General features: G+C 40.1%; 1 protein-coding gene and 1 pseudogene across 1 annotated transcript; both read left to right on the forward strand.

The window, feature by feature from the left end:
• The first annotated feature begins 18813 nt into the window (after nucleotides 1-18813).
• LOC122663035 lies at nucleotides 18814-52147 on the forward strand (annotated as a pseudogene).
• Nucleotides 52148-54656: 2509 nt separating this feature from the next.
• On the forward strand, nucleotides 54657-55259 carry LOC122663036. The gene has a single exon (XM_043858745.1). The coding sequence runs from the start codon at nucleotides 54657-54659 to the stop codon at nucleotides 55257-55259; it is 603 nt and encodes a 200-aa protein (XP_043714680.1).
• The last annotated feature ends 5689 nt before the right edge of the window (nucleotides 55260-60948 follow it).

A 60948-nucleotide genomic window follows, 5' to 3' on the forward strand; every position in this document is an offset into this window, starting at 1 on the left:
AAATGGCTTAGGAGAAGTTAAATCAGAAGACCCAGATAGTAGAGAGGCAGAAAATGGAAATTGCTAAGTTGAAGTCCAGGTTAGAGGAAGCCGAGAATTTGGCTAAGGTTGCCGGTGCTAAGGCATTGAAAGCCTATCTTTGCTCGGAGGAGAACACCAAGGAGCACATGAAGACTTCTTCTAAGGTTTTTCTATGGGTGGCACATTCCATCTGGATGCAGGTGAAAGAGAAGAAGCCTAATTTTGACTTCCAGGGCATGAGGGAAGTAGAACAGATGCTCGCCAGGTTGAAGGTTGGTGCCTTCGTTCATACCTCGACAAGGGGAGAATTGATAATTCTAGTGCCACATGCTTCCTCGGAGACTATTAATGTGGAGAGCTCTGATGCTGCTGGGTCCACCTCTGTAGCAGAGACTGAACAAACCATTGCAAGGGTACTGAGCACGCCAGGAAGGTAGGGGAAGATTCTATGCAAGGCACTAGGAGAGGCACCGAGTAAGGTGTTGCCCCACCGAAGGGACCCTCTTCCTCTCAACCCGCGGATAAAGCGATGCCGACAACCCAGCCCTAGTTTAGCTTCCTTGTCCTCTCTCTCTCTCTCTCTCTCTCTCTCTCTCTCTCTTTTAGACCATGTCATTTTGTTATTTTGTACCTGTAATTCATCATACCTATTCTTAATGAAAAACCTTTTCTGGGCTTTCTTTTAGACCATGTCATTTTGTTATTTTGTACCTGTAATTCATCATACCTATTCTTAACGAAAAACCTTTTCTGGGCTTTCTTTTAGACCATGTCATTTTGTTATTTTGTACCTGTAATTCATCATACCTATTCTTAATGAAAAACCTTTTCTGGGCTTCCTTGTTCTATGCTCATCTCCACACTTATATTATCTGATCATGACCTTTACATTTTGCATGTAGGACTATATCTCCATGCCCAGTGCTATAAAATCTAATGTTGTGAAATGAGAATAGGAACTGCTAGCTCAGATAAAGATGTATGCAACTTCAAATGCTGCCTTGTTGAAGTTCAAATCCTAACTTGAATGTGAGTTAGACTATAACAAGTTGGTTGAAAGTTGGGAGAAGGATCTGCTAGAAAGGCTAGATTTTGACTGGGATATTGTGGATAATGTCTCTGACTATCTCTGGGTTGAGAAATACGCTGCGACAAACGTTACCATTGATTATCTCTTGAAATCGGTAGTCTTCCAACGCTTCTGTGAAAACATGGCCTTAGAAGATGCTTAGCGCCTGTATAACATGATAAAGAAGGCTGTCCCCCATTTTCAATGGGGGAAGATTGATTTGGGGTTTAACCCTAAAATTTCTGTGTAGGAGGTGAGGTTGGACCTGTCTTCTATTTTGGTGCCCTTCTTTCCTCCCTCTGAGAACCTTCCAGGACCACTGCCCCCCAATCCTCAGCATCTAAAGCGCCTATACCTGTAACTACTTGTTATGTATAGCTTGGCGGTTGTAACTTGTACACTCCTATATATTTGAATAAATGGAATCTTCACTTCTTAGTTACTTAGCTTCTGTTGTTGGTATTACTCGTGCTGCCATTATCGCTGTAGTCTTAATTCGCTTCACCGTAGATTTGCTTTGCTTGTGGTGTGACTTATTAACATGGTCAGGAGAAAATCATTTCTCTTTATGGCATAAATTACCACTAGGATGAAATTCACCTTTATGGTCGGGAAATCTTTATGTGATTTTGGTTGTGTACCATGGATGCTTGTTTGTAATTTCCAACACAGAACATTTATTATCATTGCCCCTTTGACGCTTTGTTTACTATGCTATTAATGGGACTCGAATAGAAGCTGAACTATCGCATCTCTTCCAAAATCTTTCCACAGGTTTTGAAAAACGCAGGTGTAATGGGGATCTGCCGCGTGGCCCCTGGCAGTTATTTCTCTTAAATTTAGAATATCGCCTTTTGGGATTCCCTTTCGATCTGGGCCGTCCGTTCCTGCATAAATAGCAATTTTTCCCTCTTTTCCCTTTACCAGATTCTTCTCTTTAAAACAGAGCCATGGACCTTCTTTGCGGGTTTCTTCCCTACACTTCTCTTGAAGCCCTCTTATTTCTCTAGTGTTACGGCTGTCGTTGCTTTTATGGCTACAACGGATGCCATTTCTTGGGTGTTGACTTAGTTTTATGGCCCTGCTTTCAGCTTCGATCTTTAATCGACATTTTCCCTCATAACTTCAATCTTCAATCAACACATTGTGTCTTTTGTACTTCCAAGCTGGGGGGCTGCCTTGTTGTGTAGTGTGCTCGAGTCAATGCTTGCAGCGGTCATGTTGCTACAGAGAGGAGTCTTGAGGTGGTTGTTTCCTGCCTCCCCTAACCTCCTCAGAATTCGAGGGTGGGAGATTTACACAAGCAGTGCGCTGGAGGATCAAAGCCAGTGCTTTTCTTGCCGTCTTCAACCTCCTTGGTTTTCATGGGGATAGGAATCCACCAGTGGGATCCATTCCGTCGTCAAAGGAGCTCAAAGGCGTATGTATGGAGATTCCCATTTGGCGAACGATCTTCATAAGGCTTCTCGGGCTCATGTTGGACAACAGGAGGGCACGCCATGTATGTTTGGGTTGATTGTAGCCCATACAACATCCTCTTTATGGCTACTCCTATCTCATGCTTCTGGGCCCCTACTTCCCTTATCCCCCAGATCTGATTTCTAGCGAGTCAAGGCATGCTCTGCGTGCTTGTGGTTTAGGCGCACCTTGTTCCTACTTCGCTTTTGCTGCAAAGAAGAAGTGTTCACTGGGAGCCGTACACCCCCGATTCCTGTTCTCCAAACTTTGTATAGCCTTAGGTTCTCATCTTAACGTTGTAAAACGATGATGTATTTGTTGCTTTTTTGGTACCCCATTTCTATATTGTAAGAAGTTCCCCTTTAATAAATGATTTTCTTCTGTTATCCATGATGCTTTAGCTTGTGTATTTTTCTCTTCATACTGTTGTTTTTATCCTGAGCCATGTACGTTTGAACTCATTGAGAGACCGACCATTCTGGTCAAAAGCAACTTTATGGTCTGGAGACCATGAATTCTTTTGTGGAACGTTGATATGGCCTAACTCGTCCTTATGGTCGAATAACCATTAATTTCTATTGTGGAACGCCACTATGGTGCAACTCGCCATTATGGTTGGATGACCTTAATTCCTATTGTGGAACGCCGCTATGGTGCAACTCACCATTATGGTCGGATGACCATTAATTTCTATTGTGGAATGCCACTATGGTGCAACTCGCCATTATGGTCAGCTGACCATTAATTTCTATTGTGGAACGCCACTATGGTGCAACTCGCCATTATGGTCGGATGACCATTAATTTCTATTTTGGAATGCCACTATGGTCAACTTACCATTATGGTTGGATGACCATTAATTTTCATTGTGGAACGCCACTATGGTGCAACTCACCATTATGGTCGGGTGACCATTAATTCTTCTTCCTAATTTGTACATTGATAACAACATGCAAATTCTTGCTATATTGCTTATAAAAATGAATCATTGCTCATAAAAATGAATCACAAATATTGATGCCTTTATTAAATGTAATAATCTGAGCATTTGAAATAATCCAAAGTTGATTTAGGACAAATGAAGACTGAGGACTGACCTTTATTGATAGAATTTTCTCAAATTTTCAGAGTTCCAAGACCGTGGTATGGGTACCCCCTCCAAAGTCTCCAAATGATAAGCTCTTGGAGCCACTCGTTTGGAGATTCTGTATGGTCCTTCCCAATTGGGCGCTAGCTTTCCCATGGCTCTTGGATCGGAGGCTTCTACTTTTGGAAGCACTAGGTCTCCTTGCTGAAACATTCTTGGTTTCACCTTTGCATTATAATGGCGTGTTGTTCGTTGTTGGTGTGTAGCATTCCTTACATGTGTTGTCTCTTGATTTCCTCTAACAGGTCCAAATTTTTTCTCAGATTTTCACCATTAGTCTCTGGGTCATAGAGTTGAACCCTTAGAGAAGTTTCTCCAATTTCCACAGGAATCACTGCTTCAATTCCGTATGTCAGCATAAACGGGGTTTCACCTATTGCAAGCCTTGTGGTTGTCCAATACGCTCATAGTATGCTTGGTAACTCCTCAGCCCACAATCCTTTGGTTGTCTCTAACTTCTTTTTTATCCCATCTAGCAGGATTTTGTTCATGGCTTTCGCTAAGCCATTAGATTGGGGATGTGCTACTGAAGTCTTGCGTAGCTGAATTTTATACCGATCACTAAACTCCTTAAACTTCTGCTCAAATTGCTTCCCATTATCCGTGATAAGGGTTCTCAGGATTCCATATCATTATATGACGGAATGGAGGAAGAACTTCCACACCTTCGCGGCTAAGATTAAGGCTAATGCCTCTGCCTCTAACTACTTGGTGAAGTAATCTACTGCTACTACAACGAATTGTCTACCTCCTGACGCCTTTGGGAATGGACCTAAAATGTCCATGCCCCATTGTACAAAAGGCAGTGAACTACCGATGGAGGTGAGCTCCGTCGCTGACTGGCGGGTGATCGGTGCAAATGTTTGACATTTGATGTACTTGCTACAAAACTCATTACCTCTTTTCGTAAGTATGGCCAAAAGTACCCTTGCCTGATGACCTTGTGAGCTAATGCTATGCCCCCCAAGTGTTGTCCACAAATGCCAGTATGAATTTCCCTAAGCATATACACTGCTTCTGATGGCCTGAGGCATTTTAAATAAGGCATGGCGTAAGCTTTTTTGTAAAGTACCCCCTTGATCATAGTAAACCGCGCTGCTCTCATCCTTATCTTCTTAGCTTCTTCTTTTTTGGTTGGAAGTATGCCCCCTTGGAGATATGCGATGAGAGGATCCATCCAGCAAGGTTCTACGTCAATAGGCAATACATTCTCAGTTTCTTCTATACTTGGTGCGCCGAGAATGTCTATATACACTGTTCGGCCTAACTCTTGAAAATCTGAAGTGGCTAGCTTGGACAATGCATCCGCTGATGTCTTCAGTGCCCGGGGCACCTGCAAGATTTGAAAGTAAGCAAATCCAGTGATTAAGTCGCGTACCTTCTTTAGATACTGTGTCATGCGCTGTTCTTTTGCTTCATATTCACCATTCACTTGATTGACCACCAACTGAGAATCGCTATGCACGGTGATATTCTTCACCATTAGGCTCTTCGCCAGGTTCAAACCGGTGATTAGGGCCTCATACTCAGCTCCACTATTTATAGTTTGGAACTCGAATCTCAATGCATACTGCACCGAAAAAGCCTCCTAGACTTGTCAGTATCAACCCTGCGCCGCATCCGCTGCTGCTGGATGAACTGTCCACATATAAAGTCTAGGATTTCTCAGGCTCTGGATGGTCAGCATTCACTGCCATTTTATCGTCTGATAAGGTGCATTCGATGAAAAAGTTTGCCAATGCTTGGGCCTTGATAGTCGTGCGGGGTTTGTATTGGACATCAAATTCTCTAAGTTCCACTGACCATGCCACCATATGTCCCAAATGATCGTGTTTTGCCAAAATTTTCTTTAATGGCTGGTTTGTTACCACCTCTATGATATAAGCTTGAAAGTAAGGCCTCAGCTTCCGTGTGGCTATGATCAGAGCATAAGCATGCTTCTCTATATTGCTATACCTGGTTTTCGCATCTAAGAGCACCTCGCTGACATAGTAGATTGGCTTTTGCACCTGACCATCACCTTTGAGTAGCACTGCACTTATAGCCACTGCAGTAATGGCTAGATAGAGCTAGAGAGCATCCCCCGGGTCTTGCTTGGTCAAGAGTGGAGGGTTGGCCAAATATTTCTTCAAGTCTGTAAATGCCTTATGACATTCTTCTGTCCATTTAAAAGTGAGTTTGACTCCCTTTGCTTGTCTTTTATGTGCTCTGTTCTTCAATACCATAAAGAAAGGGAGACACCAATCTCCAGAAGTCGAGATAAATTTGCCGACCGCTGCTACTCTTCTTGTTAGCTCCTGTAAGCCTTTGACTCTACCCAGTGTCCACATCTAATATAGCTTTGATTTTGGCTAGATTTGTCTCGATCCCTCTCTTTGTAACATGAAACCAAGGAATTTTCCTGAAGTCACCCCAAACGCGCACTTGGATGGATTCAACATCATTTTACTTTTTCTTAAGACTTGCAATGCCTCTTCCAGATCAGTCACGTGGTCTGATGCCTTCAAGCTTTTTACTAGCATATCATCCATGTAAACTTCCATGTTGCATCCTATTTGGTCCTTAAAGATATGATTCACTAACCGTTGGTAGGTGGCACCTGTATTTTTCAACCCGAAGGGCATGCATGTGTAGCAGTAGGTATCCTTACCGACGATGAAGGAGGTTTTCAATATATCCGGTTCATACATTCTAATCTAATTATACCCAGAACAGGCGTCCATGAAACTTAATATTTCGTGGGCGGCAGTTGCATCTATTAGTAAATCAATACGAGGCAAAGGGTATTAGTCTTTGGGGCATGCTTTATTCAAGTTGGTGAAATCAATATACATTCGCCATTTGCCATTAGGCTTGAGCACCACTACAACATTGGAAAGCCATTCAGGGTAAATGGCTTCTTCTATGAACCTTGCCTCTAGTAGCTTGATCACTTCTTCAATTACCTTCTCTTGTCGCTCTGGTGCAAAGGTCCTTTTCTTCTAGAAAACTGGCTTGGATGTCGGATAAACGCTTAGCCTATGCTCGGCTAATTCCCGATCTACCCCGGGCATATCGGCCATCGACCATGCATACACATCAACATTATTCCTTAAAAATCTCACCAGGCTTTTGTTCTGCTCACCATTCAGGCCTGCTCCAATCTGCACTATGCGGCTTCCATCTCCCTTGATGATTTCTATAGGGATCAAATCCTCTGCTGGTTCCAACCTTTCATGCTCGCGACCGTCTCAACTGTCCTCAAGGTTGATCTAGAGTGTCTGAGGTTCCTTCCTCCTTATTCTCAAGTAACCCTCATAGCATTTCTTGGAGGTTACCTAGCTTCCTCGGCACTCTCCAATTCCTTGATCGATGGGAAAGTTCATTACTAGGTGGGGAGTGGAGACAACGGCCTGTAGGGTATTGAGTCTTGGCCGTCCAATTATCCTGTTGTGAGTGGAGTTCACTTTTACTACCAAAAAGTTCATCATTACAGTAGAGAGTTTTGGTTCCGTCCCCACCGTTACCAACAATTCAATTGAACCCTCAACATGCACAGGGGTACCATTAAACCCATATAATGGAGACTCTACCCTCTTCAGCATCTCGGACCTCAGTTGCATCTTTTCAAACGCGTCATAGTATAGGATGTCAACTGAACTCCCATTATCTACAAGGATCCTGGCCACCATACAGTTGGCAATGGTTATTTTGATCACCTCGTCAGTGGAAATTGTATACCAGACAAGTCCTCATCCGAGAACTTTTTTCTGCTGCTCAGTCTTCCTCTTCTTGCTATGTACTTCAATTTGGAATACGCATCGAGCATGATTCTTTCTAGAGTTGGAGAACTCACCCCCAACCTAGGGCCCCCGTAGATTGTGGTGATTTCCCTGAGTGGTGCATTCTCAGTGTGTCGGTTACCCCTTGCCTGATCTTCCTTATCCTCGGTACCTTCCAACCGAGCAGGCAACTTCATCCTTTCTTTGGGTTCCCAAGGACGGTACTCCTGTCTCCTTTCACCGCCTTCTTTTTTGACAAATCAGCCCAGGCGGTCCCTCTTGATGAGGGCTTCAATCTCATCCTTCAGTTGCTTGCAGTCCTCAGTGTCGTGACCATGATCTTGGTGATATCTATAGTATTTGTTCTTGTTATGCTCAAGTGTGGGCTTGATCATCTTGGTCGGCCAGCGCAACGTCACTTGCTCCTTGATCTCATTTAGGGTATATGCCCGGTTGTGGGCGAGGGCTGTGTAGACTGGCTCTGGGTTTGAGTCGTTCTTTGGAACCCAGGCCTTATCATCTCCCTTTCTCTTCCCATCCTTTTGGTCTTTGACATTCTTTTGGCCATTTCCTCTAGTCTGGGAATCTTTCTTTTCTTAGCATTTCTTCTCAAACTTGCCTTGTTTCTCCTATTTGGCCGCAAGACTTCTGCCAGATTGATGTACTTCTTGCAGTGTGAGAAGAGTTCATACATGTCCGCCGGCTCGTCCATGATCAGGGATTTCTTCAACTCGATATCCCTGATACTGCTGCGCAGAGCTTGGAACCTTCACAATCTAGTCCAAATTTTGCACTTCTAGTGCCTCCTTGTTAAATCTTGTAAGAAAGTCTCTGATTGATTCATCGGGGCGTTGCTTAGTAGCCAAAAGATTGGTCGTTGTCTTCTTATGGACTCTGCTACTCAAGAAGTGGGCAAGAAAAGCCTGCCCAAGCCCCACAAAGTTGGTTAGGGAGCGCGGCTTGAGGCGTGAGAACCACTGTCTTACCGCCCCCTTCAAGGTAGAGGGGAATGCCCTACACATTATGGTGTCAGATGCTCCGTGAAAGAACATCAATGATTTGAAGGTTTCTAGATGGTCCGTTGGATCTGTTGTGCCCGCATACTGCTCGATCGCAAGCATCTTGAAGCCTTTTGGCAGGGGTTCCTCTTTGATCTCGTCTGTGAAGGCAAGATCGGTGGTGAAGTAGAAACCTTGGCTTGGAGCTAGGTTCTTTCCCTTCATGACCTCTTGAATTTGATCCTGTAGCTCTAGCACTTTGTCGTTCAAAGCCTGCTCAACCTTGGTCATCTGGGAACCCTGGTGCTTGTTGTCCCCTTGGGCCTCTTTACCCTTTCTTCGAACGTTGTTCGCGTCATTGTGATTCTCGCTATGTTCAAGGGAATGGGTTCTTTCCCTCGCCTGTGACAGTTGTGGTGGTGTTGGGATTCCTTGTAGGAAATCGCGTTGCAGATCCAGCATTTGGTCCATCTTGTCTTGCCATCGAGCCTACATCGCATCGAACTGTTCCACCATCATGTACCGGGGCGGATATCTAGGGAGTCTTGGCTGAGATTCCTCCTACTGAGATTTGTTCACCTCTAGGATCGAATCTTCTGTCCCGGGGTGAGGACTTGCAGGTCCACCCAGAGCTCCTCCCGGAGTAACTGTTTGAGCGGCGGTCGCTGCAGCGGCGGTCGCTGCAGCAGCAACAGCGGCCTTGGAAATATTTGATTGATTATGAGTGTTTGTCATGGTGGAATCCTCACAGGTTTTCTTCTTTGTCTTCCCATAGACGGCACCAAAGATGTTGCACAATGAAAGGTGCTCGAGGGAGTTCCTCAAACGCTGCAACCTTAAAAACTAGAATCAAACTAGAAATGATTATGGAAAATGAAGATCACTCTTTATGGTTTCTTAATTTCTCCAGTGATGAAATACTCGAATTGAATTACATGGGTGCAAGGACCCCTATTTATATAAGTTTCTCTCCCCAGCCCTCTTTCTCCGATCCTTTCTTGGATCTGCCAGATGGCATTCCTTCTTTGGAAGGCGGTCCCCTTGAGCTCGGATTAGGAAACCCTTCAAAAGAGGGAGATACTCTCCTCGTATCCCAGGATCCAGAATCTTCTCTCATGAGGATTACGATTACCAGTCACCATCCACTAGGATGTTCTAAACAGATCTTGCTGACGTGTATAGACCAGTATAACCATTTTGCTAGTGGTCCAATCTATTCTGGACGAGGTGTGGTGGCTTGGAGTCCAAGCCACTCCACGTGTCATCCTCGGATTGGATAGATAAAGTATGGTGTATCATATTGTATGCTTGATTGAATGTTTTTCCTATGCGATCCCGGTTTGACTCTGGTGTCATGGGCCCCACTTGGTCCTTGGATCGGGGTCATTACAGTCTTGGTATCAAAGCAATAGGATTAGATAGATTGTGTAGACTAGTGGTCTGATGGCATAGAAATGATGATTGAACATAACTGAACTGAACTGAATTGAACTGGACTGAATGAGAACGGAACTGAACTAAAGAGAATAGAATATAAATTAGACTGAAACAATATTGAACTGTGAAATGATATTGAACTATTAGTTCACTTTCTCCAATAATAAAGACTTTTATTTTGCACTCCTCCATACTGCTCCCTTATGTATTACTGCCAGATGTAGGTTTGGGATTTACATGTGTCACCAAGACCCAGTACCTGAGAGGGCCTTGTCACTGCATGTTGTGAGCGTAGTCATTGGTTGTGAGCGTATTCTTTGGTTCACCAATGACTGCGGTTCAAGAGAACTAAAGCCGGTGTTCTGGGAATGTGTAAATATTATGTGAGTGAAAGAGTCACTTAACATGGTCTCCATTGCTCGATTGAGGAACATCAAGGGGAGTTAGTCTGTGGATGGTCGGATTTGAATCAAGGTCATGAACCGTTTTATTAAATGATTTTTGTAAAACATATTTTCACATAAAATGATAATTTATAATTATGTATTTAAATAAATCATTTAATCGTGTTTTGTGGATTCTGATCACGTGCACAGACATTTCGATACGAACATGTACCATGGAATGGGGTTTGGCAGTACTAGTGTACATGCCCTAGATTCCATGACGACGATGTTGTTTAGTAGAGGGTTGGTGCATATTTGATATGTAGGGGTATTTTTGGAATTTGCTAATTAGTAATTAATTATTTTAAACTAGTATGAGCTTGATGCTGTTTATTTAAGGCCCATTAATGTTTAAATTAATTAATTATATTATTCCCTTTTTAGATTCTGTTTATTCACTAAGTAAAAGTCCATCAGGGTTTCAAGTCAAATAGGAGAGAGAGAGTCAGACTCTCACTGGGAATGAGGAAGGCTCTTTAAAGCCTCACCTATTTAAACACACCAGAGGGGGTGCAAAACCCATCTAAGGCTAAAATGAACTTTCTGCCCCCTCTGGAAAATTCGTTCAGACACATACTCTCTCCTCTCTCCTTCTTCTCTTTTACTCTCTTGCTCTCTAGAGCTTTGAGACCTAGTTAGGATTTTGAAAACCTGGTTTTTCGGTTTGGATCCAAGTCTTTGAGAAGAAATTCTGGTTTGGCTTAGTGTTCTTCTATTGCATCAAGTAGATCTAGATTAAAGCTTTCTTGATTGGCTCGTTAAAGGAAAAACCATTATTTGGAGGAGGAGAAACACTTGAGGCTTAATAGGTTAACAGATCTTCATGTTTGTTTTATACATTAAGTGTTTTAATTATTTGATAATCATGGGATGTGAAAGAAACCCGAATCGATCTCTTTTCTGCTGCGCATTCGGGTATGGGATAGTTCCTCTTTCCATGGGATGGAAAGGAGATGATTTTCTCTCTTCTTGTGAATCCCATAATTTTATGAGACAAGAAAAAAGAGGGTTTAGCAAGAAAATTTTATATCAAACCCTAATAGGAATTCATTAGGGTTCCCATGAACAACCATGGGATTGCCCTAGGGTCACCATGGGAGACCATGGGCTGACCCAGATTCCAATATTTGTGAATCCAGCTTGATTCATGATCCCATGGACTGTAGTTTGTCTACAAAATAAGGGTAAACTTATTGTTTAACCCTTTATCAAAAAACCCCAAAACCAAGTGTGTTGAAGGAATGAAGCGTTTAACCTTCTGCAGCACTGGAGCCAGTATCTTCTCCTTCTCCATCTCCGACCAACCTTCAACTTTAATCTCCGTCTGACCTGGACCTGCTGCATCAATCTCCGTCCAACCTACTACTTTAATCTCTCCAACTTATAATTTCCTCATCCTCTTCTCCACCTTTTTCTGCTTCTTTTGATTTTAGGATTTACAGAGATGCGAGAGAAGGGTCTAACAATCGATGTCTCTGTTCCCTTTTTGTTTCACTTCATATCACTCTCAACTTGAGTGTTCGACCTTTTCTATTTATTCCTGGAATCAATTGTAGCTTCATATAGTTTGTTCGACACAGTTCGAATCAGAGAGACATAGTTTCACAAGGGATAGAGATTTGAGAGAGGGAGGGAAGAAATCAGAAATGGAGAACAAAGTGAAGTGGAGGTTCAAGCGGGTTTGTCTTCTGTGGGAGCAGTACTGGCAATAGGAACTGCTATTGAGATGCTGCCCATGAATTAGGCGAAGAGCTTGTGAGTTGTGATTTTGCACTTCCATTTTTGGTTTCTTTATCTTTCCCCATTCTCCCTGATTCTGACCCATTATCTGTTGGGATTCTGCGAAGGTTTCACGGAGACTAAATCTTGTTTATGGTGGTGGGAGTGTTGGGTTGATGGGCTTAGTTTCTCAAGTTGTACACCATGGGGGGCAGCCATGTTCTTGGGTAGAACCGCAGTCATTCCTATGCTCTGCTTTTTCTATTCTCTGCCTCTACCCTGTTTATTAATTGGTTTTTTTTTTTTTGTTTCCGGATCATTCCCAAGGCTCTCATGGGTAAAGAGGTCAGCAATTTCATCCGGGTTTTCTCTTCTGTTGTTGTTTTCTTTGTTATTACGTTACTTATTGTTGTTGTCATCTAAATGTTGGGTGTTTTCCCTCCTTTAATCAGATAATTGGACAAACAATGAAGGAGGTGAAACCTGTAGCGGACATGCACCAAAGAAAAGTTGAGATGGCCCACTATTCCGATTGTTTTATTGCCTTTCCAGGTTCCTCTGTCTTCATCACCAGAAAGGAAAGAAGATGGTGTGAAGTGGGTTGAGGGTTCGGGGAAGAACAGGGGGAGGGGGTAGTGATGATCGTGTGGGGAAGAGGATGGTGTAGGATGGGGTTGCACGACGGTAATGGTGGTATTGGTGGGTGGCGGTGGTGGTGATTTGGGGTATAATTTGGAAATTTCAAATTTGGTATCCTAAATATAATTTACACGCTTGGATTATCAAAGTGCATTTTCTACACGCGTTGGGTATCTAAATTATCATTGTTTATCTTATTTTGATTGAGGTTAAAATTATCTTTTTAATTTTTGGATTGTTTTAAGTTGGCACCGCTACTCTAGAGAGGGACGGGTGTGAATTTTCAAATAAGAGGGGACGAGTTAAGTATGGGAAAACTTATGGGAGGGTGTCATGTAATTTACCCTTTATTTAATGAAAAACGAAATGCTAATGTGCACTTCATTTTCCAACTTGTTATCCAAAATACTTTACTTTTAGATATTTTTCATCCAAATGGAGCCTTAACAGTATCTGAAGAAGGGTTATCATATTTGACAAGTCGCTCATTCAACGAATCTCCCATGTGTCAGATATTAGAATGATGTTGTCATGGCAAAGATAATTGGCTTATTGGATTATTCATGTGATGTGGCTTGTTCAATACATTTCTTAATTTATTTTACATAAAACAAACGGAACCTCATAAAAAAGTCTTGAAAACGATTTTGCATGTACCAGGTCTTCGCATGGAGTACATGTTTTTGTTTTTTTTTTTTGATGAAACCAAAAAACTTATATAAGGTTAAATCATATGGATGTCCATACAAGCATTGCGTGCCAAGTTCTTAACTAAGACCGCAGTAAAAGTGCACACATTAAGATGAAAATTTACATTTTGGGTGAGATCAGAAATACGAAGTAGCGTAGGAACTAAGTGCCATGGCCATGGGCATTTGGTTGGAGATGGAAGACATTCAGTGATCAATTTATTATCATACCAAATTTTCTTAATCTGCAACCCAATACCGGCAGCATGGATGAGACCTTTAAGTATCGCATAAACATAGATATCTACATCCTGTGTACAGAGCAGTTTTCCTGCATCAAAAAACTTAAACTTGCCATCAACCAAAAAGATGTAGGCCCACCCCGCCCTAGTCAGTCCAGGTGAACTGAATCCTGCACAGATCAAGACAGGAAGATTACAACAAGGCAACAGAGGGATTTTGAGGGGTACAACTATATCAGGGATACAAACATTATGAGGATAATCCGATCCAAAAGTAGTTAGGTTTAAGTCAGCCAACCACTGTGAAACCGCATGTATGATCTTTAAGGGATTGAGTTGAATGGATTCAACTAATAACTTATTTCTAGAAGTCCATAGAAAATAGCAAGTTATAATGAAAGTGCTAAAAAACCACTTCAATAAGGATTTATTAGCCTTAAAGTGCAAGTAAAAAAACCGACAGAAGCGATGGAAATTATCAAAGGCCAAAAATTCAGTCCTTAGCCCCAGTGGTCCTGTTGCCCAGATACATTTGACCCAATCACAAGAAAGGAAAATGTGCCAAAGTGATTCGACACCGATTCCACAAAAAGCATAGTTCGCCTCACACTGGCTCAATTTCGATAGAATATCCTTTGTAGGAAGTCCTGCATTGAGCAAAGGCCAAAAGAAAACTTTAAACTTAGGATGAATTGGTAGTTTCCAAAAAAATTTCCACCAACCAACAGAATTATCAGATCTTTTAGTAGAGCAGGAAAATAAATGCCTTACAGCGAGTTTCGTGGTGAAAACTCCTGTAGACGAATTCAGACAATACCATTGATCACTAGAATTAGAAAAAGTAATAGATTGGACCAGAGGAGCAATATTATGAGGAACATATTGTGTTAAGAGGCCAAACTTCCAGTTAGATCCGTGCTTAAGAAGGCCAACAGTCAAGGATTTAGAGTTCATGGGTATCGGGTTAGAAGCTAAGCCAACAAGATTAGTAGAAAGGGAAGGAATCCATTTATCGTACCAGAGAGAAGTAGTGCGTCCATCACCGATCCGCGTGCACAACATATTTTGCAGAACAGGGGTTACCTGTGTAATACTATTCTAGGTCCAGGACCCCTTCTTAGCCCTAGTCTTAGAGTCAAAGAAACTAGTTTTGGGGAAATATTTGGTCTTTAAGACTCTGGCCCATAAAGAGGAAGGTTCATTCAGTAATCTCCACCCGAGTTTTAGAAGCAAAGCTTGATTGTGATGGTCAGCTTTTCTGAAGCCTAACCCCCCATAGGCCTTAGGGCGACACAACTTCTCCCAAGAAATGAGAGAGGATTTCTTCTTGGGACCACAATTGTCCATCTAAAATTGAAGGCAGACAGAGTCAAGTTTGCTACAGATTTAAAGTGGAAAGCAAAAGCATTGCATCAAATAACAGCATGGAGTACATGTTGATTGGTAGAAGAAAAATTCTTTGGATGATGTGTGACCGAGAGAAAGAGAGTTTATTTTTATATAATTTATATGAAATTGCGAATTGTAAAAGAATCAAGCATATATCATTACAATTAAATTGAAGGGTCAGGTCTCTGACTTGTCTTAGCCAAGACCTCAGATACTCTCTTCTTACCCTACCCTTTTCCTTATAGGCCCCACCAACCCCACCTGGTATGTAAGTCAATGTATATTTAAAACTCAGTAAATAGAATCGATTAAATTATTGAGTATTGAAGTTCAGATTGTGGACCTACTTATTGGAGCTGAGTTCATCACTTTTTTATTTTTTATTTTTTTTTTGGTAAAAGGATTTATTAAAGAAAGCCAATTCGCAATGAAATAACTATTAAAAAAAAAAAATCGCAATGAAATTCCCTTCACGAAGGGTATAAGAGAATATGATCCTGTAAAAGCACCTCAAGAGTGAAATACACTCTGCTATTATTAAGTGGATTCGCCATGGAATATTTTAAGCTTTTCCTGTAAGAATGGACAAGATCAGCTAGCAAATTATCACTCTCTATTGTGACTAAGCATAGCCCTTTTCTCTAGCTCATATTAATGCCTTCTGGACTGCTATAGCTTCAGCAACACATGCAAAATTAGTTCCACATTGACCAGAGAAGCAAAAGAGAAAGCGGCCAGAAGAATCTCTAGCAATGCCACCATATCCATTGATCCTAGTATTGTCGTAGCTAGCCCCATCGACATTGATTTTCACTTGACCGATCATGGTGGCTTCCATGAAATGTGAGTTTGCCTTAAGTATATTGATTTAAATCTACATGATTGTGTAAACTCAAAGGCAAATCGTCTAGCCATGTGACATATACTGGCTGCATTCAAAAAACTTTGGTGGAAAATGAAATTTAAATATGAAGTCCATAGGTGCCACAAAATGCTACAAATAGTAGAGAGCTTGTTGATAGACAATTCTACACCATTCGACTCCATGATGAAGTAGCGAAGGTCTATCTGAATGTTGGACCACAACTGAGTCCCAAGAGAATAGTCAAACCTCCATACATCATCAGCTCAAGGGCATGTTTGAAACAGGTTAGTGGGATCTAAGAAGGGAACAGAGCATAACTGACAATGTGGGGGCAAGTTAGTGAACTTGTTGTTTAGCATATCTACAATAGAGAGTTTTCCAAGGAGGAGCTTCCAAAGAAAGAATTGGACTTATGGATTAGTGGGGATGTGCCACAGCTTTAACCATACAGGGTCCACTAGCTTGGATTCATTTATCGTCTCAATGTTGTATGAGGAAGCTGCAGTGAAGACACTATTAGCGGTAGGAAGCCAGATGTACCTGTCTCGTTGATTCACTAAAGGAATGGGAATGGAGAGTATTGGCATAGAAACATCCATTAGCCACCATTGCAATATGATGTATTTGTGTCAACATCTGTCTTCATGATAAATGAGTTGACTTGCCAAGGTTGGTGCCAAAGGCGGCAATGGGAACAAGGCGAAGCTAGGGCGAAACTTGGTGATCCAAAAATCATTCAAAGGGTTTATAGACGTCCCATCCCCCACTTGACTAAAAATTCATTTGAATAGTAGAGACCTCGCTTCCAGAATTGACCTTCATCTCCAAGAAGCCGAAGTTGTCGTATGGGCATGGGGAAAGTCTAAATTAAGGAAATACTTTTGTTTCATTAGACACCCTCAAAGACAAGTAGGGTTCAGAAGTCCCCAAGCTTTTTTGGAAAGTATAGCTTTATTCATGGGACCAACGCGTTTCGGATTCAAACATCCACACCATTTGCGACGACAGATAAAATTCTAGGTGATGGTTGGAATTGAGAGTCCTCCCTGGTAGACCAAAAAAACTTTGGCAGGTGGAGTCCAAAGTCTGCAAAATAGACGATGGAAGTTGGAAGCAGGACATATAATACAAGGGAAGAGCCGAGAGGATGGATTGTATTAATATGTGCTTCCCAGTTGAGGATAGGACTTTGGATTTCTATCCCTATAGCTTGGTGTTCACCCTTTGAATCAGGTCTATGCAATCTGTCTTTCGAATACTTCCAGGGATAAGAGGAGTTCCCATATAAATATCTCTCTTAGATGTAGGAGTAACATGAAAATGTTGCTGAGAGTTCTTGTTTCAATGATGCCTGAACATTCGGGTTGTAATGTGCTCTGGTCTTTGTGATGTTCAAGCATTGCCCCAATATATCACAATACCTATTTACGATATTTGTTAGTGTTCTCACCTCCACTGTAGAGGCCTCTCCCTCCCCAAAAAGAATGAGTTCATCGCAGAGTCATGCATTAATTACATATTTGACTACCCTAATCCATTCATATACAAGTAATTTTTTTGGTAAATCATTCATATACATGCATATGAAAACCTTTTAAACAACCTTCTAAGGAAGGGGTTCCCATGCTGCCCAAATATCTTTCATGTGGCAGCTCATTTGGGGGCTAATCTTATGGATAGGTAGACCTAAGGTCTCTGCTCATATATCAAATTGTAATGGGAAATTTTTTATCACTAACCTGAATTTACACCCTATTTGCTTAAACTCTCCTGTCAGAAGTTTTCCTCTAATTCCCCCCAAAAAGTAAATTAATACCTCTTTTTCTCCCCTACTATTTTGAAATGACCTAATTATCCCACCCTTTTTTTTTAGCTAAAGGTCAACAAAGTATGTATCAAGAAAAATAAGATGATGTTACAGAACAGACTGAAAAGCTACCAAAAATCCTTATCCGACCTTTCACCTTCGGCAATGCCATCAGCAAAAGGCCAAACTCTGGAGAACGAATTACAAACAAGAAAATTCCTAATTATCCCACCCATTAACCTATTAATTGGTTCTCATCACATGTGAACTTCCATTGTTTTTTTATTTTATTATTCTTATCATCATTCAATTTTCATTTTTTTTTTTAATTTCTTCTTTTTCTTCTTGTTCTTGTTCTTCTTCTTGCAACCTCTCGTCTCTCTCCCCAAGGCCCCTCCTTTTCTGACTGAGCTCCCCACCCTACCCCTTGCCATCATGTAAATAATTTTTTTACCTTGAAGCTATATTTTGAACATCTTTTTGAAGAAAACCTTTAGCAGCTTTGCAGTTTATACAGCCTAAAAAACTTTCCTGTGAATAAAATACTTTTAAAATTTTATAGTCCATAGTAATTTCTTTTGTTAGCATGCTTAATTGTGGGTCTAGCTTGTATTCGAAAGCAACTCAGTGAGATTTTCGATGATCGTTTGTTTGACTAATAGGTTCATCATCTTGAAACGTTTTAAGAATTTGAATAATATCAAATGGTCTTGGAGTCTAAGAAGTTGTTTTGATTCCTTGAAGTTTTGTGATAAATTTTCATTGATTTCATTGCCTTTACCTACATGTGATAACAAGTTATTAGGTCTTAGGTTCAATTTCCCCTACTTTCATTTTCTTGACAAAAAAAAAACTTACATGTGATAACAACATATATATATATATATATATGTCCTACCATATATAAGGTAGAAATAATAGAAAGACTTGGAACTCAATATGAGTCTTAAGGAAAGACAGATCTCAAGATGAGTCCTAAGGAAAGACAAACACAAATAGAAGGTTAGGATAAGGAAATCGAATATATATAGTACCATTTGGTTGGCACAGGTATATTTGGTTGATACACCATTACACCCCCTCAAGCTGATGATTTAATGGGTCAAATCCTTAGCTTGTTCCGAAGATGCTGAAAGAGTTGAGACGACAGGCCTTTCGTAAAGAAATCAGCCCATCGATCGGCAATGGAAATAAACTGAACAGAAAGTTCCCATATGGTGATATTATCCCTTACAAAGTGAAAATCATTCTCGACGTGTTACAGGTATGAAACATGTGATTGGCTGATAGTATGTGGCCTCAAAATTGTCACACCAAATAGTTGGAGGGCGGTTCATAGGGGGACCAAGTTCCTTAAATAGAGAATGGAGCCAAGTAATTCAACTGCAACATTGGCTAAAGCCTAATATTCTGACACAATGGAGGAGCGAGCAACAGTTCATTGTTTGCAGGAGGACCATGATATGAGATTGCTTCCTAAGAAAATTGCATAACCCCCTGTAGACTTATTATCATTAGAGTCATGCACCAAGTCTATGTCGAAATACGCCTATAGATGAAGACCTGAATTACTATCAATTAGTATACCACGTGTATGGGTGTTTTTGAGATAACGCAATATGCATTTGACAAGAGCCCAGTGATCATCTGTAGGGGCATGCATAAACTGGCAAGGCTGGTTAATTGCGAAAGCAACATTTGGCTGAGTGAGTGTGATATACTGCAGCGCACCCACAATTAACATGTGTAGAGTGGCATTGGAGAATGGTGCACCCCCCTAAAGCAATGAGCTTCGACATAGTGGCAATGGGAGTGAGGACAGTTTACAAACTATCATACCTACTCGCTTCAATATATATGTGATGTATCGTTGCTGGAAGAAGACAAGACCCCTTGAATGATTAGTGGCTTCAATACCTAGAAAATAATGTAGAGGACCAAGGTCCTTAATGGAGAATTCACTAGAGAACTGTTTAAGTGACGTGGTCACATGGGAAGGTGAGTTGTTGGTAACTAGGTTATCATCCACATAGACCAAGACATAAGCCTTTTTGGAACCACAATTAAAGATAAAAAGTGAAGGATCTTTATGTGAAGCACAAAATCTTGATTGAATAAGAAGCTATGACAAACAATGGAACTAGGCCTGGGGAGCTTGTTTTAGCCCATAAAGTGATCGTTGCATTTTACACACATGATGGGGATGAGAAGCATCCTCAAATCCTAGCTGTTGGACCATATAAACTTCTTCATTTAGAACCCTATGTAGAAAATTGTTATTGGCATCTAGTTGGCCAATGACCCAGCCACGAGTAACCGCAAGAGAAATCACTATCCGGATTGTAGTTGGCTTTACCATAGGGCTGAATGTTTCCTTGTAATCTACACCCTATTGTTGGTGAAAGCCCTTAGCTACCAGGCACGATTTGTACCATTCAAGAGAGTTCAGCTGCCATATGCTTGATCCTATACACCCACTTACAACAAATAAGATTAAAACAGGGATTGGGAGGAACAAGTGTCTAGGTACCATTGCAAACAAGTGCATTAAACTCATTAGCCATGGCCGCCCACCATTAAGGTAGTTTATTTTTCTATGTAAAGCATGTGGGTTGAACAGGGTGCATTGTTGTGGTGGTGTGCTGGAGCTGCAAGTGGGGTTGAGTGTGTAACGTCATGGGATGAGTCCAGGTAGCTGGGGGGAGAGGCAACTTACGAACGTTTACAAGTGGGGAGGCTTGTTCGGTATGAGTTGACACTATAGGAGGTAAGGACAGGGGTGGTTGGGCATATAACTTATCTAGGGACCGAGATTCGGGGTCAGAGAAGATAGGGGAGGGAGCTAGTGATGGGGTGGTGTAATATCCCTAAAATTATTTTTTTTACAAGGGTATTTGGGTAATTTGCTTTAGCTACAAACTTGTTTGTTTTATAAATTAATATTTATACATGTAAATATAAATATGTATGAATGTGTATATATATATATATATATATATATATATATATCGCTAATTATGTATGGCTAATATTGTATAGCCAAGTTTTCGTGTAGGGGCTTACTGGGAATTTAAGAGCTTAAAGTAAAATATCGCTAATTATGTATGGTTAATATTGTAATCTAGGCATGTGTGGGGCCTAGGTTAGAGCTTAACTTATTTTGGAGGGAGATTATTGGAGATATTTTAGCACTTGATTTTTGTGAGATTGAGATATGATGAGGTGTAGGGCTAAGATTTAATCATGTGCTTAGTCAAGATTGAGTTGAATAAACTATGAATTCAAATTGGAAAGAATTGCTAGAAATTTTAAAGGATTATTAGCTATGAGTTAAATTTGGGAACAAAGATAAGATCATAAGAGAGTATTCAAAGGGCCATATCTTGTGGGATCCATCCTCCATCTTCTCCTCGATTTTGGAAAATGAATATTCTAGGCCTGACAAGTGGTAACCTACTATTGGATACTTATTAATTGCTTGAATAGCAATTTACCTCATAATTAGAAGGCCTACATCACATCTTAGCTAACTATTTGATCATGAGATTCTATACTAATTCAAGGGCTAATATTTATTTAGATAGAAGATGTGGGAAGATCAAAGAAATCCTAGTTTTAGGAAGTTAATAGAAAGGATTTTAGAAATAGAGAGAAGGATGATCTCTCCTATATCAAGCAACCCAAATTCATGGGGGCCTCAGCTCCCCACGAATTTTGAAGAGTGAGAAGAGAGGTGTGAGTTTGATGAAGGAAGAAAAAAAACAGAGAAAGAAAGAGAAGGAGAAAAGGAAGAAGGGAAGAAGACTGCCTCTCCCTCCTCAAACTTCAAGTTCCGATTTGGCCTGTTGAAGACCCTGTATCGAAGGGTTCAAGACCTTTTATCTCAAGGGTAGAAGACTTTGATTTTTAGTCTACAGTAAGAGTAAGTGAAAAACCCTCCTAATATCTATAAGTTTGATACATAGGTCTAGGTTATTCTATGGTAAGATAAGGCGTTTTCATATGATCATATATCTATGTATCCTATAAAAGTACATACTCTAATTTTTTTTGTCAAATTTTTTCAATGCCGAAAAGACCCTCTTCTCTCTCTCTAATTGACAAAAATACCCTCCTCTCTCTCTCTCTCTCTCTCCCCGAGAAGAAACCTCCAAAACTCCAAAAGACACATCCCTCCAGGGTTCTAGGCCTCCATCCCCCACCTTTTCTCTCTTCTGCGCATTGTTTGGAGGACACCTCCCTCCAGAACGCGACCCTTACATCTCTTTCAGGGCTACAGTCAGCCTATGGATACCTCGATCTCTAGGCGAAACAGTTCCCGAGCATTCGAAATCTGATCATTTGCCAACCAGTTTGAACGCGCAGCAGGTGATTATTGACGAATTCGCCAAAGAAAATCACAAGAAAGACCATAACAGCCCAACCGGAAAGGACAACACCCTGAGCCAAGGGATCGATAACCAGGCTTATTACGTATTGGGTCATCAGACTGCTAACATCCGTGATCTTTACACGTTGGGTCGTAAATTGGGTCAAGGACAATTCGGTACTACTTACTTGTGCACTGAGATTGCAACTGGTACCGAATACGCTTGTAAATCTATCACCAAGAGGAAGCTCATCTCAAGGGAAGATGTGTTAGATGTCAGCAGAGAAATTCAGATAATGCATCATCTCTCTGGTCACAAGAACAATGTGACCATTAAAGGAGCTTATGAAGATCAACTCTATGTGCATATCGTGATGGAGCTCTGTGCTGGGGGTGAATTATTTGATCGCATCATTCAGAGAGGGCATTACAGTGAAAGGAAGGCAGCTGAGTTGACAAAGATCATCGTGGGTGTTGTCGAGGCATGTCATTCCCTTGGTGTTATGCACAGGGATTTGAAACTAGAGAACTTTTTGCTGGTCAACAAAGACGATGATTTTTCGCTCAAAGCCATTGATTTTGGGCTCTCTATTCTTCAAACCAGGTATACCTTTCTTCTGAGGGTCGTTTGTCTTTTTGTTCAATACGTTATTGAGAAAGAAATATTAATTTTCTCCGAAAATTCTCCCAAAAATTTTACCTTGTGATAAGAAAATTGTCGATGCTGTCCACTTAGCTAATTATAAGAAATTTCGTGAAAAGCTTCCCTAAAAAATGATGGCCTTTCTAAAAATATGTTGGATCTCTTAGATTGTATAAAATATGACAATAGATATTTAATGTATAATCCGTGAGCATGATGCTAACTGAGGCTGTGAGCTCTGTCTCACAAACCTTTTGACTGTTGAAAAAAACAAAGAGGCTCTGAACGTATTCTAGATGTAAATAGCCTGACTTGTATGCTAAACTTGATACAACAACCGTAGACGAGGTCTGATTCTTTTCATGAGTATATAATCCTTGTTAGTTTTTATGATCACCTAAAATTAATTCTGAAGTTTCCATATATTTTGGATTGTCGACACTTTTCGAACTGTATGGCATTATGATCCTATAGGTCAAATCTTTACTGATGTGGTTGGAAGTCCGTATTATGTTGCTCCAGAGGTACTTTGCAAGCATTATGGGCCGGAAGCCGATGTATGGACGGCAGGAGTGATACTGTATATATTGCTGAGAGGTGTACCACCTTTTTGGGCAGGTATATCGGATTTGATATGATCGTGCTGCACGAGCTACTGATTCATTCTGAAAACTTTATTTGTTTGGAATTCAGAAACACAGCAGGGGATATTTGATGCAGTGTTGAAGGGGGCAAATTGACTTTGAATCAGACCCATGGCCTCTAATCTCTGACAGCGCTAAGGATCTCATCCAAAAGATGCTCTGTTCTCGGCCTTGTGATCGCTTGACTGCTCATGAAGTGCTTTGTAAGACATAAGACATCATCTTTTGTTAGTCTATTTGAAGACTTTCCGGTGTTTCCCTGGGGATTGTTATTTCCCCATCAATTCAATTAAATTCATAACACAATAATAATATGACAAAAATAGAATACAACAAAAAATAAGAACAAGAACCCCCTCATTTCGCTCAAGTGGGAAACCATTTTGATATACTTTCTTTTTCATGCTACATTTAGGTCATCCCTGGATATGCGAAAATGGAGTTGCTCCTGACAGAGCATTGGATGCTGCTGTCCTTTCCCGCCTAAAACAGTTCTCTGCAATGAATAAGTTAAAGAAGATGGCTTTACGGGTGAGTAATATACCACACTATCTATTCAAAAACATGAATGCATACTGAGGTAGATCAACTTATGCACTCTTGTAATGCTTTAACCAATGTTCTCTCTGCTCCAAATATTCTATCGATCTCTTTCTTCTATTGTTTCAGTAAATTCTCTTTCTTCCATTCGGGGGCAATACGTCAAAAGGAAACACAAAACTGCCATGGGAGATTGATCTCTTATTGATACATACTCTTCAGTTTTTATATCGTTCAACTTCGAGCGGAAGCTGCTCCGTCAGGTTATTCTCAAGCCACTCCCCCCTCCCCCCCCCCCCTTCTTTTCTCACATCTTTCTTTTATCTGTTTTGCTAATCGACATGCTAAATTTCTACCGTTCTATATTCTTTTGTTTTGTTTTGTTTAGTTCTCTGTTTTATTTTTCTTCAGGACCCTTAATTAAACACTTGTCTTCATTTCTCAAATGGACGAGGTCTTCCCCAAAAACGCCCCAAACAAGTAATTGGAAAGAGAGGTTGCTGATTATTATGGATAGAGATCCACTTTTGAATTCAAATTCAAATCCCATATCTGATAACGGGAGAGTGTGAGAGGCTGTTAAAACCGTCTCACCCTTATCTCTCTCTCTCTTATCTATATCTCCTATTTGTTCTCCTGTAAATTGTATAGCAGTAGTATAGGGGAACTCAGACTCTATCTCTTGTATTTTGAGTTTCAAATACTTTTGTAGAACTTCACATATAATATAAATACATAGACCATGATCACAATGAAACACGGTGAATTCAATCTCAAATATCCTATCTATCTTGGTATCAGAGCTACTGACCATCGTCCTTATCTTCTATGGCTGTCTCAGACTCCTCCTCCACTACTCCAACGATAATCTCTCTTACCAATATCATTCAATTTTTGCCCATCAAACTTGATCGAACCAACTTTCTACTATGGAAATCCCAATTCATCCCACTACTACATGCTCATGATCTATTTGGTTACATAGATGGCAGCTTTCCATGCCCTCCTAAAACACTTCCAGCCTCCCCCACCGAAACCACCACCTCCACGTTGGCCATTAATCCTGTGTAGACCTTGTGGAAACGACAGGATCAGATTATCTTATCTTAGATAATCTCTTTTTTAACTGAACACTCCATGGCCCATATTATTGGTGCTACATCGTCCCAGGCTGCATGGGATACTCTTGCACGGATTTATGCATCCCAATCCCAAGTCAGAATAATGCAACTCAAGTACCAACTGCTGCAAATCAAACGAGGCACTTTCTCCATGGCCGAGTACCTTCAAACGGCCAACGAGCTTGTTGCTCATCTTGCGGCTGCTGCCCACCCTATATCTGAAGCAGATATCATCCTTAGCATCTTGCTTGGCCTTGGATCAGACTATGAATCCTTTGCTACCTCTGTCACCACCCGAATAGACCCTCTTTCCCTTGATGATTTTACTGGTCTTTTTTATCTATTGAACCTAGATGACTAGTTTGCTTATATTTTAATGGGTACTTGCCAAACCGAGACACTGATTATGTGTGTTTTTATTAAAAAAAAAAGTATGTGTGTGTGTGTGTGTGTGTTTGTTTGTCTCTTTTGTGGTTGTTCCAATATATGGAAATGTTGTTCAGTTTGAGAATGGGTACTTGGTTGAGACTGTCGTGGAGGGAAACGAGCTGGAGGTCGTGCCATATTCCATCCGGGTCTCCCATGATGGTAGAACTCTTTACTGTTGACGCCGTAAATAGTAACATTTTTTGGATAACTCCACCTCTATCACAGTGTAGGCCTGTTGTTCTTTCTACGTTAGCAGTTTAATTTACTTAAAATTTTCTTACTCTGTCCATGGTGATTGCTTATAATTCTGAACAATTAGAACTTCATTATGTGTTATAGGCGTCAGATTGTCTTCTTATTATTCTTTTTATCAACCCCTTTTCAGTCTACTGCCCAACAGTTATCACTAAATGGATCAGCTGGATATTCATTTTGTACATGCATGATTGCCTGACATACATTTGTTTTATAGCATTTTAATTTTAGGAAAGTCTAGATTCTCCCTCCATTCCACGTCTCTCTCTCTCTCCTTACTTTCCTTTTTCTTTTGAAACACACATTCTCTCAAAAATATCTTTTATGATATATTTTCTCCATTAATACCTTATTCCTTCATCTTCATTGCTCGAATCTGTATTTTTCTAAATTCTTTCCTTACAAAAAAAAAAAATTTCTAAATTCTTTCCCCTCAATTGCTTTCCTAATCTTGCATTGTTTAGTTTCCTTATCCAGAAAAAATTCCTAATCCATGATATTTTGGTTGAGGATCCCAACCGAAGATATTCTGGTTGTGAGACCAGAAGCTTCAATTTGACAGGGAAATGCCTAACTAAAACCGTGAGCGAAGATGTTCAAGTCTACGAGATGGAGGAGGGAGAAGAACAAGATCAAAGCTGTATTTTTTTTTTTTTTTTTTGGTAGTAAGATCAAAGCTGTATTCAAACTGCAGTTTCAGGCAATTCAGGTATGTTTTTATATGATGTTAATTCTTGTTTAGTTCCCATTTGCTGAAAACTATAAAATGGAATTTGAGCATTGAATCGCTAATGCAGGGACATTCCGTGGACATGGTGTGTGTGCCCAGAATTTGAGCACTGAGTCGCTAATATTGTGTTGACCAGTTTTGTCATCCATGGACGTGGTGTGTGCCTGAACTACTTTTAATCATTGTAAGTAATCTTTCCAATTCCTCAACTCACTAGCAATTAAGCTCATCAGAATTTCCACATAACCCCTGTTTGATAGACTTTTAATGTTCCATATGCAGAGGCTAAGCAAGTATATACGAGTGATACCTAAGGTATTCTTCTCATTTTGGCATTCTCTAAAAGTATTCACTTGGTTGAAAGTTGTCATGGATTCAGATTAAAGTACACAATCTGAAGTATTTTTTTTTTGAGCTTCGGTGGCGCTCTCTTTGGATGCTATTCATAATAGACCTTTCTATTATTTTATTTTTGGTAGATTACCGTGAGGTTTGGTGGATCTCATGCCGATATTTGACTTATGGAGGAAAATTCTTAACTTCTATTTTGACTTATCATTCTCTTAGTGCAAAAGTGTAGCATAAATTTTGTCAATAAGATCTTGTACTTGTGTTTTTTGTTTATTTTCTCTCTTTTTCTCTCTATCTATCTTGTGTTGTTTCCTACTTTACATTGACATTTTTCTTTCAATTTTTCAAAATCTGGTTTATCCCAAGTATTTGAAACTTTGGGGGCATGTATTTGAAATGCATTCTTTGACCTTCTCTGCTAAATGAATGTGTTTGCATGCCATTTCAGAGTATAGTGTTGGAAAGCAACATAATATATGATCTATTGTTATAGAGGGTCCACAAGGCACAAAAATTGCTGACAAGCTCACCAAAGGGAATTCTAATTTTTTTTTTAACAATTATTTGCTTTATTGGATGACATGTTGTATATTGGGGCTTATAAATGAATGTAGCAGGTCAATAACTGTGCTGATTTTGTAGCTTATGCATTATATGTGAAATGTAAATGGTAGAAACTGAGAGTCCATACCTCTCTATCTTTAAGTGATGGTATCCTTGCAATTTTTCTCAATTTTCACATTGTCTATACTTTATTGATGTTGTGTGTACTTAATTCAAAATTTATTGCCCAATCTGATTATGTACTACACGTTCACTGTTATTACACTAAAAAAAGAATTGATTATAGAATTGCCCTTCAGGTTTAGATGAGGTATTTGAAAATTGAAAATATTAATTATGCATTATACTAGGTATCTTCACTTGGTTGCAAATTTACTTTTCTTTAGCTGATCAGAGGCCAAAACCTCAGTTCTGTGCAGGTAACTGTATTCTTCAAATCGATAATTGTCTTAAACCAAGGTGATTTTACTGTAGGGTTTTATTGCAATTCATTTTGAGGTTTCTTTTGCAGGTATGATGACTTCTTCTTGTCCATGCTCGCAAAAGGTGTGTATCCTCCTTATTGATCTTGATGTTATTGTTTTTCTTGTTACTGTAACTTCATTTTTTTGCAAACACTATTATTAGCTAAGCACTTGCCATGTCAAGAAAATTTAGTACTTTCTCCCTTTGGCAACTTGAACTTGTTCTGTCTCTCTTTTTGCTTGTGTTTTATTCTTTAACTATTTGTATAATAGAATCATTGTTTTGATCAATTGGATGCTTTATCATCTCTGTTCATATCCTTTTGCATATGTGGATTGTGGTGAGCTTTCAGCTCTTGAAGATACACTATTCACTTCTGCAGTCATCGAAGATTTTCTTATTGGGCTTTTCAAAGGATACAGAAGTTTTGATCGGTTACATTTGTATTTTCTTCTATTGATTGTTGTTGTTATTGGTTGACTATACAACTGTCTTTGTTTTCCGGCTATTAATGTTTCTCGACAATGGCCTTGCTATGGGGATGGGTTATTAAGTGTTCCCACTTTATGCTGCTAATGTTGTCGTGATTGATGTCCACAATAGTTTTACTTAGCAAGCTCTGCTATGTTTATACCAACAAAAAATTGTGTACTCGATATGATTAATTGGGAATTTCCCCCCCTCTTTCTTACATTGTTTGTAGCAGCCAATATAAAATGTGACATTCCTTATATTTATGTTGTCTTAGGTCTCCGGTTATCATTGGTACAAAGAAATATTGGTGTGTGCGTAGAGGAGTTCAATTTCTTTTTGATTCAATTCGGAAAACTGAGTTTTTAGGTTACTGGGCTGAAACTAGCTAGGTTTTAGGCTAGGATTTGATACGGAAATTAAGAATTGACGGCTATGGGTATTAGGGTTTGAGAATAAAGGAATCAGACTATGAGAGCAGGTCTCTTTGTTGAGACTTATTTTTATGAAGGAAACAGCAGCAGTAAACCATGAAAGATAGGGAAAAGAAAAAGAAACAAAAATGGTCTCAAACCATACTTAGTATACTTATCTAATGCACCTTGAGTTTGATAGGTACCAATGAATCATCACAATTCATAAGAAAGTGCTGAGAAAATTGTCGAATAGAAAATAGTTTTTTTTTTTTTTTTTTAAGGGAAAAGAATGTATGGCTTAAACAGAGCATGAGATGTCTAGGTCCCTTACTTTTTTAATTGGATTTCTATTTGATCTTGCATTTGAAAAGTCAAAACAAGACATTTTTCTATAGCCAAACATGTTTAACCTACTTAAACTCAGCCTGCATAACTTAAAACTGGTAGGTAGCAACTAAAATTACCAAATTATTGGTGTGGGTTGCATTAAACAAAAAAAATGCTTTAAATCTGAGGGCAGGTCAGGGCTGGAAATTTCTAGCCCTGAGTCAGGGTCGAGTCGGGCTAAGGTTGAGGCCTCGGGCTAAGCCTGGCTTTGCCTGGCCCGACCCTATTTTATGTTATACTAGAAAATAAATATTGATATCTATGTATCCTATTAAAGTACGTACTCTACCTTTTTTGTCAAATTTTTTTAAATGACAAAAATACCCTCACCCAACTTAAAACTCTTTAGATAGGTATGTGAAAACGCAGTCACTCACACAAAATTATTCTCTCCAACAATCACGACTATCCCCCAGATCTCTCTCTAACGTCTCTACACCCCTCATTCCGAGGCTAATAAATAGGACTAAGATCCCTTGCAAATAGGTCTATTGGTCACTCTCCCTCCACACAAGACCCTCCATGAAACGCCACCTCCCTCCCCTTCCTACATCTTCCCCCTCCATACATCTCTCTTGTCTTACTCACCGTCTCCCTCTCCCCTCACAATATTCACCCCAAAAACAATATGCCCCTCACCTCCCCCCTTATACCTTTCTCCTCCCTATTCTTCGCGGTCTACACATCTCTCATTTTTTAATTAACTTTGTAGTGATTTCTGGTTTAAAGTTTTGGAGGCCTATGCTATGTCATAAGTGATAAGGCGGAAGCCAGTGAGTGGGGCATGAGATGGCGGTTCTGGATTACAACAGTGTGTCATGGAAATTCTTATAACTAAGCCTATCTTTGGTATAGTTTTTATTTTCTGATTTTTGTCTTTAAAAACGTTTTTGGTTGTGCTTGGTATTGTTTATGGAACCTGTTTTTATTTAAAAAAGATTGAAAAAAAATCAAAAACCAAAAATGGATGAAAAGGCCTTTATGGATATTCGTTGAAAACTGTTTTAAGTCTATTTGTTCGGACTCTTTAATGAGCATGTGTTTATATACCCCAACATTGAAGGTTAAAATTGTAAATTGCTTTTATTTTTTAAACTGGCAAGCCTCTGACTCGATCTCCTCCTCCTTCATCGATCAAGAGAGAGATTGAGGAGACCATGATCGCAGCTAATGCCGACACCGCCGGCACCAGCAGCACTACCAACGGTCGCTGGTTTCTTCTCCGTCCTCTCAAGAAATTTCTCCGACTAAGATGACTTTCTATTTTCGCTTGCAGTAGATGGTAGCATCGTTGGCTCGGAGTTCCTGAAACCAAACAGAACCAGAAAAAAAAAAGTCTGACGACATGCCGATCCCCTTCTGATTTTCAATGTTTGCAACCCAACTTGCTTGCAGTTTTTTTTTTTTTGGGTGAATTCTGCAAGTGGTTGAACTATAGCCAAAGTCCTTAAGTTAATTAGAAAAAAAAAAAAGCACACTATAAAGAAAGATTTTGAAAGCCCAGGTCGTCCTTAAACTTCATTTGTCACAGATGTCTAAAACTATAATTTAATGGATTATTCTGCAATTCAAAATTATTGATCAGATGGGCTCTCGCAGTCGATTTGCTTGAAGTTTTTTTGAAGGTTACCGATTAATGGGATTGGGTTGCGGAGGAAGGAGAGGAGATTTTTTCTCCCTTCTGACGACATGCCGATCAACTCGAGAAGTGATTTTCTTCCTAATCACACCGTTGGATTTCTCTGATGCATCGTCTTCTTTTATCTTCACACAGCGCAGTCTCCTTCGGTTCCCCTCCTGTAGGATAAATTAAATCGGTTTCCGAAACTCTACCTGATGTTTGATTCTTTGTTACATTCTCCATCCCTGCCATAAGTAAATGAAAAGATTAACGAACTCATTTGGTTTTGGGTTTGGTTTGCTCCAACAAATCAAGAAATGAGAAGAAGAGGGTAACACTTGGAGGAAATCGCTCAATCTAAAAAAGGCAAATTTTTATCACCACAAGATCTAAGGTTGTCACAGAGAAATCAATTTATATCGGAGTAATCAAACAAAGGCCACCAAAGGGTAATCAGAGGTGAAAAGTGAAGTCCACAAAGGGGAATTGGAAAAGAAAAAGAATTATGTGGAACAACAGTAGAACGAGTCGAGAATCTCATTGGAATTAACATTATAACTCATCATCAATAGAATAAACAGAAGAGAGATAGAGAGTGTTACCGAGTCCTCCACCGAGGATCTGATGCACAGTCCTCTGTCTGTTGCACAATCGATCCGATGAATCCATGAGAAAGGGATAAGGGAAGAAACCAAAGATTTTTCAATTCATTGCTTCGTAGTAGCAAATCCGATAAGCATAACAATGGAATTTTAATTTTTTTTTTTTGAACTTTTTCTCATCCCTTTCCGTTCTCCAGGAAGAAAGATGGGTGGAGAGGGAATATCTTCATACATCATTTCTTCAAAAAACCATTCTACACATGATCATACCAAACTGTTTTTCACTTTTATATTCCATTATGTCTAATGTTTACCAAATGATTTTTAGTTTTTGATCAAAAATGGTTTTCTTTAATGATTTTTGTTAAATAGATAAAAATCAAAAATAAAAACTATACCAAACATAAATATTGGAAGGCATGATACCACGTCTATTCCCATCCCAACTTTTTCTCAGATTTGAAGATGGATCACCCCCAATATGTCAATTTGTTTTCTATTTGTTTATTCTGAGAAAAGACATGGCAGGTTATTCGTTGGCTCTCATTTTTTTTTTACCACTCCTTCCCTATTATGTTTACCATATTCTCATAAACATATCTTTATCATGTGAAGTTCTTGACAAAGAATGGAAATACGCTTGAGAAGATTTAGGAGGATCCGTTTCTACAGGAAACGTGTGTAAAAACACAACTTTCTAATACTATTACTGCATTTTCTCTCTCTTCTCTTCTCTTCTCAAACCTGCGACAATCTCGTACTCCTCTCTCTCTCTCTCTCTCAACTACTCTCATCCTTCACTTTCTTTGTCGCTCATTTGTAGGGAGAACTTATGGTTTTCTCTCCTTCGGGAGAACCTTCCAGATATCATATAAATTTGTACATTCTTATATATAGCTGACTATGTACTATCATGAAAATATAGACACAACTTCTAGTTATTAAAGCTTTTATGGCATGCTTGAAAACTTAATTATCAGAGAATACACGTTAATTGCTCTATGTGATTGCAATAAGTTCTTGACTTCACTCTTTGAATGTTTTAGAAGTTGATTATATTTTAATCATAGTAACCCACATGACAGTATGGTAAAAATTGGATTTGATATCTGGAGGGCCTTGAGGTGTTGAATAATTGGATGAGGCATTGGTTCTTTTCTCTTAGATTGTTAGGTAGAAAGAAGACATAGATATGTGGCTTGATTCAAATTCGGAACATGAATGGATATGTGACTTGAGTTCTACAATAAGGCATGAACAATATTACGAATGTACAAGCCTTATCCCAGCTAAACGGGTTGGCAGGACAAAAATATGGATTATTAATATAACCTCTTATTAGAAATAGAAACTATCCGTGTCTAGACAATTCGTAATTGGATTTAGCCATACAAATAAGTTTGGTATCTTATCCAATTTATGCAATATTGAAAACAAATTTAGATAAAATGTCCCAACATATAATAGTCGAAGAATCTTTCCACACAAAGGAACAGCTTATTAGAAGAAAAATGAAAAAAAAAGGCACTAAGCTCTCTTATTGTACCAATACTTACTCGTGATGCTTCCACCACTATATGTAACATCCACCACTATATGTAACATCATTGAATTCGTTTTTCTGTGTTAAATTGCATGCTCATATTGAAAACAAAAAAACTTCTCTCTTTGTCCTAACATTGGCATTTAAACATTTAATCTGTTCCATATTTATACCTCTCTCCATCATCTAACAAATGGCCACACATACATTTGCACCCTGAAACCAGGAGCCGAATGGCATCAAAGTATCTCAGACCCTGTTGCAGCCCTATGTATGATGATCATACGTCAATTTTTATTTTGTTTTCTCTGTCTCTCTCTCTAACGTATTGGTACAAGTGCATATATATATATATATATATATATATATATATATATATATAACTTCATTTTATGAGATGCATGATGAATTGGAGATGTATGATTTTATGGGATGCATGATGATTGATAGATGTTAGATTTTATGAGATACACATATGATTGTATGCAAGTATGATAAATGGATATAATTCTTGAATTGGTTTTGATTTCTCTATGCATGTGTGTTGGGAATTTAAACATGAACATGATATGAGTTGGATATGAGATATGCTTATATATGATTTTGAATATGAGAATCAAATAAGTACATGGCATGGAATATAGTTCTGATTTTGGCTTTATGATGTAATTATTGGAGCATATGGTTACCCCTATACGACATGGTCCAATGTTGATTTGGGTGGGTTGACAAGGTTGTGTAAGGCGCGCAGGCCACGTAAGGGCGTGGGTAAACTTACATCCTCTCACATTTGGAAATACCATGGTGATATAGGAGAAATTGGCATTATGGGTCAATATGCATGTCAAGGCTACGTAACGCGCGTAGGCCATGTAATGGCATGGGGCATTGTATTGAATCCCAAGAAAAAATGGAAATTATTGATACGTGGATGCTTTTTTTGTTGTATCATCATCTCCGGACATTTTATTTATCATTATGGGTTTTGCAATATTGGATCCTTTGTTTTCAAACTTGTATGGTATTAAGTTGGATTTTTCTCGCTAAATTTCTTCGAAAATTACCCCGATATTTTTCTCAAATGATGAGTATTTAGGGCATGACATTGTGGAAATGGATCGTGAGGTAGAAGAATCCCATACTGATGAATCTCACCATTTTATAGTCTATTAAGAGTTTTAATGTTCTTTTCCTCATTTTCGATTTCTTTTGCTTTGAAGGACATGAAATGGTTATTTGAGTATTTTGGTTAAAGACATGCAATAGTTTCTTTAGTTATTTTGAAGTTGGGATGATAGATTTGTTTAAGTTTTCTTTTTTTTTCTTTTGTTTTATTTAATTATTTTTACTTTCGCTGAATTTTACTCTAGATAATATGGATGTGTTTTAAATCTGAAATCGCTACCTCTGACGATTCACCAACTAAGTACAATCGATCCTTGAACCGATTAACGACCTTAATTCCCCTATTGGAGTGTGAGACGTTACAGGTGGGTGGTGGGAGACGTGGCAGGGAAAAGGGTGTTTGGGCCTGACCGAAAGGGTTTGGTGAAGGTGGGTTAGGAGTAGTCCTATTTGGGGCGGGAGTGGTAGGGGGTTAACGACCATTGGTACAAATTAAAAGTCTAAGGGGGGGGGGGGGGGAGAGGGAATCACACCTAATAGAAAGGGGGTAGATGTACAAAAGGGAAAGACGGATTTGTTGGAATGATCATGGCGGGTGATATAGACTTTATGAGTGGCCATGTCCATCCAATGATATCCCATATGAGAATTGCCTTACCCTAGAAGGACACATGAGGTAGACAGGAATTGCGTTTTATAAGGATTTTAAGGCCTAAGGAAAGGAAAACATAGACAACCAAATTTACACAAAGAAGAATAATCAGGTGGTCGATTATACACAAGTTCAAAGGGATATTTACCATTGGTGATTTGAGATTACATTCGATTAATAAGGTACAATGACATCTCAAAAGCAAAACGCAAATATTATTGAGGGACGGAACTGTGAGCAAGGAGTGTGAGCCCTGTTTCCACAATGTGATGGTGGCATCTTTCAACTGACCTTTGTTGTTCATGAGTATAGGAACAGGCAAGGCGATGTTGAATTCTTTATGTTGGCCAAACAACGGTCCAGGGATCAAACCATGGTTCCCTAGGGAGACCAAGATATTTATTCTTAGGGTTTTGCACACCCTGGGTTAGCCCATGGTGTCCCATGGGTGTCCCATTTTAATTTTTAGGGCTTCCCATGGTCGCCCATGGGAACCCTGGTGCATCCCTGTTAGGGTTTCTCCTTTCCTCATGTGTCCCATAAAATTTATTATCACAATAGGGACGAAGAAACTCATCCCTAGTCCATCACATGGCAAGGGGGATCCATCGCTAACTTGAATGCGCAGCGGAAAAGGTCGATTCGAGTTTCTTTCGCATCCCATAAATATTAATAATCAATAAACTGAAGGAATTAATGAAGAACTGCTAACCTGGTGAGCCTCAAGTGTTGCTTCTCCAATAGACAGTGGTTCTTCCTCCAGTGAGTGCTCCAAGCAAATAGATCTGAACCTCCAATGGTGCTACCAAGGTTCTACACGCCAGTCCCAGATGCCCTCAAACTCTTCAGCACAGATCTAGGGTTTCACAAACCCTAACTCTCAAACACAGGTGAGAGAAGCGAGAAGAAGAAGAGAGATCACAAGAGGGAGAGAGAGAAACCAAAAACGTAGGAGAGAGAGTGTCTGCTCCAAAAACATGGAGAGCTGCCTCTTCTGTGTTTTTTGGTCCCCTATTTATAATAATAGGGTTTAATTAAATCCTAGATAGATTTAATAGAGTCCTAGTGAGAGTCTTACTCTCTCTCTCTCACAGTCTGGCAGTTCTGTTTAAACTCAAAGTGCTACACAGGTGAAGAAGCAGAATCTAATAGGGAAAGTATTAATTAGATTCTTTATTCAATTATTAATGGATAATTAAAATTAGCACCAAATCCATTAATTAAATAAAGAGCCAATTAAATTAGCAAATTCCAAATAACTCCTTATATGATAACAATTTATCATATACAACCCCCCCACTAATCAACACCATCATTATGGAATCTAGGGCATGTACACATGTACTGCCAAACCCCAATTCATAGTACATGTCCATATAAGAGTGTCTGTGCATCCGATCGGGTCCCGTAAAACTCGATAAAACACTTTATTTGAAATAACTATAAATAATGTATCATTTTATGTAAAATAAATTTTGCAAAACCATTTCCAAAACGGTACTGGATTCAGATTCTGATCCGACCATGCACAGACAGTCTCTATCTTGGTGTTCCCCAATTGGGCAATGGTGACCGTGTTGGATAACTCTTTCACTCACAAAGTGTTCACGCAGTCCCAGAACACCGGCTTTGACTCGCTTGAGTCTCAGTCATTGATGAACCAAAGAATGCGATCACACTTTGCAGTGACAGGGTTCCCTCAGGTACAGGGTGTCGGTGACACATGTCTATGCCTTCCTACATCTGGCAGTAATACATGAGCGAATCGACAAAGTAGATTCTTCGCCAATGCACACATCAAACATGTGAGCACTCGCATTCGTACCCTGACATCACATGTGTAGGCATACCCAATGTGACGACCATATGATAAGGGTGCCCAGCCCAAACCCTAGTCGTGACTACCATTTTAAGTATAACTTACGGACACATAATGCTCAAAAATTTTATATCGCATGTGACAATATTAAACTAAAATGTATAAATGTTCAATACAAAGGTGAACCGAGTTGAATTGGACCGAATCGGATTTGATGGACACACACTTGTCCAACAATCTCCCACTTGTACATTAAAGCCAATTCCCCATACATTTAAAATCCATGCCCTCCATGTGTTTCTCAAACACTCCTGGTGACAAACCCTTTGTCATGGCATCAGACACATTTTCAGTTGTGTCCACTTTGGAGATACTCATGTCACCCTGCTGGATAATCTCTAGCTCTGATGAGGTGATACTTCCGCTGCACGTGCTTGTTCCTCTGATGAGCCCTAGGCTCCTTAGCTTGTGCAATGGCCCCTCTGTTGTCACATAACAGGGGAATAGGGCCCTTGACAGGATCAGGGACTACCTCCAAATCTGATAGGAATTTTCTCAGCCAAACACCTTCTTTTGCTGCATCACAAGCTGAAAGGTATTCTGCTTCGGTAGTAGAATTTGCTGTAGACTTTTGTTTCGCACTTCGCCACACAATGGCACCTCCACCCATTAGATATACCATCCCAGATGTGGATTTTCTGTCATCCTTGTCAGTTTGAAAATTTGAATCTATGTATCCCAATACTGACAATTGATCAGATCCAAAAACCAAGAAATATTCCTTAGTCCTTCTCAGGTACTTGAGGATATTCTTGACAGCACTCCAATGCTCTCGTTCAGGGTTAGATTGATAATGACTTACCATACCTACTACATAGCAAATGTCCGGCCTCGTACACAACATAACGTACATAAGACTCCCTACTGCTGAGGCATAGGGAATCCTCTTCATCTCTTCAATGTCTGTCTGAGACTGAGGACATTGAGATCTGGAAAGACTGACTCCATGTCTGAAGGGAACACTTTCCCTCTTAGAGTTCTCCATACTAAATCTGGCCAGGACTTTATCTATATAGGTCTCCTGTGACAAGCCTAGCATCCTTTTCTGGCGATCTCTTACGAGTTTGATCCCAAGGATATAGCTAGCTTCACCAAGGTCTTTCATCGAAAACGTTGTGGATAACCATTGTTTTACAGATGAAAGGAATCCTACATCGTTACCAATCAACAATATATCATTTACGTATAAAACAAGAAAATATACTGCCCTCCCACTGATCTTCTTGTAAACGCATGGTTCATCCATGTTTTGATCAAAACCAAACGATTTGATTGATTGATCAAACCTGATGTTCCAACTCCTGGAAGCCTGCTTCAACCCATAAATGGACCTCTATAATTTGCACACCTTTCTTTCTTCCTCCAAGGAAGAGAACCCCTCTGGCTGTTCCATGTAGATTTCCTCTTGAAGGAACACATTTAGAAATTCAGTCTACACATCCATCTGCTAGATCTCATAATCAAAGTGTGCTACGATAGTCAATAAAATCCTGATGGATTTCATCATCGCTACTGGTGAAAAGGTTTCCTCATAGTGTATACCCTCTTTCTGGGTATAGCCCTTTGCTACCAGTCTCACTTTAAATCTTTTGACCTTTCCATCTGCGTCCTTCTTCTTCTTAAAGATCCATTTACATCCAATCGGCTTGAAGCCAAGTGGTGGATCGACTAGAGTCCAGACCTTGTTGGAATGCATCGAATTGATTTCAGAGCGCATTGCTTTCAGCCACCTAGTGGCATCAACATCCTTTAGAGCCTCAGAGTATGTCATCGGATCATCATCCGATTCAACCGATACCATGTAGAACTCTTCCACTGTTTCCTCTTCGGTTAGAAGAGTTAGCCTGGTGGGTGGTCTAATAGTCCTCCCACTACGTCGAGGTTCCTCATGTGTTGGTATTTCAGCGGGTATGTCAGTTGGTCTCACTCGGAAGTGAGCGTTTCGAGCCATCGATAGCTCTTTTATGACTCTTGGTTCGGACCTCTGGGTCATCATTTCTTCCTCAAAAAATGTGACATGTTTACTTACAATGACCTTTTGGTCAATTGGGTCATAGAAATAATAGCCTATCGTGCCTTTGGGGTAGCCTAAGAAATAGCATCTCGAAGTCTTGGATTCCAACTTGTCTGTCTGTTGCTTTCGCACATGTGCTATGCAACCCCATACCCTAAGGTGTTGAATACTGGGCTTTTACCCCTTCCACAACTCAAAGGGTGTCCTGGCTACAGACTTAGATGGAACCCTATTCAAGATATATCTCGCCGTCTCTAAAGCGTACCCCTAAAAAAAAAGAGGCAGCTCACTATAAGTGAGTATTGACCTGACCATATCCAATAGGGTCCGATTGCGTCGTTCGGATACACCATTTTGTTGTGGTGTGCCTAGATTAGTTAGCTGACAAACTATCCCTTGGGATATGAGATGTTTTTTAAACTCATCCGATAGATATTCCCCTCCACGATCTGATCGTAAGGACTTGATGCATTTATCGAGCTGTCTTTCGACCTCGGCTTGGAATTCTTTGAATTTATCAAAGGCTTCTGATTTCCAAGGCATTAAGTATATGTAACCATATCTAGAGTAATCATCAGTGAATGTGATAAAGTACTCATACCCATATCTTGCTTGTATGTTTATGGGTCCACACACATCAGTGTGTATCAACTCCAATAGATCTGTGGCTCTAACACCTTTATTGCTAAAGGGTTTCTTGGTCATTTTGCCCGGAAGGCATGACTCACAGGTGGGGAATGGTTCTACCCTCAGACTCTCTAAGGGCCCATCCCTCACCAATCTACTGATTCGATCTACATTTATGTGATCCAATCTTAGATGCCACAGATATGTTGAGTTCACTGGAGCTGCTTTCCGTTTCAAATCAACATTTGAAACAACATTCGTTCTAATAGGGCAATCTAAAAAATACAAACCACTTTGCATATATCCGGATACCACAAAGGAATTATTAAAACGAATAATCAATTTAGAATTAAAGGAAAAACTATATCTGTCCAAAACAAATTTTGAAACTGAAATTATCTTCCTCTTGAAAGAGGGTACATAATAGCAATCCTTTAAAACTAAAATAGCAGAACTAAAATTTAAAATAAAAGTTCCCACAGCCAACGCCATGGTCTCAACTCCAGTTCCCATCCGAAGACGCACTTCATTTTTTTCCAGGTTCCTTGTCTCCTTGAACCCCTGCAAATCATTGCAAATGTGAACAGTGGATCCACTATCCACCAACCAAGAATTGGTCGGTTCAAAAGACAAATTAGACTCATAAAGAACGTGAACATCACATGTACCTTCTTTAGCAGCCTCTGTTTCATCTGGCTTCTTGTCTTTCAAAGTTGCCAGGTAACCACGACAATTTCTTTTCCAGTGACCCTCCTTCTTGCAATAGAAGCACTTGCCTTTGCCTTTATTGCCAGACTTCCCACCCTTGGCTTTCAGGGTCTTACCCTTACTTCCCTTTTTCTTCTTCTTCCCATTTGAAGAAGGCTTTGCCTCAGTTGCATTGACCTCAGCCTTGTCCTTTTTCAAGGACACTTCAGCCTCTATTAGTGCATTAGCAAGCTCAGTGAGCTCCATCTCCTTCTTGGACATCTTGTACGACATCCTAAAAAGTGCGTAGGCAGAAGTGAGTGACGCTAAGATCACATCAGTCTTGTATCGCAGGCTGAAATCAGTCCCCATGGATTACAGTTTTTCAAACAGATTGATCATTTTCATTACATGATCCATCACTGGAGTCCCCTGGGACATCTTGGAGTTATGGATTTGACTCACCGCATCAGAATGTGCGTGTGTCAACTGCCTGTTGAACAATTCAGCAAGCTTATCCATTTTACCCCCAGCAGTGCGTATATCCTTGACTGAGTCTACAACTGATTTTTCCAACGATCCTAGGACATAGAGTGATGCCTTAGAATCCCTCATGAGGAACTCTTGCATCTCTTCATTTGCCTCAAAATTGTTCGGGTCGGATTGAGGAGGAACTTGTTCATCTAGAACTGTGGACAGTCCTTCAGCAGTCAGGAGCAACTTAATGCTCCGGTACCAATCGACATAGTTTGTACCATTAAGTTTGTATTCGCTAATGAGTGTTAACAGGTTGGAATTAACGACAGCCATCATATATTAATCTACATATGCACAAGTAAATAACCACATGCTAATTAATAACCATTGAAAATAATAAATTGAGCACACACACATCAATGGTCTTTCATGATTTGGGTTTCCCTCATAACCCAAAAGATGAATTGGATACCTACAACCCTTGCATGCATAACCTACCCTATCGGGAGTCATTATACACACTATGGTAGTGTGGACCAAGTTGTCCGTCTCATGGGCTTTCAATATTTTTGGCCACCTGGGTGTTATGTCCAGATCCTGTCGGCTGACATATACCCAAGTCATGGACTTACCTATTGCATTAGTTAGAATCATGGAATCATGAAAGATGGCCCACTGTCGCAGTGCCCTCTCACTATCCATACCCTAACGTATCTAGATAGAGGTAAATATAGATAAATGTGTGACAGAGGTCTTGGCAATGTCCTGTTGGCTTATGCAGGGTCATGTCACACACTTTCTACATTTATCTTCAATAGGAGGCCATGGGCATGTCTACCGATTAAGACTAGTCCATATCATACATGTATTGTGAATAAAGAGGGATTAATTAACTCTCACATACATGGATAGATTTAAACAACATAATTAATCAACATTAATTAAAAGTGATTATGGGATGGCGGCATTTTTATCAGAAGCAATTAAAAAACCCTCCCAATAAAAATAAAACTAATAACTTTGGGTGCATTTATCATGCCATGGATGCCACGCCTCGATCATCTCCTCCGCCCGATTACGTCTTCAAAGTAGGTGACTTGCATCTCCATAAGATTTGAACACCACATATAGATGACCATCAACATGCCCTGGGAGTCCTAACTCCTCTAAAATTATAATGGAAACCTAAGAAAAATTCTATACACTTTCCTTTCCATAATAATAAAGAAACCCCGCATGGTGAAACCAACCCACCATTTGGGCTGCCCATGGGGTGGAGTACATTTGTTTATAAAAAAGATAGGGGGAGAGAGAGAAAGAGAGAGAAGCATCACATCCACCCATAACCCCATGTATCACATACATAAACAATCCATCCATTTATTAGAATGTCATTCCCATAATCACATCATAATATAATTCCATGCATGGGCATTAAAGCAAGTAAACCAAAAGTTAAAACATGGATTCCTTCAATTATTGAACCACCACATCGCATGTGATAACATGTATCCAAGCCCATAAAATTAAAATCGCATTGCATTTTAATTGCAAGTGGCTAATGAGGGAATCTCTTCATCCATCATCATCCTCCAAAAAACAAAACAAAATAATAAAATTCTGTTTTAAAAAAATAATGTTTTTTTATTTATTTATATTTATTTTTATTGTTAAACTGGAGGAAAAACAAGGGGGTGCATGCAGCCCACTTGCGCAGGCTGCAGGCACTCCCTGCACAGCCCATAGGCACAAGGCCCACGGACAGCAGCCTGCAGGCCCGCAGCCCGCAAGCTTGCTGACCGCAAGGGGATGCGCACAGGGGTAGGTTCATGGGGGAGGGCGTGCGCAGAGGCTTGGCAGCGTGCGCTCCCCCCCCCCCCCCCACATATAGAATATGATTAAAAAATTTTAAAATTAAAAATTAGTAATCGCAACCTAATTGGATACATGCTTCAATAATTGGAATAAATAAAACAAACCAAATCCATCATCACATAGGTAGGTTGTTACACTAACAACCTTGTAACTACCCATGTGCACATGGTAAGGTTGTTACAACAACCATATTCTAACCACCCATGTGCCAACTTGCATCCCACTCATGATAATTACATTAAACTATTAATTATCTAATATTCATGGGTGGGAAAGGTGGCTCTGATACCACACCGTTGGCTAAACAACGGTCCAGGGATCAAACCATGGTTCCCTAGGGAGACCAAAATATTTATTCTTAGGGTTTTGCACGCCCTGGGTTAGCCCATGGTGTCCCATGGGTGCCCCATTTTAATTTTTAGGGTTTTCCATGGTCGCCCATGGGAACCCTAGTGCATCCCTGTTAGGGTTTCTCCTTCCCTCATGTGTCCCATAAAATTTATTATCACAGTAGGGACGAAGAAACTCATCCCTAGTCCATCACATGGCAAGGGGGATTCATCCCTAACTCGAATGCGCAGCGAAAAAGGTCGATTGGAGTTTCTTTCGCATCCCATAAATATTAATAATCAATAAACTGAAGGAATTAATGAAGAACTGCTAACCTGGTGAGCATTAAGTGTTGCTCCTCCAATAGACAGTGGTTCTTCCTCCAGCGAGCGCTCCAAGCAAATAGATCTGAACCTCCAATGGTGCTACAAAGGTTCTCCACGCCAGTCCCAGATGCCCTCAAACTCCTCAGCACAGATCTAGGGTTTCACAAACCCTAACTCTCAAACACAGGTGAGAGAAGCAAGAAGAAGAAAAGAGATCACAAGAGGGAGAGAGAGAAACCAAAAACGTAGGAGAGAGAGTGTCTGCTCCAAAAATGTGGAGAGCTGCCTCTTCTACATTTTTTGGTCCCCTATTTATAATAATAGGGTTTAATTAAATCCTAGATAGATTTAATAGAGCCCTAGTGAGAGTCTGACTCTCTCTCTCTCTCTCAGTCTGGCAGTTTTGTTTAAACTCAAAGTGCTACACAGGTGAAGAAGCAGAATCTAATAGGGAAAGTATTAATTAGATTCTTTATTTAATTATTAATGGATAATTACAATTAGCACCAAATCCATTAATTAAATAAAGAGCCAATTAAATTAGCAAATTCCAAATAACTCCCTATATGATAACAATTTATCATATACAACCCCCCCACTAATCAACACCATCATTATGGAATCTAGGGCATGTACACATGTACTGCCAAACCCCAATCCATAGTACATGTCCATATAAGAGCGTCTGTGCATCCGATCGAGTCCCGCAAAACTCGATAAAACATTTTATTTGAAATAACTATAAATAATGTATCATTTTATGTAAAATAAATTTTGCAAAACCATTTCCAAAAGCGATCTGGATCCAGTTCGATCCGACCATGCCTGACAGTCTCTATCTTGGTGTTCCCCAATTGGGCAGTGGTGACCGTGTTGGATAACTCTTTCACTCATAAAGTGTTCACGCATTCCCAGAACACCGGCTTTGACTCGCTTGAGTCTCAGTCATTGATGAACCAAAGAATGCGATCACACTTTGCAGTGACAGGGTTCCCTCAGGTACAGGGTGTCGGTGACACATGTCTATCCCTTCCTACATCTGGCAGTAAATCGACAAAGTAGATTCTTCGCCAATGCACATATCAAACATGTGAGCACTCGCATTCGTACCCTGACATCACATGTCTAGGCATACCCAATGCGACGACCATATGATAAGGGTGCCCAGCCCAAACCCTAGTCGTGACTACCATTTTAAGTATAACTTACGGACACATAATGCTAAAAAATTTTATATCGCATGTGACAATATTAAACTAAAATGTATAAATGTTCAATACAAAGGTGAACCGGGTTGAACCGGACCGAATCGGGTTTGATGGACACACACTTGTCCAACACTTAATTGTTCAAAAAAGCAGGGGAGAGTGTGCTATTCACCTCCCCATTTAGATTGCAGGGCTTTAATTTCTCTATCAAACTGGTGCTCAGCAAGCGCTTGAAACCTTTCAAAAATATCGAAATCCTCAGAACAATGAAGGAGAGTATTATACTAGATATATCTACTGCAATCATCCTCAAAAATAAAAAGGTAGTGAAATCCATTAATTGAAACAAAATGATAAGATCCCCAAATGCCCGTAAAAATTACATCCAAAGGAAAAGAACAACAACTGGAAGAATCATGTAAATTAATCCTACTGGCCTTACCAAGTTGGCAAGTCTACAAAGAGGACTTACTTTAGAGGAAAGTCACGGTAATTTTTGAACACAGAATCTGAAGAAGGACACTCTCAAGGGGGTGGCCATGTTTTTTATGCCATCTATCACATGTGGTATGCTCAAAAATATTGGTTGGAGGACTGGATGGTATTGGGAAGGTGTAAAGACCGCCTTTACTTCGTCCGAAAAGAAGAGTTCTCCTGGTTTTCGGATCCTTAACATGAAAACACGAATGATGGAATTCAAAATAAATATTATTATCTTTGGTAAAATACTGTTCTAAAAGAAGAGATTTATTTCATTAAGGAACATGCAGAAAATTAGAAAGTTGAAAAGAACGATGGGGGGAGGGAACAAAAGTAGTACTAACAAGGGTTATAGAAAGCCCCTTACCATTCCTGATGTGAAACTGATCCATATCTGTGTAAGTTTCATAGGGACTACATGTGAGGTGTGACATGGTGAGTGGCACCTATATCAAGGTACCAGGTAGAGGGAGAGGGAGGTAGCTAGTAAGGGAGGTTGATTGTGGTAAGAAGGAGGATAGTAGGGATAATGAGTCAGCCAAGAGGGTAAGGCAGTGGTGGAGTGGATGATGGATAGGTATGGTAAGCAGATGACCAGGGGGTTGAGGGCAGTAATAACAATTGAAGATATGATGATTGGAATGTGGCAAATGGTACACCATAGGCAACCTTGCTGATTGGAACAACCACGACCACCGCGCCTAATACGACAACCACGACCCCGAGATAGGATGCAATCAGTAGAGGCAGATCGGCCTTGTTTGGCTTCAGAGCTGAACTTAGATCCACGGCTAACAAATGTTGGCAGTTGGAGATGTGTTATTGGTAGAGGCATCAACAAGCGTAAGCTTCTTGAGAGAAGAACTGTGAAGGAATTCATGGTTGAGAAGCATAGAGTGAAGTTAATCATAAGGTATCAGAGTAGGGCACCCCATCAGGGTTGGTATGACCATGAAATTCAGATCGGAGAGATCAAAATATGTGTATGTTGAAGTCAGCGATGGATAACAGTGTCCCAGCCGCACTGAGTTCAATGAAGATGACCTTCGCATGTTGCAAGAATGAGGAAATGAGCCCCTCGAGTTTGTGAAGAAGATCCTATAGTGCTAGGTGAAGCGACAACACTCAAATAGTAGATGTAGAGGCACACGTGGTGGAGAGAGTTTTCTAGATGGCTTGGTTTGTGGTTTTGCCGATTGTGAGGGAAAAAACCTATTCGAAAAGAGATGCGATGAGAAAATTTTGAATTAGGGCATCCTATTGATACTAGGCAGAGACAGCCGCTGCATCGAAAGGACACGGTAGGGATCTGTTTGAGTTAAAATAAAACCGCAAGTGTACGGGTCAATTGTAACTACGGGTTGAACACGAGGAGATATACGCCACTCTATTTAACTAACTTGAAAGTAATGCAAAGTGAACTAAATTAAAGTGTTAAATTAAACTAATTAAACTAACGAAAATCAATGCATCCTAACTTTTAGGCATCTAACAAAATTAAGGGATTAAATCGGCGTCCTAACACATGAGCATCTAACCTATCAAACTAAAGCGAATTGAAAGGAATAAAAATGCAGCCACACATACTAACCACATAAAAAGAAATAAGGGAATAAAAATGCATCCACATACCACAACCATATAAAATTAAAATAAAAGAAATAGAGGGAGAAGAAGAAGAAGATAGAGAGAGACAGAGGAGATGGAGAGTGAGATTGAGAGTTTAGATAGTAAAACCTGGATGTGCTTGCATGAATGTAATTGAAAAGCTTGAATACTTCCATAAACTTACCATGGCCTCTTCTTCTAAATCTTCAAGTCCTGTCATCAACTTAAGAACTTAGACTAGAAGGCTTAAAACCTAAACTAGAATTAAGAAATTACAACCCAATTGAATACTTAAATTGAAATTAAAGCATAAACTAAACCTATTATAACCATTAAATAAAAATCGAAAAAGCAAACTCGAACTTAGAAAATCCAAAAATCACAAATTAGAAGGAGAAGAAGAGAAGAAATTTCACTAAGTGAATGAGCCAAATTTACAAGAGAGGTAGGGGGTATTTATAGGGGAAAGGGGAGAAGAGAGAAGAGGGAAGTGTAGGAGAAATATTCCCTAAAAAAAGAGAATATTCTCTTCTCCTTCCTCCTTTACATTGCCTTGAATCCCAAGAAAAAAGAAAAAAATAGAAAGAGGAAGAGAAAAGAATATTGTTTACATAAACCTTCTATTTCTAGAAAAGTAAATTTCTAATTCTAACTTGTGCTTCCTTTTCTTTGTAGATATCTTCTCCAAGCAATAAAATCCAAGCATCTTTGATTTTTCAACTTTCCATAGATGAGAAAATATCTTTCAAAATAAATCTATCCTAAATGAAATTCCAGGAATGCCCTTGAAAAGTTGGAGGAGAGAGAGAGAGAGTGATGACTAGGATAGTGATGACTAGGATTCCACTCAACCAAATAACAAAATCCCCAATGTGTCCTCTAAAAATCGTGGGGCATTAAATGCAGCCCATAAAAATCGTGGACACCTTGTGGGCCTTCAAAATTAATGGAATCTAATGGCAATGTGGGTCCCTCCATGTGGGTAGCAGTCCTTCTCTCTCTTCAAGAATGCAAATTTGCTGAAACGGCCCTGTACTTGTAGTAGATCTCCACCATTGCTTAGAAATATCTTCTATAATATCAAAAATGTCCTTGGGCAGTGGTAGACTGACTATGGGCTTGCACTACAGCTCCTTTCTGACCCATTATCCTTTCTTGGGCTGAAAAGAATAATCAACTGTACGGTGGGCTAGACGAATGCGTACTTGCGTTCCGTCACGTCCAACTTGCTCCAAATTTAGTCCTCTTTACAGCCACGGAAGGAAAAATGGCAACTTTACGTGTAACTTGGGACATGCAGCTCCCGATAATCCAAAATAGCTCAAAACCTGAAAAACACAAGAAAGCACCAAAGTAACTCTGTCCAATGTGATAAAATGTATGCTTTATGCCCTAAGATTTCACACATAAATGTGCTCATCAGGATCCATCAAGGTACCCATAGAGATTTTGACCTTGAAGGAACGGTTCTGTTAATGTGATATTACTCCCATAAAATTATGATTCCTCAATGGAGGAATTTTTACGAGATTAGAAGAGCTTGAGATTTACAAGGAAACAAATAACAACGATTACACAGAATATATGATTTACATATTGACAAAGATTGTTGATGAAGCTTCCATCTAGAGAGGATTCCATATCGCATATGATCATGATTTCCCAGTTTGAGACAGAATCCATATTGCATGTGATAGTAGTTGCCAGAAATAAGAGATTGAGTTGTACATGGAATGTACAACCGCAAGAGAGGGCTATATCGTCAATACACCCCCTCAAGGTGGAGAATCGTGCAACCGAATCTTCAACTTGTCCCTCAAGAATTCAAATTGAACAGTAGCTAGAGCCTTAGTGAATGTGTCAACCTGTTGATCATGAGTGGAGATGAATTGAACCTGGAGTTGTTTCTTGGCCACACGATCACTAACAAAGTGAAAATCAACTTCCACGTGTTTGGTGCGGGTATAAAAAATAGGATTGGCAGAGAGGTAAGTGGCACCAATATTGTCACACCACAACACGGGAGAACCATGAAGAGGGAAACCAAGTTCCAAAAATAGAGATTCCAATCAAATCAGTTCGGCAGAGGCATCTGCCAATGCCTTATACTCGGCCTCTGTCGAAGAGCAGGCTACAATGCATTGTTTCCACGATGTCCAAGAGATCAAGTTTGGCCCAAGAAAAATAGCAAACCCTCCTGTGGATTTGTGGTCCGCCCCATCACTAGCCCAGTCGGCATTAGAGAAGGCTTGTAACTGGCATGAGGGGGATCGTTCCAATAAAAGAATGCGGGTGGAGGTGCTCTTAAGATAGCGTAAAATCGGTTTAACAAGCTGTCAATGATTCTTCGTTGGGAAATGCATATATTGGCAAGCACGATTGACTACAAATGCCACATCCGGGTAAGTGAGAGTCACATATTGAAGGGCCCCAACAACAGAGCAATACTTAGAAGGGTTATCGTGAGGAGTACCCTTGAGTCCGAATCCTTCAGAGTAGACATAGCTAGGCGTCTTAATGGGTTTGCAGTCAACCATTCCAGTGCGCCAGAGTAAATCAGAAATATATCGAGACTGTGAGAGAAGCAGCCCACGGGAATGATATGTAGCCTCAATCCCCAAGAAAAAATGTAGTGGTCCCAAATCCTAATATAGAATTCTCCGAACAGTTTTGCAAGAAGGGTAGGAATGGCAGAAGCATCACTACTCGTGATTAATATGTCATCCACATAAACTAGAATGTAACAGACATGAGAACCGGTGCACCAAATGAACAACGAGTTTTCAGTCTTAGAACCTGTAAAACCATGCTGAAGAAGGAAGGATGACAAGCAATGAAACCAAGCCCATGGGGCATGCTTGAGGCCGTATAGAGAACGATGAAGTCTGTAAACATGAGATGGATAATTAGAATCAACAAAGCCCTGTGATTGGGTCATGTATACCTCCTCCCGTAGCAAACCATGCAGAAAAGCGTTGTGAACGTCCAATTGCCTTATTTGCCAGCCCTGAGAGACCGCAATAGATAGGACACAACGGATTGTAGTGGGCTTCACAACTGGACTAAAAGTCTCACTGTAATCAATAACATATTGTTGATGGAAGCCCTTCGCAACCAAGCGCACTTTGTAGTGCTAAAGAGAACCGTCTACCTTGCGCTTGATCTGGTACACCCATTTACAACCAACCAGATTCATGTTAGGGGTCCGTGGTACAAGGGACCATGTGCCATTATGAACCAAGGCATTAAATTCCTCCGCCATTGCTTGGAGCCATTCAAAACCCTTTGAAGCCTGTGTAAAACAAGTTGGTTCCACAGAAACAACATTAGTGGAGAGGGCATGGGGAGGCTTGGTTTGTTGGTGAAGTTGCATGGGATGGGTAGAGGTTGGGGGCAGTAGGGGTTGGGGTTGGGTAGATGGGGGGTCGGTTGGGCTGGGGCAGGTTGGGTTAGAGCCGGCTAGAGGTCACAAAGTGGTCGGGTCCGTGAGAGAGTGGAGGATGGTGTAGGGGAGATGGGGGCTTGGGAGTTGGTGGGTATAGGAGAGGGGGAGGCCGTGTTGTAGATGGAAACGAGGGAAGGGAGAGATGATGGCACCGGTGAGACTTGGGGGAAGGCCAGTAGGGGCATGGGGGGTAAATGAGATGGAGATGGAACCTATATTGGGGTTGACGCCTAAGGAGGAGATGGTGGTGCACCTAAGATGGATTTGGAGAAGGGAAAATTCCCCTCATCAAATTGAACATGACGCGTAATAATGAGACGATTGGTTCGTAGATTGAGGCACCAATAACCCATATGAGAGGGACTATATCCTAAGAAAATGCACGGTGAAGACCAAAAATCCATTTTATTTTTATTGTATGGTCTAAGATAAGGAAAACAGAGGCACCTGAAAACTTTGAGAAAGGTGTAATCAGGTCGTTTATGAAAAACCAATTGAAACGGTGAAATACCAAGAGAAACGAAAGAAGGCATCCTATTTATTAAGTACACTGCAGTGTCAAAAGCAAATGGCCAAAAATAGCGTGGAACAGACCCATGAGCAAGAAGGGACAATCTAGTTTCAACGATGTGACGGTGAAGCCATTCAACCGTCCCTTGCTGTTCATGGGTATGAGGCGTAGATAATCGATGGTGAATCCCAAGTTTTTGAAAAAGTGAGGAGGCTTCAAAATTCACCCCCAATCAGTTTGCACATATTTGATTTGACGACCAAATTGCCTTTCCACAAGAGCCTTAAAAATTAGAGAAAATAGAAAGCACCTCAGATTTGCGCACAAGAGGATAAAACCATATAAACTTGGTATTATCGTCAATAAAAATTACATAATATTTATGACCTTCCAAAGATGGGGTAGGTGAAGGCCCCCAAACATCACTAAAAATTAAATCCAATGGGAAAATACTCTTACTAAATGTTTCATGCAAAGTTAATCTACTAGACTTGCCAAACTGATAGGCAGAACACAAAGTACTAATATGAGATGAAGAATGTGATAAATTATTAATATTAACCATATGCCGAAGAAGACGCTCATTGGGGTGCCCCAATCGACGATGCCAAAGTTCCATGGAGGTTCGAATAGCACCATTAGCAGAAGGAGGGGGGGAAGAGCGAAGTTCATAGAGTCCCCCATTACTCGGTCCGGACAGCAGAGTGGACTTGGTGACTAGATCCTTCACAAGAAAATGAGAAGGAAGAAATTCAAAAAAAAAAAAAACATGGTTATCACGAGCAAACTACTGAATAGAAAGTAATTGTTTAGTAATAAAAGGAATGTGCAGAACATTATTCAAGTAAAAAAATTTAGAAGAGTGAGAAGGAAGAGATGTAGAACCAAGATGGGAAATAGGTAAGCCCTTACCATTGCCAACCTATAACTGATCAGCACCAATGTTCATCATATTGGGACAAGGTCTGTAGGTCCGGGGTTACATGGTGAGAGGCGCCTGTGTCGGGATACCAGGGAAGAGGTGCAGCTGAGGGCGGGATAGGTAGTAGTGGCGGTTGGGAATGGACATAGGAAGGGGTAGTCGAGGGGTAGGTATAATGGGCAAGTGGTGTGTGGGTAGGAGGGTACTGTGGAGAACCCTGCGGGTAACCTTGTTTGAGGCAAAGAAAGCAACGTTCGACAGAGTGGTTGGTGCAGCCACAATAAGTGCAATAGAACCTGCTATATTGTTGTCTTGGTGTACTGAGAGGAAAACCACCACGCCCCTTGCCACCATGGCCCCTACCACGAAAATCCCTGCCACAACGGTTTGGTAGGGAGAACCGGAGGGAGGAGAGGTGGTGGCATGCTGAACCGTGTGGGCTGCAGGAGACGAATCAGGTGAAGAAAATTTAGAGAGTGCCAACTTCAAAGAAGAGCCATGAAGAAATTCGTGACTCAAGAGCATGGCGTGAAGGTCTTCGTAAGCAACAACATCAATCCTGGTTAAGAGAGAATCCATCATAGAACGGAAGTCAGATTCGAGACCACGAAAAATATGCAGATTAAATGTAGTCGGGCGCAGAAGATGGCCAGCAGCACTTAGCTCGCCAGAGATGGACTTGGCGTGCTGGACGAACTGTGAAACAGACTCATCAAACTTCTGAATTAGATCTTGCATGGCCATGGTGAGAGACATCAGACGACTCTCCGAAGGAGAAGAAAATGCAATGCACAGGGATTGCCATATGTCGCGGCTTGTAGTTTTCCAAAGAATGAGAGGGAAAACCTCTTCAGTAATAAAGGAGATGAGAAGGCTGCGGAGAAGAGAGTCCTGGCGACGCCAGGTAGCAGGAGCGGTGGGATCGTCAGGGCAAGGGAACGTGCCATCAAGATAGCCGAAGAGAACCTGACCAACCAGGAATGGTTCAATCTGGGTTTGATAGAAAATAAAGTTGTTGGACGTGAGCTTCAGGGATATGGTGGAAAGAGGGGACCGCACCACCAAGAGAAGGAGGATCTTGGCCGAGAGTGGAGGCACCGCTGGAGTGGGTGGGGGAGCCAGTCATGGTCGATTAGAAGTTAAGGGAAAAAAAATTCGTTTAGAGGTGAGCAGCTAAGGGAAAAAAAATTCGTTTAGAGGTGAGCAACTCATTGGAGCAAGGTGGCTCTAGATACCATGTTAATGTGATATTATTACCATTAAAGTATGATTCCTCAATGGAGGAATATATACAAGATTACAAGAGCTTGAGATTTACAATGAAACAAATAACAAAGATTACACAGAATATATGATTTACATATTGACAGAGATTGTTGTGAATCTTCCATCTGGAGAGGATTCCATATCGCATGTGATCATGATTTTCCAGTTTGAGACAGAATCCATATCGCATGTGATAACAGTTGCCAGAAATAAGAGATTGAGTTCTACATGGAATGTATAACCGCAAGAGAGGGTTATATCGTCAATAGGTTCCAACTAGGTTTTTCAAAATAAAAAAATTTTGGAGGTGAGTTTAAGAGAAAGATAATGGTGGGCATGGGGGTGTGAGTGGATAACGGGTGGTAACAGGAAGGGTGGGGTGGTTTTGTGGTTTAGTGGTAGGGGTAGGAGTGGCGATGGATATAGGAGAGGCCGTGGAGTCTCCATAAACCATGGAGAACGATGGGTAGAGAGGGGAAGGGGGATGCCGCGGCTGCAAGTGTTAATAGGGGCGGTGCTCGTTGGAGACAGAATCAAGTTATTTAAAGCTATAACTTCATTGATTAATTGCCTTACTTTCATGTGATAATAATATATATATGGGAGAATGTTCTCTCTGCCGCAGCGCAAGCGTCCAAGCACATGGGCAGCCTGTGCAGGGGAGCAGGGTGGTCATTGCACCCACCTCCATGTGCCTAAGTATAACCTGCGCTGTGACACAAAGAACAGTGCCCCTATATATATATATATATATATATTATATGAACCCCACCTCCTGAGCAAACGTAAAAATATCATTTTGCCAAATGGACTAATTCAAGTGTTTTCTTGAGATGGGGTGATGTACGTCACATCTGAGCAGTCCCTCAAATAAACAATATTTTATGACTCAGTCTAGCCTGCGTAGTGGACATGAAAACCCTGTGACTTTCTCAGCAACACCGTTGGGTTAAGAGACCTCCAACCATATCATGACGAAGCAGGCTGAGAGTGAGTAGAGTGATTCTGTTGACCAGATCATCAAAATGAGTTTGAGGGTCATTAGCTTGATAAATAATTTAAGTATTTAACGCGTATCCTCATCGTTAACAGAGAGATATACTAAGTCCGATTAATGAATAATAACAAAGAATTTTAGATGACAGAGTCTATCTGAATTACCAAGCAAATGTTGATAATTAATGGGTGATGCGTGTTTAGTCAGTACTTATCACTAGCTAGGGTCTAGGGATTGTATATCTTGTCAAACCTGATTCCGTTTACTTTACCATCTCCTCTCTACCAAGCAAATTTGCGGGCTTGGTTGCTTAACTGTCCAACTCCAAGAAAGGGACACATGCACCACAAAACAGTTCTTAGATAGGAGGTCTAGCTTACCAGGGGAAGAGAAAACGTGGTTTGAAAAGTTCTCTCTTTCATGACATAAGCTTAATACCAAGTCAAAATACCCCCTTCACTATCTTATTTCCCTCATGCATTATCTTAATTCACTCATCCATGCCGGTGCAGTGTTGTCGTACCCCAAATTCATTTGGGTTTGTAAAAACAATACCCCATTTATGATGTAGAAACACGAAGATAGAAAGAAGAAATAATCACACAATCATAATGTAAGGATTTACATGGTTTGACAAGATCCCCATGTCGACATCGAGATGAGAGTAGTTTTCACTTTCTCAAACCTCTTTGTTTAAAAAGAATTCTCCGTAATCCTAATAACCTGTCGCAACAATTTATATGAAAACAAAGCAATAAATTTTCCAAATTTACCCTACACAAAATCTAAAAATTTCTTGGGGAATTGTCACCCCCAACCCCCACATGAAACCCCCCCACCCGATAAACACTAAGGTAAGCCAACTCCTCTGCACTTCAAGCCCTACGGGTTGTTAATGGTCCTTCGGAAACTGTCCCCAATTTATAGAATACAAGATTTCAACTCAAAAAAAGATTGCCTTAATTTTGAATTGTAGGCACGATTTTTGTCTGGGAGTGCAACTGGGCGTATTTTGTGCCTAGACACATAGGGCAGAACAAGGGTGGAGTTTGGATCATTAAAGATGGGTGGCCGATCATTTCGCCCATCCCATCTGTCTGGACGCACCCTGCGCCCAGTGCAGAGAATTTTATCCCTTTTGAATTAGAGGTTCATTTGTGTAATAAAACCAAGGGAAGAATGTCAATATACCGAGTGGACCTAGTCTGCTGCTATACACGTTTAAAAATGCGTAACAAAGGACATTTACATTATAAAATTCCCATCATGTCCTCTAACTAAAAGTCCACCTTAATAGGCAATCTCTACCTATAAATAAATAAATCTCTTCATCGTCTTCTCTCTGTGTTCTCTTACATCGCTCCTTGTAAGAAGAAGAAGAAGAAGAAGATGGGTGGCTGTTTCTCTTGCAGATCATTTCCAGATTCCTTTGATGTTATTCGCGTGGTTCACTTCAATGGCTCAGTGCAAGACTTCGATGATCCACTCACGGTGGGTGATATCACAGGAAAGCCACCTAAGTATTTTGTTTGTACCCCATCACAACTTATTTCCTTCAACTCCTCAGAAGCTCTCTCACCGGATACTCAACTTCAACGAGGAAATATCTACTACGTATTACCCTTATCTGCTCTCCAGTGGGAAGCTTCACCGGTTGATTTTGTTGGTATAGCAACACGTCTTACCAAGGTTGCTAAACGTTCTGGATCCATTAATCATGCTAGGAGCCCACAAAGTAGTCCAGTTTTGGATGTATTGCAGAGCCTGGGAAGATCTAAGTCAACACCAGAACGAGTTAAACCGATTTCTGAAGAGGTTATTACAAGTGTCGAATTAAAGGAATCTGTAGAACATGTAAAGATGGATGATAATCATAAAATATCTTACAGAGCTCAGTCATGGAAACCAATCCTTGAGACTATCAAGGAAAAATCATTTGGCCGTCGAAGTGAGTCAGATCTTCCCAGCCCATTTATTAAAACACCTAGATAGTTTGAATTCAAAGCCAGATATATATGTGTGTGTACATAGTGATACAAAGTTGATTAGTTTGTTATTTTGACTCTTTGATTTTCCTAAATCCTCTTGATGTCAGATTTCCCATAGTAGAGATGTTACATGGGATGGAAATTTCATCCTTGAGACTGATAGGAGATTGGTAAAGATATCATGTGTTTAATTATTATGTCCATGAAATTTGAGAGCCATTAATCTAGAGAATAGACATGGGCCCTAGATATTGTGCTTGAACTTGTCAAATGCCCTATTCCCCTATTATATGACAACAAAGGGGTAATTGCACAAGCCAAGGAGCCTAGAGCTCATCAAAGGAAGAAGCACATGAAGCAGAAGTATAATCTCATTGGAGAGATTATCCAGTAGGACGACGTGTTTAACTCCAAGGTAGACACGACTGAAAATGTGTCTGATGCCATGACAAAGGGTTTGTCTCCTGGACTGTTTGAAAAACACATGAAGGGCATAAATTTAAAATGTATGAGAAATTAGCTTTGATGTACAAATGGGAGATTGTTGGATTTATATGTCCATCAAACCTGTTTTAGTTTGTATTGAACTATTTATATATTTTGATTTTATATTGTTGCATGCACAAATTTTTTTTTTGACTAGTATGTGTCCTTAAGTTTACACTTAAAATGGTAGTCACGACTAAGGTTTGGGCTAGACATCTTTATCATATGGTCATCGCATTGGATACAACTAGGCACATTGATGTCAGAGTACAAATGTGAGTACATATTATTATGTATTGACAAAGAATCTATTTATGACTATTCCCTCATGTGTTTTTGTCGGATGTAAGTAAGGGATAGACATATGTCACCGAGACTCAGTACCTGAGAGAATCCTGTCATTGCAAATTTTGAACACTTTTTTTGGTTTATCAATGACTGAGGTTCTAAGAACCAAAGCCAGTGTTCTTGGAATGTGCGAACATTTTGTGAGTGAAAGAATTACTCAACATGGTCTCTATTGCCTAATTGGGGAATATCAAGTGAGAGGTTATCTATGGATGGTCGGATGAGAATCAGGATCCTATACCATTTTGGAAATGGTTTTGCTAAACTTATTTTCACATTCACATACAATGATAGATTATATGTATGTTTTGATTAAAAATGTTTGATTTCGTTTTGCATATTCCGATCACGTACACAGGCGCTTTAATATGGACATGTACTATGGAATGTGGTTTGGCAGTATATGTATACATGCCCTAGATTCCATAATGATGATATTGATTAGTGGAGGGTTGGTACATAATAAGATGTTATTACGTAAGGGTATTTTTAGGACTTTCTAATTAATTAATTAGTTTATTTAATTTAATGGATGTGGTTCTATTATTTTATCATCCATTAAATAAAAATAAATAATTAATTATTATTCCCTTTAAGATTCTGCATCTTCACCAATTATATACACACTAGGATTAAATAGGTTCAAGTCAAGGAGGAGAGAGACGAGAGAGAGTCAGACTCTCACTAAGAAAGCAAAAAGGAGCTCCAACTATATATACCTAAGGGAGGGGGATCAGCCAAGCACTCTTGCCCGATTTTTCACTCCCTTTCCCTTGGCCGAACTGTCTACTCTCTCTCTCTCTTTGTCTCTTCTCCTTCTTCTTGCTCTCTAGTAATTGAGAGTGTGGGTTTTGAAACCTTAGTTCATATTAACCTGGAGAACCTTGGTTTCACCAAAGAAGGTTCAAGATTGTTTTACCTAGTGTGCTCATTGGAGGAAGAACCACTATCTAGAGGAGCAACACTTGAGGCTCTTCAGGTTAGCAAATCTAACTAACTCTTTTTTGGTTATTCTTGTGTTATTTGTTATTCATGGGATGCGAAAGAAAATCCAAATCGATCTCTTTTCACTATGCATTCGAGTATGGGATGGAAAAAGATGTTCTTTTCTCTTCTTCTCTTTTACCAAATTCTTATGAGATAGAAGAAGAGATCGGTGTGATAAATTTTTGTCTTACCATAAATACAATGTTGATCTATTTCCCCATCTATTGCGTTGGAAGAACTAAGGGATGATCCCATGATTGCCAACAATGTGGTATTAGAGCCACTCTTTCCCATCCATGGATAACAACTTATGGCTTGCAAGAATCAGTTTCTTTTGTATGGTTATGTTTCTTGAATCTTTTGGAAAGATAACAAAAGAAAAAAAATTGTTTTTTAGTTTCCCAGGGTTCTTGTTTTTCTTATGAATAGAAGGAGAGATTTGGGTTTCTTTGACTTCTGGGTGTTAATCGGATCCAAGTCTTAGACCCGATCCATGGCACCCATGAGGGGCGGCCTGACCCAACCCGTGAGCAAGGGGAGGGAGCCGTTCACTTTATGTGAATGACTCCCTCTCCCCCTTTCCTTGTTTGAGTGAAAGACTACAAAAGAGGGGGACTTAGGGTTTTGGCTATAAATAGATGCTCTAACCCTAAGTCCCATCATAACATTGGCAACCAAGATTTGTCTCTCTCTCCCTACTCTCCAAGTAATTGTGTAATCTTGGGATTCCATCTCTTCCCAAGGATTTGTGGTGTGGAGTTCTTCCTCGTGGAGAAATCTTTCAAGATATTTGAAGATCGTGAAAGAGAACTTTCGAGTCCGTGAAGCTAGTAACAAAACCCGTACGAGATCCTCTTCCGCTGCGTTTCCATCTCTGTTAAAGCAACACCCTAACGGGTGTTGATTTATTTACCCTTGGGAACCAAAGAGAGAAAGATCCATTTATCAATTTACCATATGGGAATGGTGAAAAACCTAAGAAACCATGGTTGTCTGTGTGCATGCTGCAAAACGCCTAAGCCCAAGCACCCCAGCACCAAGCGCTCAACGCCTTATGTCACACCCCACCCAAAATAACCCAGGGTTATGTGACTGAATGTCCATGACATTCCCAAGAACACCATAATCTCAATTCAGTGGTCTAATCTCAAAGTTAATGATCATAATAAAATCAGTAGTAATCAGATATAAGTAGTGGAAGATCAATACTAGCATACAAACATGTATTTATAGAGTTTCTAAGTGATACTTATATACAATACCATACTGCATTCCAAAGCTTTACATCCATCCATAAATACATAAATATTCAAAAAGAATATATACACAAAAGGAATATCAGTGTTCCTTAAAAAGAAGCTGCTAAAGGCACAGCTATCACAGGCACATGTGTCATCTTTCTTGTCCTGTTTAGCACCTCAACTGTTAGCTCCTAGATCAACATCATGCTGGAAAGAAGGATCCATGTCGATCATCATCTGATCACCTACCATGTCACCTTAAAAGAAAAGTATCTCGAGGGGTGAGCTCCACTGAGCCCAGTGAGGGGATACACACTAGATACACACAAGCAAACTTAGTTCATGATAAAATGCATAAATCAATATATGACAATCAAGATGCCTAACAAGCAAATGCCTAAGTATCATAATGGGGTCTATGTACTATAGCAACTCATGTTGCAGTGGAATCCTGCCAGCACTCTTATACATCCAGTCCGACAAACTCCCTAATTCAACCCTAGCTCTCACCCGGTCCTGGCATTCTCGTCAATCACCCAGTTTTGAGAATGGTACTCCAGTCTATCGGATGTCACCATTGGTTACCAATACCTTACCCCTGTTAGTAAGGAGTGTAGTACAGGGTACGTTCTATCCACATGATTCTAATTATGATGTGTATGTGCATGATTGAAGGTATGAACAGTGTCCATGTCATAGCCATTGCAACCCTCATGACAATGATCAACATAAAATAAATTTCTATGCATATGCATACCATGCTCTCTATCTTTAAATCACATACACATTCCAATGCGTTCTAACAATCATAACCAAAGATCCATATTTCAATGCAATAAATGATTCATAACACATATGATTCATGATTCAATGTATGCAACATATATAATATATAATAAATTAAACACTCCACAAAAGAAGTCACTTCCAACTCACCAAGTCACTTCAGTGATAAATCCTACAAGTCCCGAATCAAAACCCCGTGAGGCCTCGCCGTATCAATTGTCTCTATATAAATTTGGTGTTAATTAACCCTCAAGTGATATAAGAACAATCCCCAAAACCAAAACCTAAATAGTAAAAATAGAGTTCTGCTAGGAACACTGGATGCTCTAACGGGTTGATGATACATCGACCGGTTTGATCATCCGGTCACGGGACAGAGCCTGGATTTGAGATTCAAACTTAAATGGTTTGCTCCAAACCTCAAATTGAAGAGGAAGATTAGAGGGGAAAGATCAATCGCATAAAATACAATAGATTGGAACTCGAATTAGCTCCAATTAGGAGGAATCAAAGCCAATTAAGTTACATGAATCCTAATCATGGTTTGAAAGCTATTTGAACTAAAATTGAATAGATTTAAGGAAATTGGCACTAATCTTTTGATCATATAGTGCAAAATTAATTAGGGTTGGAGCATTCATAGCTTACAAGATATGCATGAAAGGCCAGAAGTGAATTTGAGGAGGATTCATATATTAACTAATGGATTACAACATAAGAAAGAGTAAATTCTTAGGTTAGAATTCCCACCTAGAGTTGATGATCAACTAGAGAAATATACAGCAGCAGTCCAGCAAAATCTTCTCCAGGTGAGTCCAGGTCTTCTCTTTCTTCTTCTCTTCTTTCTCTAGAGCTCAGATTCTGATTTGAGAATGGAAATAAAATGATTTAGAACCTAAGTTTCCTATTTATACTTTCATGCCACTTGAGCTTGTTTGCCTAGTTAGCATTATTCTTGCACATTGGGCTGTGTAATCAGCCATCACCACTTTGTAAGGTACACGAAGTACATGACGGATCACACAATATGGTGAGAGACAAGAGAGAAGACTTACCACGAGGCATGTGGGCCTCAAAGCACATTAATGTAATTTGATGTACAGTACCACTGGATGATCTAATCAGTTGATCAGGGGGATCGACTTGTGTGATCGTTCGGTGAGTGTTACAGTACTAGATCTTCAGCTTATGATTCAAGGATTTGCATTGTAACAATTATAGACTTATTCACTCTCCTTTTGGTCTTCAACAAACATAGTCCACACATCACTAGTGTCAGTGGGAACATCAGTGGGTTTGTCACACCCCACCCAGACTAACCCGGGTTATGTGATTGAATGTCCATAGACATTCCCAAAATCACCAGGATCTCAGTTCTCTGGCCTACTCACAATTGATAATCATAGTAATCAATATGATAAATCAGAGAAATGCAGCGGAAGATCAAAATACTATATATATTAACATCATCTACAGAGTTCTATATGATAGTTGTAAAGTCTGTGTAACCATTCTGATGTTTAAGCTTACAGTCATCCATATTTACATAATATCCCAAAAATATTATTTACACAAAAATAAGTGCCAGAAAGTATCTCAAAACATAACAACACTACCAATCACATCAAACAGTAGTCATCAAAGGCACAACTGTCACAGGCACATGAGGAATCATGCTCCTCCTGCTTAGCACCTACAATGTCTGCTCCCTGCTTAATGTGAAGCTGAGATGAAGGATCCGCATCCATCATCGCCATGCCACCTGCCATTTCTAAAAGAAAGGTATACTGAGGGGTAAGCTCCATTCAACCCAATGAGTGGATACATACAAGCATGCTCACATAG

This window comes from Telopea speciosissima, chromosome 5 (genome assembly GCF_018873765.1).
Source record: "Telopea speciosissima isolate NSW1024214 ecotype Mountain lineage chromosome 5, Tspe_v1, whole genome shotgun sequence".
Classification (NCBI taxonomy): domain Eukaryota; kingdom Viridiplantae; phylum Streptophyta; class Magnoliopsida; order Proteales; family Proteaceae; genus Telopea; species Telopea speciosissima.

Excerpts from the sequence above, each read along its gene's own strand:
- LOC122663036 (XM_043858745.1), top strand. The coding sequence starts at position 54,657 with ATGGGTGGCTGTTTCTCTTGCAGATCATTTCCAGATTCCTTTGATGTT.